The sequence below is a fragment of the Numenius arquata genome, chromosome 1, assembly GCF_964106895.1.
Source record: "Numenius arquata chromosome 1, bNumArq3.hap1.1, whole genome shotgun sequence".
In the NCBI taxonomy this organism is placed as follows: domain Eukaryota; kingdom Metazoa; phylum Chordata; class Aves; order Charadriiformes; family Scolopacidae; genus Numenius; species Numenius arquata.
Window position 1 is genome coordinate 1,720,181 of NC_133576.1, and position 71,446 is coordinate 1,791,626.

At 45.9% G+C, this 71,446-nt stretch overlaps 2 protein-coding genes across 2 annotated transcripts; one reads left to right on the top strand and one right to left on the bottom strand.

Moving 5' to 3' along the window:
* The first annotated feature begins 2,471 nt into the window (after positions 1 to 2,471).
* Positions 2,472 to 4,937, top strand: SYCE3 (synaptonemal complex central element protein 3). The gene is made up of 2 exons (XM_074156345.1): positions 2,472 to 2,580; positions 3,671 to 4,937. The coding sequence occupies exons 1-2, from the start codon at positions 2,472 to 2,474 to the stop codon at positions 3,838 to 3,840; spliced, it is 279 nt and encodes a 92-aa protein (XP_074012446.1). The 3' UTR covers positions 3,841 to 4,937.
* A 7,444-nt stretch (positions 4,938 to 12,381) lies between these two features.
* Positions 12,382 to 38,127, bottom strand: YBX3 (Y-box binding protein 3). The gene is made up of 10 exons (XM_074159356.1): positions 38,032 to 38,127; positions 35,873 to 36,133; positions 31,543 to 31,606; positions 29,788 to 29,821; positions 24,652 to 24,741; positions 23,856 to 23,978; positions 18,311 to 18,402; positions 14,212 to 14,383; positions 13,465 to 13,565; positions 12,382 to 13,010 (listed from the first exon to the last, which is right to left on the bottom strand). Exons 2-9 carry the CDS (start codon positions 36,126 to 36,128, stop codon positions 13,500 to 13,502), a joined length of 897 nt encoding a protein of 298 aa, XP_074015457.1. The 5' UTR covers positions 36,129 to 36,133; positions 38,032 to 38,127; the 3' UTR covers positions 12,382 to 13,010; positions 13,465 to 13,499.
* Positions 38,128 to 71,446: the final 33,319 nt, after the last annotated feature.

Below are 71,446 nucleotides of genomic sequence, written 5' to 3' on the forward strand. Positions count from 1 at the left end.
ACAGCCCTCGAGGTGGGGCCTCCCCAGCAACGGGACATGATTTGGGGCGTGAGCAATTCAGAGGAGGGACTCGACTGTCACCCTGCTATATACCAGGTAATTCTTAGCATCAGCACAAACTTTGGATCTTGTTGCTCAGTCATCAGAAAATTTCTAACCTTTCTTTGCCGCCAACACCTTCTCTGGTTATTTTATTATTTTTTTTTTAAAGAAGACAAAGATCATAGAATCACAGAACAGTTTGGGTTGGAAGGGACCTTCAAAGACCATCCGGTTCCAACCCCCAGCCGTGGGCAGGGACATCTTTCACTAGACCAGGTTACTGAAAGCCCCCTCCAGCCTGGCCTTGAACATTTCCAATGATGGGACATCGTCTCATCATTGGCCAGTTCAGCCTAAACCACGACGGGCATCCACAGCTTCCCAGGGCAACCTGTTCCAGTGTCTCACCTCCCTCAGAATAAAGAATTTCTACCTTATATCTGCCACAAACCTACTCTCGTCCAGTGTAAAACCGCTGCCCCTCGTCCCGTCCCTACGGGCCCTGGTCAGAAGCCTCTCCCCATCATGCAGGCAGGGAGATGAACCCCCACAGAAAAGAAGCGGAAGCACAACCCGACTTTGAAACTTTGGGCTCAAGGCGTAACTTTTGGGTTACTTTCAGGACAACTCCCACAATGACGGGCCACCTGCTGCCCCGGCCGCTGGCCGCGACTCCGGGCGGGCAGAGGAGGAGGAGGAGGGTGAGGGAAGGCCCCGCACAGGGGCCGGGGGGCAGCCAGAGGGGCGGTGAGCAGTGGGGAGGGGGTTACCTCCTGTTGTCCAGCCGCCAGCGAAGGGCAACTACGGCACCGCGGCAGGCGGGGGACCAGCCGCTGCCCTGCAGGCCCGGCCCGCCCCACAGGCCGCCGGGGTGGCCAGGGCGGCTGAGGGGCCAGCCGTGCAGCGGCCTAGGACCGGCCGCGGGTGCGCTGGAAGGAGGGAGGTGGCACGACAGGGAGCCCCGCCGCAGTCCGGGCCCGGAGCCGCCGAGCGCCTGCCTGCCGCGGCGCGGGGGGCAAACCCGTGTGCCTTCCCTCCTTCCTGCCCTTTGGCCGCCTAACCCTTTTACCCAAGCCCTTGTTTTCGTGAAACACATAATTAATCCGAGTCCGTGAGCTCGGGGGGCAGGAGAGGATGGGGCGGGCGGAACGGCGGGGTGGTTGGTTTTGTTTTTTTTTTTTGGTGTCCCGTTCCCGCCCGCTCCTGGTCCCCAGCCCGGGAGGCGGAAGGGAGCGCGTGGGCCCCCCCGGGTTGGCGTCGGCGGGGCGGGGAGCGGGAGAGGGGCCTTCCCCCGCGCTGAGGAGGGAAGGAAGGAGGGAAGGAGGGAAGGAGGGAGGGAGGCGGGCGGGCAAGGTCTTCGCGCCGCCTTAGGGCTCGGCCTGGGGGGGGTCCTGGTGGGAAGTCAGGAGGGAGGGAGGCCGTTATGTGGTACAAGGCGGGGCGGGGGCGTTTGGAGGTCTCCGGGGCGCAGGGCTGCCGAGCGACGGTGGTTGTGTGAGGGGGATCCCTTCAACACCCAAGGGCCTTTGGTAGGGCTGGGCGTTGCTTTAAAACGCTGTGACGCCGTCACGAACGCTTCCGCGTTTATTGGCGATAAAAAAAAAAAAAAACAAACCCGAAACATGGGCTACCGGCTAATTTGAGTTTCAGGAATCGTATATAAAATAAGCAAGCTGACAAAAAAAACCCTCCCGTGCCTGCTGCGGGACGTGCAGAGTCACTGCAGCGAGGATCTCGCGTCTCCTCCGTCGTTCTGTGGCATCCATTGAGCGGTTTCCCTAAAAGCACATTAAAGGCAAGGCTAGGTGTCACTGGGTTTTTTTTCTCCTTTTTTTTTTTTTTTTTTTTTTTTTGGTTAATACCAAGGTTCTGAAACTTTCAATTGTATCAATCGGGCCTCTAACTCTGTATTTTTGCCCCCAGCGATTTTACTTCCTGAAATTTTACTAGCTGTAACTCAGGCAGAGGTTAGTAAATCACAAGCCCTTGGCTGCTTATACGGCACGAGTATGAAACACTGGATACAAATGGGGATTTTACAACTGACTTGGAAAATTAGGAATTGCCCTACGTCCCAGAGTATCTGGGAGAGAAGCTCGAAGACGACTGTAACAGGAGAATAGATAAAATTTTGTAACGACTTAGTGATCTTTGTTATTACTGATACCAAAATCTTAGTCTGGCACAAAGACAGCGGATTTGGGTGTAATTCTTTCCCCTGAATTTCAAAATGGATTGAAAATAGTATGCAGCATACAGGTGACGACCAGTAACTTCAAGGTCAGATCTTAATGAATTCACATGAAAATGGAATATTTATATACATACTTGGGTTTTTTAAAATTTATTGCAATGTCACTTTCTCTCAACCGTGAAAATCGACTCGCTTCAAAGTAAAATAAAGTATGAAATTCCTGTTTTCCTCGTAGATGGCTGAGTCAGAACCTCAGGAAGGAAACAATGATAACATGGTAAAAATGGTGGAGGACCTGAACAGGGACTTAGAAAAACTTCTGGAGGAAATGGAAAAACTAACAGGTACAGGTCTTTATGAAGAATTATACGGATTTGTGTACTAGAGTGAAGACATTGAAGATACACTGTTTGGTTTTATTGCTGTAAACTTGTGTGTGATAAAAATTTAAGTGGAAATAATCACCGTCAACTAATGAATGCCCCAATTAATTGGGAGAAAGCATACAAATAATATAGAAGTTTCAGGTGGCCTAGAATTGAAACTTAATCGGTGATGGATGCTCAGTTCAGAGTGGTGGTTGAAAACAGAAATAATGCTAAGGTACTTCATTTACAATTATTCAAACATAGTATATAAAATGAGATTTAATTCTGAAAAACCAGTGGGATACACAGTACCTCTCAGGTCAGTGCATGATGTGTTTAATTCCTCAGCTAGAACAAAGACTTCTCTGCAAATTTAAACTTAGTCCGGTACGTATGGAGAGGATTGCATATTCCTTTCCATGTTCTGCAACGATTCTGTTAGAAACTCTGTGAAACTAACAAGAATAGATGGAAACTGTTATTTAAACTATTTGTAATTAAACACAATTTACGAGTGCCCTTGAGAAAACGACAGTCAATATATGGTAAAAGGGAAAGTATTAAATAAGCGCTAAAACTATTTGCTCTGCTTTATCAGATCCTCGTTGTTTCAAAATCAATTTCATCATTTAGGTTGTTCTTAAAATCTCTCATTGCTATGCTGCAGCCTCCTTGATCTTACTCTTCCTCACCTAACATAAGCCTCCTGACTGGAACTCCTCTGGAGAGAGGATTCTTTGGTTCATTTATTTTAAAACAGTCTGTTGAACCTTTCTTTTTTATCACCTATTTTGTTGCAATTTTTAGGCAAAGGTGTCTATCCCCCTTTTGTATTTCACAGCAGTATGCTTCCATTCTGAAATATTTTGAGACATTTTGAAGTAATACTGAAAAGCCTTGTATTTCATCTTGAGTATTGCTGGGGGCAGTTTCCACTCTACGGCAGGCCGCCTCTGACGTAAGATCTGTACTGATAATCATTCACGTCCTTTATTCATTTATTGAGTCGGCCGTTGCTTTTATTTAGCCGAAATTCCTGGCTTACTAATATCTGTTGGGTCTGCAGTGCAGGCAGCCTGGATGGCTTACGACATGGTAGTCCTACGAACCAACCCAGACCTGGCCACCTCCACGAGGCGTTTGGCAGATGCCTTCCTGAGTTGCAAAGAAGAGGTGGAGAAGAAATGGGAAGATGTGCTGAGCGAATCTAAAGGCGAAGAACGAAAAAAGGAATAAATTGAATTCAGCCACGCCGGCAGGACTACAGCCCTCGGAAAACCACTCCAGTCTTTTTGTTTTCCAGCTGTGGAGGCTTCACAGACACTGTGGAAAATGGATTTGCTTTCATCTTAACTAAGAACTACTTACGCGTATACATCTGTGGAAGTATTTTAATGAGATTACATACATATATTTATATTATTGAAGGTAAAAGGTAACAATGTGTCTATTTTTACTATGCTCATCAGTAATCCTTGTAGTGTGGTACATACACGGTGTCTTTCTTCCCAGAAGATCGTACTGGCTTCATCATCAATATATGTGGAATTCTTTTGACACCTGAACAGACGGGGGAGAGGGAGAGGGGGAGGGAAGTTGTCGCAGTGGTATTGCACCAGCATATGCCTTTCAGGGAAAACTGAAGAATTACTTTTTTTCTAAGTGAAAAACAGGTGAATTTCTAGATTTGCAGATACATCGGGTTAGTCTGATGTGGGATCACCAACTAGGTGTTCAGTTAAAGCATTTTATTATTCAGACAGCTCATCTGTAGTTGTTTCATTTTGTTTCCTTGGATTTTTAACCATTTCTTTGGACTGTTTTTTCCCAGAAAGATTGTTCTTCTCAAACCCTCTGAAGGTAACATGTCTCATTTAAGGAAATATTGGTTACCGTTATAGACTGCACCGTGTGGGGTGTAGTCTGTGGGGCTGCTGCAGAAACCAAACTAAGCATGTTCTAAAACATGCTTTTCTCCGTGTGTTCCTACTGCACAATATTAAAGAAGGAAGAAAAGAACAAAAACTACTTGTCTTTTGTAGTCAAGATACGGATTAAGGGCACCATCTTGTGGTGCGCAGTTGAGTATTTTACCCGAGATGGAAGTCAACACAAGATTTGAGGAGAAGGATCATCCCTTTTATTAAAATCAGACTCTTTTAACTAGAAAGTGAGCACCCTGTACCAGGTGAGAGTATCTCCATCGCCTTTGAAGAGGGATTTGATGATTTAAATCACATCCAAACCATCTGTCAAAAGCTTGCTAAGTATTCTTTTGAGACCAGTTGATTCAGACAGAATGTTTATCCCATTAAAGTGAAAAATATGTAAGTAATGTCACTCTTTTTTTTTTTTTTTTTTCCATTGCTACTGAGTGTTTCTAGACATGATTAAAAAGATAAACTTTGAATTCCACTCTTGATTTTTCAGCAGGTAGGTCTTCATTGCAGCCAAGGCAGGGCAGAACGGCAGAGCACCACGAGGAAACGTGCACTTTGATGAAGTGCAAGTTAATCTTCTCTGGGGGTTTTTTAATGGCATGTTGTCACTTTAGCACCTCGGACTACATTGTCTTCAGTCTTTAGGTCTGTGTTAAAAACTGAATTATTTGAAGAGGCACTGTCTTTAAAAGCTTGTACAGGATTATACCGAATTCTGTGATTTTGTGTGACTTTTTGGCCATAAAGTGACTGTAGATTTTCCAGAAAGCTCAGTTTTCATTTAGACATTTAAGTCAAGCAGCCGGTGTTAAAAAAAAAATATATTTTTTTTTTTTGAATCCACTGAGAATAGAGACTACTGCTCAAAACCTACGCTTTTGGAAAAAAAAGGGGACAGGAGCTGGGAAGAGAGACCTGAGAGTTGAGGCTGGGAGCACAGCACGTACTCTCTCTGGGGAATCTCGCTGGCTGAATAGACCCAGCCTGCTGCCTCTTGGTCTCCAAGATTTTCTTCCCAGTTGCGTGATGGTAACTGGAGGAGGGTTAGGGATATAGACCAACACAGGAACAGCGTACATTCCTTGAAAAACTGTACAGCAAAATGATCCTACTTTTCCTTTACTACTAAAAGTTATCCATCTAAGATGTTTCAGCCCAGCTAGGCGCTTTTGACTTGCAGCAGAAACCAGACAGTCCACGTTGAAAGTCCCTACTTTGCTGTCACAGGGGGGTGTCGTAAATGTCCCAATAAAAAAATTACATGGAGCAACAGCCCCATCTATCGCTCACCTAGCTTAAAACAGTAACGGTAATCCGGATTGCTGGGCTGACATCTCTTAATCACCCATCACCAAAGATTTCTGTAATGGAAAGTGTCAGCTGCAGTTCAGCGTTATGGTCACTCTCAGCGACCTCCACTTCTCTGATCTTCCAGGTTGGAGGCTGTGCCACCACACAGCGAGACCTGGACAGGCTGGAGAGCTAGGCAGAGAGGAACCTGATGAACTTCAACAAAGGCACACATAGGGTGCTGCACCTGGGGAGGAATAACCCCCTGCACCAGGACAGGTTGGGGGCTGACCTGCTGGAGAGCAGCTCTGAGGAGAAAGACCTGGGAGTCCTGGTGGACAACAGGATGACCATGAGCCAACAATGTGCCCTTGTGGCCAAGAAGGCCAATGGCATCCTGGGGGGCATCAGGAAGAGTGTGACCAGCAGGTCGAGGGAGGTCATCCTCCCCCTCTGCTCTGCCCTGGTGAGGCCCCATCTGGAGCACTGGGACCAGTTCTGGGCTGCCCAGTTCAAGAAGGACAGGGAACTGCTGGAGAGGGGACAGCAGAGGGCTACAAAGATGATGAGGGGCCTGGAGCATCTCCCTTATGAGGAGAGGCTGAGGGACTTGGGTCTTTTTAGTCTGCAGAAGAGAAGGCTGAGGGGGATCTGATCAATGCCTATAAATACTTAAAGGGAGGGTGTCAAGAGGACGGGGCTGGTCTTTTTTCAGTGGTGCCCAGGGACAGGACAAGAGGAGACTGGCATAAACTTGAATAGAAGAAGTTCCACCTAAACATGAGAAGGAACTTCTTTCCTTTGAGGGTGGCAGAGCCCTGGAAGAGGCTGCCCAGGGAGGTGGTGGAGTCTCCTTCTCTGGAGACATTCAAAACCCACCTGGACACATTCCTGTGGGACCTGCTCTGGGTGGACCTGCTCTAGATGATCTCCAGAGGTCCCTTCCAACCCCATGTCATTCTGTGATCTAAGCCTGCACAGCACTTACTCACAGGTGCTTCCTGTACTGAAGAAAAACATGTTTCTGCAGAACATCTACAGAAGCAAGAGAAGTTGTCACTGGTGTACCTCCCACCCGTGTGCCCAAACACAGCAGTAAGGAATTCTGTTTCCTTAGGCATTCATTCCTTAGCCTCTATTAAGTAGCACTAAATAATCAAGACACAAATCAGCTGAAAAAGTTGTTTGGGGTTTTTTTTTTTTTTGGTTTTGTTTTATGCAGACACCTGGACCATTCCTGGAATTTGTCTTCACCCTGGTTCATTTTGCACGAATAGATAGATAGGCCGAGTCTTACTTCCACAGCCGTGTATCAGCTTTAATCAAGAAGTCTAGGAAGCACAGCAAGGACGTTACGGACTCGGTCCCTACCTGTTAAGTGTAGTAGACGCTCTGGTGTCTGACGGCTCAATGCTTCTACTGTTCTCGTCACAACAAAATTTACTCATCTTAGTTATGTACTTACCCCGTCCGCGAGGCGGGAGCTGGATGGTTAAGAACAAACTATCTAAAAGCCATCAAACCGAGCCATACGTTGTCCAGCCCGAACAGCCTGCGATGGCGTAGCTCAAAGCGCACCCCTCTTCGGAATGTAAACATCTATATTTCATGTAAAACAGAGGTATACAAGGCGTCCCGCAGCCCCTTTTTGCCTGGCAACTCGGGTGCGACTGCACTCAGACCTGCCTGGACTCCCAACGCTGCTTAGAGTTTCCAGTAACAGTTTCTTACCAGGAAAATTCGCTAAAAGGCCAAATATCCCACCTCCCAGGAAATTTTGGTGGTTGAAACCGTGCCCTTCTCTCCAGCAGAAAACAACTTGAGAAGGGGCTGTGGACATTGCACGTGTCCGCTTAACGCATTCCAACCCTTGTCAGGATGGGGCCTAGAGCTTCGTTTAGCATCGATTTCATTTAGTACCAGTGCTTTCCAGTTCTCTGTTACTGCAGCCCCAATTCAGGTGATCTCAGAAAGGCTCGAGACTCCAGACTCACCAACCGTTTTACTTGTTGCCATTAAATTGTTTCAAAATTTCAGTCCAGACCCTTGCAGCAATTGTTCCCGAAATGCATCTGGAGAGATTACCGAGTCTCCAACAGCCCCGTTTACACATACTAGCATTAAAAATAATGTTCTTTTTGCTGACATTCTTAGCAGAGGAGCAAAGAGCTCTGCTTTTTTTTTCCCCCAATGAGCGGAGAGCTTATTGAAAAGAAAGGGGGTGAGCAACATTCCTTGTGAGTCACTTCCTCCAGGGCAAGGGCTGGATCACCTAGGCGCTATCGGCATGCAAGGGGCAGCGCCTTTTCCGTGTACATTCTATTAATACCCAGTTCTTTTTCGTAGCCCGCTGTGAAACACGCTTACACCTTTCAAAGCAAACGTATTAAGGTATTTTTCTCGTTTTTCCGTTTTTGATCATCTATTGCCTACCTTACTCGCCTGGTTTTCTCTCGGTGTTCTGGGTTTGGGTCACTGGAATACGAACACAGGTGGTAAGGTTAAAATACATGTCACCTCAACACTTTGTAAAGGAAGAAGGGCACGATTCGGAGGCTGTTAAAAAAAACTGTTAACTGTTGTCACGGAGAAAAATGCGAGTATCGTGTAATGGAAGTGAAAATAATTGGCTAGACCAACACACTGAACAGTAACCACAGAACACAGACCTTCTAAGCCTTTGGAAACAAACCAAGACTATTACAGGTACACTGCACGAAGCGTATTTTGACTCTTGCCACCTAACTGATGTTCCTTAACATGTTAAAACAGCAGAAGTTTGACTTTACCTTGAGGCGCAGCTAAAGTTGAGTTCTAGGCTGGCACTAATACAAGCTGCTTACCTGAGCTGTGACTGCGTGGATCTTCACAGTCAATCCACGCTCAGGATTTTGTGAGAACAGATCTCTTTGTGTACTACAGACGCGTACTTAATGCTCAATCACCCTTAGAAGTGCACCATAAAAGCAGTTCCTGACTAACTCTAAGGACCCATGTGGTCTTACAGAAGTTATGAGTCAAAACTCCAGACTGATAGCCAAGCACTGAAGAATGATGCATTTTGACCAGTCGGGAAATATGATGAAGCTCTGAACTCGGTGACAACTTTCTGTAGGTCCTTCCTATTACATTTTAAAACCTTATGATATTAGTATCACCATGTGATAAGATGAATAATTAATTCTGTCATCAGGATCTATTTTCCACACAGTGCATTGTTGTCTAGCTCTAAGACTCAAAATCAAATCCCAGCTACGTTGCTCCACTACTGTCAACAGCACAAAACGAGAAATTCAAGCTGCCACTTGTTTTGACACAGCATCCAGAACTTTCTCATCTCCTTCACACTTGACCAAGGGTCTCACTGGTGCGTGGGTTGTGCAGCTCTTTTTCCCCCCAAGTATGTCTGAACATCTCGGAGCAGATACTTCCTTTCTCCAGCGATGCTCGAGGCCAGCTGCTTCTCTCCAAAAAGCCAAACCAGCAGAAAGGATAACATCTAAGGCCACGGCTTTGAACTCTGGATCTACAAATAAAACTCTCTTAAAAGCCACAAGAACTAACCGTCAAACTTGCATAGTTTTCCATCTTCATTTGATGTTTCCACGGATCTACAAATTGTGAAAACCACTGTTCTAGAGCTATTAGGGTCATTACAACTCTTGCTAATGAGATCACACGCGCATTCATTCTAGTGTTCTACGGGGGGAATCTCAAGCATATGCCCTGGCATGAATTAAGGATGCACGTAGCTTGCCGTAAGCGCTGCGAAATCAAGTTCTGTGTAGCAGGGACTTTATTTCCAAAGTTTTCCCAACTGCAGCAGAAAGTCTGTTCCGCTTCCAAGGCGTTTGCTGCACCTGTGTACAGTCCTCCCATGGAAGCGGGTGGCAAGGGCTGCACGTGGATCTACTATTGTTCAACGCAGAAGTTTTCAAAGATGTATGTATCCTGTATCAGCGAGTGATTATCTTGTTATTGCGAGATTATTAGGTTTAAATGAGACAATGCACAGACGAAGGCCTACAGACCTTTCTTCTCCCCTTCTTTACACTCCTCAAAAGATCACGAGCCACAGGGAATACTTTTGCAGACAGCAGCCTTCCCAAGCAAGAAGCCTGGTTACAGTCAGGCCAGCAGAGTATTATGAAAACACTGTGAAGTGATTACACTATGAAAATGTAATCCACTCCAAGTGCAAGCCATTATAAGTGCCCATGAAAGGGAGGAACGCTGGAACGAACGAACATAGCACAAAAACAATGGCTCCAAGTAGGTATAAAAGCACGTTTAACTATTCTATAAATTCAAAAATCCTTGTAGCTGAAAGTCTTTAAAGAAAATAAAACGCCACAAAAACTAAGCACTCATCTGAAGTTCTGCTTGAGGCAAGTAACCCACAGCCTTATTTACAGGTACACAAGCACCACCATTGCCAGGAGAACTGACCCTCATTATCGGCTGAAGAAATATAAAACAGGTGCTCAAAGTTCAGCTAACAAGAGAAGTAGTGGGAACAATGTCTCCCTGCCTGAGACATCTGGGAAAAAAAAAAAAAGTAATTTTAGCAAGTGCTGTAGACTTGCTAGAGTTGAGCTTATATTTTTGTAAGGAAGAATTCAGGGATGAAGGGTTTTACGCCTATCACAAGCTTCTTTTTTATGCAAAGGTTCTTCCTATCACAAAGGTAGGACTGGACAGAAAAAACCTAGACACTAGGGCACTACTTGCATCTCTTCCTCAATTTCTCCTTTCATAAAATAAAGCTCGCTAGTTAGGTGCTTTTGTTAAACTGATTCAAACCTGACCTATGTTTTTGAAAAGATTAAAAAGAAATCATATTAAAAAAAAGCCTTAAAAATTTCACTTTAAGAAAAAAAACCATTTGCTTTTGAGCAACTGAAGGCAGTTAAAGTAGTTTTTATGACCAGTTCTGCAGTACCGTTTCAATGTTTATGAAAATCTTACATCTGTTTATATTACAGTGGAACTGCCAACCTTGCTCCAATCTGCCCGAAATAGATTCAGTTCTGAGCAAAACTAAAGTCTACTGAGGATTATTAGAAAAGGTGCATCGCTTGTTTTCTTCACCTTAATAAATTTTTTTCCTGTGTCAAAACAGCTGTATTCTAAGTTTTCCAGGGAAAGACATTAGAATACCACTGTGTCCACCTCAACGTCTTTCCCAGTGTAAAGCTTACCAGATTCAGTGCAAAGAGTCAGTCTCACAGTAATCCTTGCACCCAAGTACTTTCAGAGCTGCTGGGTAAGCGATCCAGTGCCGCACTAACAGGTTACACTACACGAATTTGCAGGGAACATAGCAGTGTGTGTACTCAAGGGAGTCAGGAGCATTCTCCCTCCTGAACCAAGCCTGTACCTTTCACTCCACATCTGGTTAAGAGTTCCCAATTCACTGCAAAAGCAAGCAGGGAAATGCCTGATGCAGTCAGCTGTGGGCAGTGCAACTCGGGCATCGCTAAACCTTCCCCTACCCCACACCCCCCCGGGCAAAGGCAACAGAGTGGAAGAGCCATTCCTCACCTTCCCAAAAGCTGGAAGCAGAGCGCTTTGGAGAACAATTATCCCCCTACACTCTCCCTACTTCTCATTTCCTGAGTAGCAGCATGAGAAAGTGTCTCCGGAGAACCTCATATAATTTTTCAATTATTAGTAGCGTGCAAGAACAGGGAAGCTACAGGAGACAAGGACACAAAGTACCTGCCACGAATCTCTCTACTCTCATTTAGTCCTACACGTGCACGGTTCCAGCGTTGCTCCAGACCAAAGAGGTTTACATGCAGTGTTACTCTGTAAAGGCTGGGTAAAGACTTCATACCCAAGGACAGAGAGAGGTGTTTTAAGGAAACAAATCTACTATCTAAGGTCGGGATAACGGCAACGGCAAGACAGGAACGTGAGAAGTGTTGGACCAGAGAATGAAGGACACAAGATAGCTGAAGAAACGCACCCATATTCAACAGCTGGAAGCAGACTGATAACACTTGCAAGATATCCAAGTTTTAGGGAGGAACATTAGAAATACGCACACGTTAGTAAGACAGTGAAGTACTTTGCTCGTTAACACAGGAGGGCACAGGTACAAAGATTTTACTGGTTTCCAGTAAGGAAAAAAACAGAGAGGCAAATAAAATATACTGCCACTATTTGGAACAGAAGCTTGAACGGAGTGGCAGTTGCTAAGCCCATTTTATCTTTTTTGGGCAGAGAACTCGTAGAGCTTGAATTCTACTCTTCACAGAACACAAAACCCTAGCACACAGATGGGGAGTAATATCCCAGTAACCCACACCAAATCCCCCAAACTCCTTCCACAAGATGGTAACAGAAATGGTGTTAATTGTTGGGGTTTTGAGTCAGAAAAGCAGAGAGGACAGTGTAGGTTGTAGCTCTGTTGTATAATTTCTTTGGATTGAAGTAGATCCACCTAACTTAGCCATCTACATCTACCTAACCTGGCACGTATATCACCCAGCATGGTTTTAGACAAGATACATATTAAAGGAGCAGCTCATTTTCACATATAAACTCTGAAGCAGCAAGATTAAAATAATTCATTATTTTGAAGATAAACATGGCAAACACAATGAAACAGTATTTTTTTTTTTTTTGGTAGTTGAAATCACTTTTATTTGTGAGGAACGTCACCCATGCTGCACAGTTTCAAATAGATCTTACCAAGGAAAGCGGAAGTTTCTCCTCCCCGTGTCCCGCAGTGAACAGGACTGGCACAGAAAAAAAAAATAAAACTCATCACACCTGGGAGGTTTAGCACCAGCATCCAATAAAAAAAAAAAAGCATTTGATTTCAATTTCAGTTCTTTGGTTGGGTTTTTTCCCTTTTCAGTTTGATACCAAAAGAAAAATTGAAAAATTCATACTAGCGAAACAGTGAAATTCTAAAAAATAAAAAACCCAAAAACCCACAGTTGCTGTTGAAACTGGGGAGGTTGCTCTTTCTGAATCTCGCTCTCTTTTTTCTCTCTTCATGCATCTATCTTGCAGGCGTTCCCTGGATCTCGGCTGCTGGTAATTTTTTTTTTTTTTCTTTCTTTTAAGTTCCGATGTTTCAAATCTTTGCTTTCATCATCACTGTTGACAATTTATTGCTTGAGTGTTTCTTTGGTGTTACTTTTGAGTTGTATTTTAGGACACCTGTTGAAGAGCCAAATTTGAGACAATGCAGTTTACTAGGTTTCATTTTCCTGCTGAAGAGATGGGGTGTCGGGTGGAGAGGGAGTTCTTACAACAAGAGATAGGATAAGCAGGACTGGCTTATCCTATCTGTAGGCTGAGAGCATTAGCATCTTCCTAAAGCAAAACACGCTAACTCATCAGCAGACGCTATTGCTATGTAGACCAGATAGATCTTCCTGAAAAACAATCAGGCTGATGAAGCAAGATTTACTTTGTGACAAATACAGACACAGAGGCAGAGGAGACAAAGAAGAGAAAGCAGCAAACAGTTCCTTGGTTTGCCTATGCAGCACTCTCAAAAGTTACCACAAATACCTAGCCATGCGTAAGGGGGATGTGGCCAGAGTCCAAGTCTCAGAAGCATACATGATGCTGCTTCAGCTGGAGAACAAGAACTATCTATAATCCTTACCTGAGGGATAGTAAAGGTGCCTGGGGAGCCGGACATTACTCAGCACCACTCTGCTCGGTCACTGGAGCAGGATTTTCAGCAGGTGTTTCAGTCACCTTTGTCTGAGACACAATAAACATTTATTATAGGCAAAGACTGACCTCCAGGCCCTTCCTCTGTTCAGTGGAAGGCCCAGCAGAACCCAGCTTTTAAAATAAGCAAGGAAGATGATGAATCCTCAGAAAATATAAGCTTCAGTGTATTTCCTATAGTATTACGCAGCACATTCTGTCAAGGGACCACCTCAATAGATGCAGAATGAGAAAGTCTTTCCTCATTAAGGTAAAAATCTGTTTGCAAACAGTTCCCCGAAATCATCTGGCTCAAGCAATTCAGGAAGTGGATCTGGAGCCTTCACATCCATCTCTGATACTACATACAGACTGAAGGCTCGAGGAAACCAGAAAACACACTGTTTTTCTCCATTTCAAAAGTATTTGTTACAGTCTGACCCCAGTTAAGAACTATCCAGAAGTAGTCCCTATCGCCACTGCTGGTTCTATTTAAGATAAACTTCTCATTCTCAAAGAAGTTCACAAGGAACAGGCAATTAAACCAGCTACCTTCAATCATCAGCACTTTGGACCCGGCCAGACTCTTCCAGCACACCAACACCACACCTGGTAAAACCCCCACAGGACAAAAGGTCTTGGGCATTCATCCCATCAAAACTCAGTCTCTGCCATATTTTGCCAGGAGCATGCTTACCTCTTTCCCATCCTGAGCCGGAGCATTGGGTGGACGAGGTCGACGCCGGTAGTTGTACGGGCGCCTATACCCACGACGAAGGGGCTGCTGACTCATAGCGTTGGCCTCATGATGGTTCTCTTTGTTTTCAGCCTCTCCAGCCACTGGGGCAGGGCGTGGACGCGGGGGCCCTCTGAAGAGAGGGAGAAATATATGTTAAGTATGAGAGAACCCTAAGAAGATTGAACTACCATGAGCCCAGCAGAAACCTAACCAAGTACCATCTGTAACAGTTCGGAATGCTGGCAAACCATCCCTTTAGAGTTCAGCTCGCATATAGTTGAAAGGGAAAGAGCTGTTTTATTGGGTTAGACAAGTTAACCCAGGTGTCTCTTCACTGCTGAAGCTTCATCAGCATATTCTACTGTCTGTCCTACACTAAATAGGTAGTTAGCCTATTTGAATTGCTAACTAGAAGAAACAAGCCAGTAGTGACCACACTGGCTGACTCTGCCAAGTTCATCTTGGACTAGTTACACACCAGTCCAGCCTTCTTCATTATTAATGGTGCAGTTCCTGAGAATTACAATTCCACCCGTAAACCATCCCTGGATCTTTCCTCTTTGCCTTATGTTGCCCCTCTTGAGCATATAAGAAAGTGAAGCATGTATCTCAGTCAGGCAAGTTGGACCTAATTAACACTAACATGTTAATGACATGGGGAGATCTCTGGGATCTTGTATTCAAAGGCAGAGAGGCTTTTGGTTTGGAACTACAATGTATGGTTACATCTCAAACATATATGCTATGGTCTACAACTATGGTCTACAACTTCCTCAAGGCGGGCAGTAGAGGGGGAGGTGCAGATCTCCTCTCTCTGGCGACCAATGATAGGGCACGAGGAAACGGAACAAAGCTGCATCAGGCAAAGTTCAGCCTGGACATTAGGAAAAGGCTCTTCACCGAGAAGTTACTGAACAGGCTCCCCAGGGAAGTGGTCATGGCAGCAAACCTGTCAGAGTTCAAGGAGCACCTGGATGATGCTCTTAATCATATGGTTTAGTTTTAGGTAGTCCTGCAAGGAGCAGGGAATTGGACTCTATGATCCTTATGGGTCCCTTCCAACTCAAGATTCTCTATAAGCTATCAAGCCCATGTTCCTGCAGCAGCATGCAAGAGCATTTCATCCTATTTCCAGTACAAAAAAAAGTATGTTTGTAAACTGTCAAAACACCGAATAAGTGATGACAAAGTCACTGCCTGCTCTCTAATTCCCATTAGGTGGCTTAGCTAATCCACAGCTATCCCATCCCCCAAGCCATTAGCTTTTCCAAAGGAATCTACCATAAACTAAATCCGGTGACACTGAGGCTTTTATGTAAATGCAAGCAATACCTACCTGTTAACTCGAACAGGAGCATTGTGCACTCCTATTGGACACAGTAAGCTATCATACCTCTTACAGGGGAAAAATGCATCAGAAATGCATAAATTCCCGTTAGCCATAGGCAAATTATCCAGCTTGTGATTCACCCACGACATGCAAAATCTCAGGTGCCTCATTGTACTTGGTGTGGTGCTATTCCTGACTGCCCAATGCTAATGAAGGCTTTCAAGAATAAAATTTACTCTGCTCACATCCCTACAAGCAGCAGCATCAGTATTACCCCAGTTTGCACAATCCTAGCTAAGAAAGCCAACTTTAGCTCAAACGTTTACTGATAGAAACACTCAAAGTAGAGGTGGAAGGTGTATGGTTCTATACCTAGCATCCAGAAGGATGGATCCATTTTGCATGGAACAGGTAGCCACCGAGGACAACATCGCTATTCCTATGAAATAGGAATTTCAGCTTCTTGTTGCTCTTGCATTGTTATTTACCTCCTGCTGTTTGCTTTTGAACAAACATGTACATGAAAAAGTGGGGATTACAGCCATTTCATACTTCATCTCTCTTAAATTCAACGTTGGAGCTTGACCTCATAAGCTAGTTGATAGAAAGACAAGGACAAGATGAAGAGGAGCAAGAGAGCGAGTAGCAAACTCTCCTTGAGAGCAGAATCCACAGTGCTTTGTGAAGAACACCAGTGAAAGTAATCCAGTATTTTACTTGTCACTCATTCTCCAAGATAAAACAAGTTGCAAGGCAGCAAGAATCTGAATGAGCTTTTCCACTTAAAGGAATTAAATAAAAAGTGAGGCAACATCAAAGAGTATGACAGTCAGAGGCTGATTATTTCACACCGATATTTTTAACGGCACCAAATTCCTTAGCTATGGAATTGTTCCCCTCGGTGTAGAGGCTGGAAGCTGGAGTGGTAATGTCAGAACTAAGGCTGGAAAATGAAGAAAACAATCCTGCACTGGCCAGTTTAAGGGATGACTAACAGAGATGACCGGGCAACTTACACCGTATATCCCACTGGAAATATATCACAGTGTTCACGTGAATCCAAGGGATCTTTACTAGAAAAAAAAAAATCAGAATGGCCTACTGTATCTTCAAGTACCCATTTATCCCAGTTCTATTAATCCCTAGGGAAAAATAAAGACAAGAAAGCCTACTTCCCAAATAGCCTGCCAGTCTCCAATTGTTTTCCACGCCAGAGATTTCCTGGGCCAGACAGAGTTTGTGCCTATTTAGAGATATCACAATGATGTTATCTTCTAGTTATTTGACCAGTCTCCCCGAAGCTCATGCAAGCTTTTAACATCACCAACATCCTGTGGAAAAAAAAGCTCCAGCAACCTGCTGTACGCTCAACAACCCGAGTCAGCAACCTGACCAGGAGTCAGCAGTGCACCACGGTGAAGGCAGATAAGATGCCAGGCTGCATCCACAGAGGCACGACCAGCAGAGATGCGAACACCCCACTCTACTCAGCACTTATTGGGCTACACCTGGAGTACCGTGTCCAGTTCTGGTCCCCACCATTCAAAAAAAAAAAAAAAAAAAAAGGAGACTGACTGACTGGATAGAGCCAAAGGAAAGCCATGATGATCAAAGGGCTGGAGAAGCTTACCTATGAGGAAAGACTGAGGGCGTTGGGTCTTTGCTGCCTGGAAAAGAAAAGGCTCGAGGTCTCTCCCAACCCAGGCTGTTCTATGGTTCTATGAGCCTCCCTTTGTTTTTTCAGCATGTCTCCCACTTCCTTCATTTAAAGTCTCCTCATAGTATATTCTTTTATCAGAAGGAAAAGCAAAAAACAATTTCATCCACCCTTTCCATGCTACTCATCCTGAAGACCTCTATAACATATCTTCATTTGTCTCTTCTCCCAGCCTCAGAGTCCTCAGTCACTTCTACCCTTCGCACATTCTTCCCCCTTCAATTCTTTTGACGAATTTTATTGTTCTGGAAGCTCTCCAGTCTCTTTAGCACCGCCTTTCTCCAAAAGTTCTAGCAAGAGTAACTCTAATAGTCCTATTTTGTTACTTCTCCTTTAGGAACCACCAAGGAATCTAAAACGTATATCTTGACTGACAGCAATACCCTCCCCTAAAGCCAGATACTACAAGGTAACTCTAACGCTGCCTGTAAGAGATAGACATGACTTCAGTTTTTAGTGGACAGTAGGCTTTTCTCTGTACCTATAAGTAGCACCAGTGCACAGACCCAAGCCTGAGTGATGCTTAGGACTGAGCTGGATGTGCACAAGCTACTAGTCCAGTGTTAAGCTGCATGTTACTGCCTGCAGTCTGCAAGAAGAGTTATAAAGCACACCCTGCCCCTCCAGATGGTGGGCCTAAGCTTGATCCCAGATCAAGTGGGATTTGGATTCATTACTTGTCAAGGAAAGCATAAGTGACCAGCTGGGAAGGCACAGACCCTCCAACTCACTTCAATACATTGCTCAATTGTGAGAAGTGACAGGATACAAAGAACTCTTCTCTCTTTCTTGACCTATTCCTAGCTCTAAGCAATAAGCACATTGAATGGCTTCTACAATTGTTTTACTCCCATGGCTCACCTTTCTCTTGGTAATTAAAATGCTTCTTACTGTCCCCACTATCCGCACACATATTAATGCCAGGGAATATAGCTTCCTGCTCTTAATGAAGCCTGTGTAGATCACAAAAGCATCCAAATGTAGTGGCAAGCAAAGGAAATAATACAAACCTGCGATAGCGGGGACGATAGGTAGGATTCCTATGGACTTGCTGAAGTTGTCCTCCTTCTGTGACCCCATCCTTTATTTCTCCCTCACCACCCTGCAGCCAAAAGAAAACAGAAGACAGAAGCAAAGATAAAGCGTTATCTTATTTCACGGGCAGTATATTAACTATAGAGCCCAACGATCTGAACACAAGTTCAAAAACAGTGTATCAGTACAGAAACACCAGCATATTGGTTAAAAAGAAGCAGCAGATATTCAAAAGGCTTTAATTTGGGCAAAGATAAGAGTAGGACAGAACAAGAGCCAATAATGCTGCTCTTGTTCCCTAAGAAGCTATCTGACAATGCCTTCTCCCTGTCTGCCGTGAAAGGCAGAGAACCTGACAGCGCAGAGAGATTCATAGATTCATAGATTGGTCCAGGCCGATGCATATGAAAGGGCATTTCGAGACACAACATTGCATTGTAAGGGGTAAACATGTTATGGAGAGGCAGCTCTTGATCAGAACACTTCTATATTCGGAAAGCTAACTGAAAGACATCATACTGAAACTTGCCAGAGACCACTTCTCTGTGGAATGGGGCTTCGTGTAGAATGAAGTCAGAACTCCCACAAAAACATCAAGAAATTCAAAGATAGAAAAAAAAAAAAAACCAACCCAAACTGAAATACAGCTTTATCAGTTAACAGCCGAAGGGGAAATATACCCACTGCATCTCTGAAAGGTTGAAAATGTTGTGTGTGTAAAAGTGTTTGACATAAAGTATTATGGTTTTTTTTTTTTCTATTTCGCTGTTTGGCTTTTTGGTTTGTTTTTTTTTTTTAAGTGACAGCTATCAGTAACATCTGTGCGTAATACGTTACATTATTTACAGTTTCCATTGTATTATTCTTCCCTTTAAAAAAAAAAAAAGGAATTTAACAAGAAACCTAGAAACAGAAGTGCATCTTCTGCATCTGATCCAGTGGAAAACAAAAGCTGTTGCTTCATGACAGGCTTTCAGTAGCCTACACTAAATTTGACAGGTCTCCTTCCACTTCTACACAGCTATTTTAACCACCACCATCATATTTTCCTCTATTTTAACTAGTAGTGGGCAGTGAACTTTACTTTAGCTAAGATAACACGATGGCAAATATTTAGAAAGGCTGGTGCACTGTAGGTTGTAACAAGAAATCTTGGGGAATTATGTGAACCTCAGTGACTGACATGGAAAGCTACAAAGAGCGCTTGAAGTTATTAATGCATTTGGAGGGTATTTTACTGTGGTGAGAGAAGAAGATTGTCCAAGTTTCCAAAAAGCACAGAGACATGGCCTAAAGGCAACTGGAATACTTCACATGCTGTACCTAGAAATAGCTATACCAGCTATTCTTAACAATATGACAGGGTCAGCTGCTGAGGTGAGCAGAAAGAAATCAGAATTCAATAAAAACCCCACAATTATAAATAACGTTATCTATTATGTTCTCTCATGTATAAAACTGATCAGGATGACTGAATACCCACAGGAACTCCCACTGATTAAGTAGATAGTAATAACTGATAGCAGCCGAGAAGTACTTGAGAGACTCAGAAGCCAAAAGGAAAATTACATTTCTGAGCTTAAGATAGCATCATACCACTTTTATCTACTGTGCAATACTAATCTGCCCTGTTTCTATCAAGATGCTTTGTACTATATAACTTTACAGTTCATTAGAACTGTGATGAGTGGTCAGAAGTGTCTCAGACAGTAAGGTGAGAAATAGCACTGGCAGTATTGCGTGTGGCAATAGTGATCCAGAGGTCTCGGGACTCGCCCTTTGTGAAGCGAGGACCTAATGCTGCTCCTGCTCTCACTCTCTTGTTCAGGCGAGGACTGCAAAGCACAGAAAAAGAAGAGAGCCACAAGATGTGAAAGGAAGAGAAAACACGAAACTAAAACAATCCTGAATGTGTTCTAGCATAATCACCATCTCTCTTCTCCAGGATTCCTGAGCAAGCGCATGTGGAACCAGCACTCAGTTCTAGTGCTGCATCGCCAGAAACTCAGAACCACGAAGGCCTAGTAGGTCTTGTCTGAGGGACAATGTGCCAGAAGCTAACAAAGCATCAGCCAACCTAATTGTAGGGAGGGGCACGCAACAATATTTTTCACCAGCCAAAGCTCTCCTATAGCACTTGACAATCAGCATTGCATTCACAGCTCTTCAAAAGGCAATATTGAATTTCTACATGTTTTTAATGGCACAGCCCAAGTCCACTCCTCCCTACAGAGGGCTGCACTGGAATCTCAGATAAAAGACTCCATCTCCTGTAGCAACAGAGGAAAGAATGACTAAACCTGATGAAGCATTACTCAAAACCAATGCAAACATTCTCCTATTCATCTTGAACCGCATGTTGCTATGTCAGCATTTTAAGTGGGTTTGGCTTAACCAGTCAGTTGAAAACAGAATAGCAAAGCAAATTAATTGCTTAGCCCAGAAGTCCTGATAATTTCCTACATCTTCTATAGTATCACAAGAAATTCAATTAACATATTACATTAGTATTACGGTCCATTGTTCTAGGTGTATTGGGCATAAGTGAAGTATAGTGCCAGAATAAAATAATTATGCTGTCAGAAGTCACTGAAAGAGATACAGTTTGACCAGAAAACAGAACCTGAGCTTTGAGGTCTTGTTTTACTGTACTGGTAGTAAGCATATTACATTCATTCATTAGGAAAGCTTCATTTCACTCTTAAAAGCACCACGTCTAGCATGCACATGATCCTGCTCACTCAGTCTCCTTCACAGGAACCTTCCAATTTTTATTGCAATACCTTCTAACAAAACATTAGCTCATCCTAAAGGACAAGTGAATGAAGCTGCCATGCTGCACTCTACATTTTCCTCTGAAGGCAGCCAAAATAGGCATGCAGGCTGAAATTCCCCAGTAAGACCTTGCACAGATTTCTCTGACCCTAAAAAGGTACAACATTTTATTACTGGCCCCCCAAGAAGAGTTTTGTAAGCATTAACTGTAACTGCAATGAGCTTTTCACCCATCTGCTTCCCCTAATTTCTTCTTCATTTGTTCTTACATCTCTTCAGATCAATCTCTACCTTTTGTATAGTACTACTCATATTTTCAGGTCTCCTCTCTGCAAGAGATAGTGCCAGCCTATGAAACAGCTCTCAAACCATTTCATTTGTTTTCCAACTCGCTGGTATAGAGGTTTCTTCTATTAATAACGCACACAGTATTTAGATGTGTGCATCATCAGTTCTCAAGGTTATTCCATGATTTATTGTCTGTTATAACTTTCTGACTACAGCTCCATACCATGTCTATGTTGTCACAGACAGTTTAGCGAAGACCGGAGCTTCTTTTCTGTAGTGGATGCAATTAAGAAATTTCTGATATTAACAAGTAATTCTACTTTCCACGGAAGTCTCCATGCAATCCAGACACAGTTCCACTGGAGCTGGTTAAATACCTCAGATTCCTCAAGGTTCTCTTCACTCTTGAGAAGTTCACACAATGCGTTCAAACCAGACTCAGTAAGTTACACGCAGAGTACAGAGCCATTTGATCTAGCAGGGCAAATAAAGGAAAGCATCTCTGGTTTGCCTAGAACCATGTCAGTGAGGAAGGAGAAATCAACTGTTGCCGAGTTGTGGAATTGTTAACCAACATCAACTAAGAGTTCCTGAAGCCTAGGAAGGTCACCATGTCAAAAGTCACCTCAACAAATTAAACTTTCCTTTCCCTCTGAGCAATAGGAAGCAGTGAACATCCAGGTTAACAACCTTTTTGTAAATTATCATTTACAAGTTTTGAAGGCTGCAATTCTTTGAGTCAACGATCCTAGAGAAAGAGCACTATGGTCTTGGTTATGAAATCACAGATTACTTCATAGGACATCAGGCAGCAGTCACACAACAGCTAAGGTCCAGTACCCACACCAAAACAGTCTGGGGACTCAGATGTAAGCCAGCCAAAGGAAAACAGTGCGGTAACAATTTGTTCCCCTTGGGTACATCTTCCAGTACAGGGATCCAAGTGTGTTCTAGTGTCACATGCAAACCAGATTTTTAGTATTTGCACAAGACATCCAAGAGAACATGTTGCAGCATAAGTACCCTGAGACTGAATGTTTCCCACGTCCAAGATGGGTGTCACATAATCACTCTTCAGGCAGAAAGGAACAGCGGCTTTCCATACCCATCAGTATACTGGGTTGTCTAAGCCTTGATATGCCTGCTTATTAAAAATCTCAAGCAGCTCCAAGACAACACTAACACCATCTACTAGAGCACTCACTCCCAATAAAGACAGTGGAGGGCGATTTTAATCTCAGGAGAGCAAAAGGAAACAGAATCAATACTGCAATGTAGCTGGTTGATGAGCTAACATATAAGACTAAAAACCATCAAAAAGCAAAACAAATGCAAGTATCCTAGTTCTTTGCCACTTTGTGTGTAAGCTGAAGCTACAAACTGTATTACCACAAAAACAAACATACTCGGTAATAAATATCCATGAGTTACCAGCACCAACTTCGAGTAGTCTCAAAGGGACTCAGAAAGAACACCTTTCATGTATTTGAGGCTCCGGTGGTGTCCAGCAGAATTAAAGACCCCATGATAACTAGTATAAACCGCTAGGCTTTAAGGAAGGATTTGACAACACTCAGTTTGCCCCCATGCTGTTGTCAACTCTGTAGAATGAGAAGAGAGTTATGTTGTTTGGGTAGAGACTTCCACCAGCCCTCTCATATCATTCGTACATTCCTGCAAGTGACGATCACAGACTGAACTATGAAAGAAAGTACAATCAAGCCCAGAGTACATTCCAGTTGGTTGGATTGTTCCAGGCACTGATTCAGCACAAGCACAATGCGGACAGGAGTAGTAACTGCTAGAACTACAGCCATTGACCTCGTACTTACTTCTCCCTCTGCAAAAACTTGCGGGGAGCTGCTTCGGAAGGCTTTCAGATGTTATGAAGGGTTGTGCATAGCTAGTTTGAAGAAAAAAATGCATTATCTTTATGCTGTGCTGCTGTAGGCAGAGGTCTATGAAGAGATGATACATGGAGGTTTCAACTAGTTGGTCAAACTACTACCATGCCATGCAAAAATTATGAACTTCTAAACAAATCTGGTTTTCCAAGTAACCCTTCCAAATTATGGTTACACTACTTAGGGTAATACACATACTTCCCCTTGCTTCAGGTAAAGAGTGTGGTGAATCACTTAGGCATCAGGTGTCTCACTCCTTTGGGTTTACTCTTCAAACAGACAGACACCTTAACACCCAAAGAGATGCTTTTAACACAATTCTAGAAAGACATGACAAGGAGGGGCATACAGGACACCAAATAATAGAAAAATATCAGTAGCAACATCAATGATGTGCTGGAGGAAGCCAGAATATTACTGAAGAACACTCACAACTTAGTTGAGCATTGACAGTTTACTATATGCCAGTGCTGAACCTGTAGTTCCCTCTCATGAAAAGATCAGAAGGATGCTGAGGACATAGGGTTACCACCACTAGAGAAATCAAACTTACGCTTCGAGGAGGTCCACGGCGTCGGCCATAATAGCCACGTCGATAGCGGCGCCGATCTGCAGCATAGCGGCTGCCTTCTACAGGGACTCCATCTGGACCAGTGACATTAGCTGCTTCCGCACCCTAAAAGGCCAAAGGAAAGTAAGCCAGGGTGATGCAAGAAAAGAACAACCAGGTACAGAGAGAAAACACAACAGGAAGGAGGCTTGTTTGCATCAGTTCCAAGCTACAGAGATTCCTTCCTCCAAAGCAATACAAAAGCAGGTCTGCTGTTCCCAACCCGGTAATACAAGAGTTATGATCATGAGTTAAGAACCTATCAGCCAGCCAGAGTTCAGAGGAAATAGGAAGAAGTAACTGATTAAAGAAAAAACCACCCAAAATCAAAAAAGCTTAGAAAACTCAAAAAGCCTTTGAAAAAGTAGAAGTGCAAAGAACCTGAAGGTTCCTACAGTTATTAAGCTACCAGACTCCCAAGACAAACTCTTCAGGGCAATACATGCATCAGTTAGTGTTTACTGGGAAGAATGCAAGCTTCAAACGCTCTATCAAGTAATAATTAAGAGTTCTAGAAGCAACAGGATGTAATCAGAGTTATGATACATACCTAGAAACACTTTTTAGTGAAGCCCTTAAAATCAGATCTTCCACAGAAAAGCTGTATGAATGCCACCCACCACAGGGATTAACACATTGGACAGAACTACCAGATGCACAGCTAAGGTTCTGTGCTACTCCCCGCTGCAGTGATGAGAGCTCTGCTGGACCACCCCCCTAAATCTCCATAATCTCTCACCTTCTCTCCCTCGACCACATCAAATTCTACAGTCTCTCCGTCACCAACACTGCGTAGGTATTTCCGTGGATTGTTTTTCTTTATCGCCGTCTTTAAAGAAAAAAAAAGATACATACAAAGAAAATATATTAGTTTATCTTACTCCTTTTCATACACATTCATAGCCCTGTAGATGAGGGAAGGACAGTATTCTGCTACAATCCCGACTCTACATACCAGATCAGTCACCACACCAAGATACTCCAAATATATAGATGTCTCATTTCACAGGCCCTCCAATACTCAGTCGAGGTTCACTCCTTTCTTAATACTCAGGAGTTTACAAATCAGGTGTTGCTCCAGGAATCCCCTCTATCAAGCCTACTAAATATCCAGACCGTTATATATTTCTGTATGAGCAGAGTTCACACTGAGTGTTTGATCTCCTGGCAAGCTATACGAAAGCAGCTCTGGCAGCAACTGTGACCCATTGCTTCACAGTCATTAGGAGACTTGTAGACCATCTACAGAGAAGTTAAGACCAGAAGCAATTTTGTAGAAGATGGCATTAACTATAAGGCGTCATGGCAACTCCAGAAGAATTACTAGAACTCTGGTGTTACATAAAAAAAGCATTTTACCTAATCACTGTAATGGAGACCCCGAAAAATTAGGCGAGTCCCTAAGGAACACAGGAATAGTACCAGAATAGATAATCTCAGTCTTAGCCATCATTTCTAGGCTGAAACCCCAAAATATTGTTAACAATGTGGCTTCAGATCAAAACCAGTTGAAAACCTCTTCAGACTCACAGGAACACTAAAACCTCCTGAAACCATTTTTCAGCCTGTCGCCTTTCACTCTGTGGAGTATTTCTAGGATTCCACAAGAGGCAGTTAGCAAGACAAGCCTACTATCTGTTCATTTGGTAAAGGTTCACAAACTGGAAGAGGCCAGGGGAGACACACACCCACACACACCCGCCCCCCCCCAGAAAAACATAGCACAAACCGAAACACACACGTTGTACAAGCCAATCTAGGGGGCAGCTTTTTACTGAAGTTCTCTTAGATTAAGACCAATCCACCTAAAGTTTTCTGATAGGGCATCTTTTGCTAGCATGAAGGAGGCAGGTGCACATCCAGTAGACAGAAGCACACACAGAAACAGAGGGCACAAATCTGGCTTAAGAAACAGGACGCAGGGCAGAAAGGAAAACTGTCTTTTCTGTATCTGTTGCAGTTTAAGCAAAACAAGCAGAATGAAGATCAGTTGAGCTGTTGCCCCTATGTGGCAACTACAGTCATTCAGTCAACAATAGTCCAAAAATATTTCCCACTGAAGAAAAAGTTCTCATCAGTTTAAAGTTGAACTTGACCAGTTTAGGAAAAAGTATTCTCATTGTTACGGAATACAGTCCCCTTTGTGTTTTAGGCAATAAGCCAGCATGTCCTTTTAGCCCTACATCTAGCCACACCTTTCCCTGTACCCTGCACAGCTTAAGGAAGAATGCAAGAGTGTACATATTATTGCTATCAAAACAAAAACAACCCAAGAGCAGGGTGGTTTTTTTTTTTTTTTTGATACAGGAAGAGAATGAGCTGCTCAAGTGAATTCTTTGGGGAATTACTTTACAAAGCAGAGACTCCCACCATCAGCTGAGACAGCTTTATTTGCTTTCTGCTGACCTATTAGTGGAACAGCCTCATTTCTAAAATCAGCTGGAAGCACTAGCTTTTCCACAAATGCTGTAATACTAATACTAAAATCATTACCTTCCCTGCAGATTAAGGGCTTAATTCCTTCACCACCACTTGTACTGAGACAACTGACTCAAACTCCTAAGACTTGTGCTCTGTATATGACAGAGATGTCAACAAGCTGCATTTCAAACTCCTTCCCCTTCCTCATAAATGCAGAGGAAGAAAGGACTACCAGATCTCTTCTCAGCAGAGGGCATACTTAAGATTAATCAAACTCCTCAAACATCCTCTAGTAAGGGTAATGGAAGATAAATTCAATAGGATTCCGCATGTTCTGTTCCAGCTTTAGGAACAGAAACTTCAAGATTCAGATTTGCAACCGAATAACGTGCCGGTAGGAGAAAGAGGCTACCACACACAGTAGGCTGGAGTCCGGTTTACAAAGACAACCAGGAACAATTCAGAGCAGAAACTATACAGCTTTACTACTTACTACTTTAGCTGCAGGTAAACATTGCTGAAATAAGCCTCTAACAAGCCTAAGCTCTAAGCTTGATGAAAATACTTTTACTCTGTATATCCAGAGGGGAGAAAGCACTGTTCTCCCCGTTACTGTTCACCAGCATCCTGCAGGATTCAGCTGCTTTGAATCAAAAGACACATGTTTTGTGTTAACACAGACAACACTCAACAATTAAGACAGAGCCTTTCCTTTCCCAAGGGGACACTAATGAACAGACAGCTATAAGAGTCTTCAGAGCTAGTCTGGTATTTTGTTTGGAAGAGTTCTTTCCATATCCTCATGATATCACCGCATCATGTGCCCATCCAGCACTGTCACAGCAATAGCCAAGATTTGTTACGCCACTTACTGGTGCGCATACATGAGGCTGTGCCCAGTGAATACAACCCAGTGAAGAAGATGACAGACCTGTGCAGCAGAAGAGCTTAACTCCTCCTCACTGCTTGTCCATTTAAACTACGCCTAATTAAACTGGACTTCCCTGGCTACTGACACTTTTAATGGTCTTAAATTGCAAGACCCTCCTTCCCTCCCAGACACACTCCATCCATCCCACAAGGCAGACGGATCCCTGTTGCTCACACCACCTCTAACTGACACAGTGCCCTAAACGGCGTTAAAAGTACATCAATAGCACCTTGCATGAACCAACCGGACAAGGATGGATGCAAGGAAGACAAAGCAGGTGAAGCACTGCCCTTCCCCAAAACACTGCTTGGGTCCCCCGTGAGAAAAAGGGTTAATTCAAAGCAAGCCATGCATGCCCTAAAGAGAAAAGCATTTTAATCTGTACTAGGTTTATAAATAGCATCCAATAGCCAGACACCGAACGTTAACCCCCATTCCAATCATGAGATCGGCCTGTTCCCTTCCCACTGCGGATGCGTGCTGGGGAGGAGGCTGTATCTATTCAACTAGGTCAGCCTTATTCTGAAGGGATTAGGCATGTAATCCAGCCCCTCCCGGGACAGGCACGGGGAGGAGGGGCAGAACCAGGCAGGAACCCCGGAGAGGCAGCTTGCAGCAGGATGTTTGCTTACACCATGGATTTGTCTCCCTCGCTGGGCGGGCCCCATCCATCCGCTGGCCCTGAAGAGCCAAGCACTCCAGGCAGCAGCAGCTCCGGCCAGAAAGCCCCAGGCTCTGGGAGCGAGGACGTTCCTGCACAGGATCGGCTTGAGATGGAAGAACTGAGGAACACCCGATTGCAGCCAACCCAGGCCAGAGCTGGAAGCTAGATCTACTCTGCCATGTACAGCCCACCAAGAGGGTTGATCAGATGCAACCCTGCACACCATGTGCTGTTTCTGAAACGTCAAGCCAGTTTTGCTCAGTCCTCACTATGAGAGGATTTCAGCCACAGGAGATGAGGAAAAAAAAGTTACACACACACCAGTTTACATTTAGGTGAATAATCTCCACGGGTGAAGGAGACAAAACAACACAGCTAGTACTAGCTTGCTGTGGGCCTTCACTGTCTGGGCCTCCACAGGCAGCATTCCCAAGCAGAATAACAACTGATCCATGTTGTCTGTCATCAGCACAACAACCATTTTCCAGGCTATCTTCTCACAGGTCTCAGGGAGACCTCACTTGTCTTCAAGGTAGTTTTGCAGTGCCGCCTATCCAGAACATGTTTCTGCTACTGGAACTCTTCCCACCTTCCTCCGGAAGCTCCCCTGGAGTTCCCATCAGGCTGCGGGTGCAGGATCTGTATCAGCATGCACACAACTCATGGTCATTAAGGAAGGAGGGTGACCATTAGAAACTGGTACATGCATTGAGAGCTCTTGCTCCCAGACCACTAACTGAATTGGGAATGTGTAGTGCGCAAACTTCCTGACATCTTCACTCATTACAGGCACTAGACTTACTCCCTCCCAGCTTCACCCATTTTAGGGCTAACTGGTCTATACCCCTTGACCCCAAGAAACAGTTATCACAGGCTATTTAGTCACAAAGCCACAAAAACTAAACTAACTCTCAATGTTGACCAGCATGTTTAACACAACTACGTATGCACATACCCTCATCCTCTGTGACGAACTCTGAGCGCAAGGATCCTGGTTATACTTGATGGAAATACTGCCACTTATACCACAGAGAAAGCTCATGCATTTAAGAATCACACGGGCCAGCAGACATTTCATATGGGAGAGGCTCCAGGGACAATATTCCCTTTTCTGTTGAAGTAAAAGTCTCAGATGATGCAAAACCAGACTCAAGCCAACTAAGCGGTTTGTATTAGCACGAAGACAGCATCCTCTGTCTTCCCATTAGTTGGCTGTGACCTAAGAGTCACAGTATAAACTTAGAACAGCCTACTGGCAGTTCAAGGAAGCTGTCAATAAAAAGCTGCTGGGCAATCTCTGTCTGCTTGGGCACACTTGGCACACAGCCTTTCCCCTCTTTTTCCTAAGAGCAGCTGCCTCACGCAGCAACAGCTGATGGCAACCCAGGCTGGTCAAGAGCCAGACTAGATCACTTTCTCTCCAATACCAGGGAGGGCAGACAGAAGAGACCAGCAAACGAAGAGCGTAGGAAGAAACAGAAGACACGAGGAGCACAAGGAAATGAGGGGGAAGGACAGACAACAAGTAGCAATGTATTTACAAAACAGGAGTCATCCTCTCAGGGAAGGGACAACCAAACAAAACCACACCAAAGACACCCCCAAAAACCTTTAGTGTTCAAATCAGAGCAGACAACAAAAAGCCTAAGTGGTTATAATACCTACTTCTTCAGTTACACTTCATAGAGAAGGAAAACACACCCTAATACTACTCCCTGAAGATTGCAATGTGCATGTCCAGTCAATGTATTTGTGGTAAATATTCTAAGAAGCCAAGACAAGGTTGGGTGGCTGTTTCAGAAGTTGCATTAGAAACCTACCGTAGTGCACATCTCCAAGTACAATTAGTGCTGTCTTACCTGATGAACAAACACATCTTCTTTGGTATCATTTCTGTGAAAAGAAAGTGAGAAGTCATAAGAGTTCAGACTAAGGGATTTAAATAGAAATCCCTGACTTCACAAGTGAAGCCCTCCTCCCCCCAGCCTGTAGTACATCCCCTGGATTCCATACATTCTGTGTAAGTCTACGCTACCAAGACCCGGCTCTGAATTTTCAGGGTCATAAGCTTGACAGCAGAAAGAACTCCCCACCCTTCAGAATTGTGAGGGGACAGGCAGGGAGGTTCTCCCTCATCTTCTGGCAAAGGTTCAATATTTTGTTTTGATACAGAGCAGAGTTAATGACTACACCTCTTGCCTTTCACTATTCTATCCTCCCAAAAAAACCTCCACAGGGGCTGCAACCTGAGCTGTTATCCCAGAGGTCAAGCAAGACTATCAACAGGACTGGCCACAGCTGTTAACAGAGCTCTCCTTTCAGTGAAACTCAAAGCAACCATGCACAAGAGGTGTTAGGAGAGTCCACTGGAGGGTGACCCAGACACGAACATGAGGTTGTCTGGATTAGGCAAGCCAGTTCAGGCTTCCGCATGCAAAACACGAAGACGGGTCTGAGACCTTGATTCTGCGTTCCCCTACAAAAGAAAGAACCTAGGCCCTACCATCTGTTCACTCAATTCCTTCTCTACACAAGGAACAGACGGGTCAGACTTTGTGAAGATAATGTATAATCCAAAACTTGTTGCACTGGACTGAAGTAACAGCAGACTTCAGTTTAGGAAGAAAAGTGACAAGCTGTTATACCATATTCAGCTGCAGGTTTTCACATCAACTGCTGTGAAAGCCTTTAAGAGTACCTGATAATTCAAGCTTTTCTTCTAAGCTTACATAACGCTGGATAGTAGTCTCCAGAGACTGGCATTAATACTGTACAGGACTGCCTTCCGATCCACGAAACAGGGTTCTTCTACCCCTTTCTACAGTGTCCAACTCATCCAAATCCACCTTCTCTTTAACTTGGATTACAAGGACTTACAGGACAAAATAACTTGCCAGGTATGTCTCTTGCAAGACAAGCATTCACCATGCAGGAGCTTCGTTTTTCATAAAGCACACAAGACATTTATTTAAGCCCCTCAACCTCACAGATATTCCAGCCTTAAAAGCCAATTTCCTCCAGTAACTTGCAAGTGTGGGTCTTGTGCACCTAGGGGTGAAGTGTGATCACTTATAGATATTTGGATTATCGACGCCATTCAGAAGTTTGTTCACATTCAGAGGAGAAGAAAGAGACACAAAGATAGAACTTCTATGAACCCAGGCCTGGGATATCTTCAGTTACATGGTATCAGACAATCTCAATGTCCATTTAGACATCAGTTAATACTTGAATTTTTATCCAAAAGTATTTCCCCTCATCCTCCAAGCTTACTTGCACTTAAACTTTAAAAAAGAAAAGCTAGGCAGTCACAAAAGAACATACAGCTCGTTAAAGGTATAGTATCAATACGCATGAGAAACAAGTAAGAAATCTGCAATGAGTTTAACCCCTTCTTTTTTCTCCCCATGCACCCTCCATTGAAGGTTGTGTGTAAGCGGGGTAGAGTCCCTCGAGACGATATCTACATTTGTTGAATGCCTGGCCGATTCTGGCTATCGGCTGCATGAACTTGTAGTCAGGTTCCTGGGCCTCTGCTGCAATTACTAACGCATGACGTTACCTGTACTATGAGTCTTAGTACAGTAAATACAACTATCATGACTTAAACATACCTGTTGATAAAGCCATATCCATTTCTGACATTGAACCACTTGACTGTGCCAAGAACTTTGGTGGCTGAAAAGAGGAAGTTAAAGAAGTTACTCTAAAACGTAATGAAGTACAAGAATGTTACAAAAATACTTTCATACCTGCACATGGAAGTCACAACCAAACCTATTCTGCTCCCTTAACGCTCGAAGGTTACCTTCACATCCCACTTCAGTTTACACAAACACAGTAGCAGTAAGTAGTGCTTTCAGTTGCTGTTCTTCATCCAATAGTTTACCACCCAGCATCTAGAACGAAGTCCAGCTCTATTTTCAGAATTGGCCATACATCCCTTTTTTACTCAACCCAGAAGTGGGCAGTAAAGCTGCAAGTCCCACTGTCATTCATCAGTTCTCTTTAGCTTAGAAGCTAGACGTGAAACATAGCTGAGGAAAGGTGTTTAAAAGTCCTCTCACTCAGAGTTACCCTTCCTTTCTTCCTTGGAAAGGAAAACTGGCCAAAGCAGCAATATCAAGCACCATGGCAACTCTCTCAAGTGGAGAGGCAGCACATCCTTATTTTGGACAAGCTCTTCCTTGCACTGTCAACATCACTCTAACCAAACAAGACCCCAGAAGCTGTTTTTTTGTGGTTTTTTTTTTTTTTTTTTTTTTTGTGCACATGGGGTTTTTTGTTTGGGGTTGGTTTGTTGGGTTTTTGGGGTTTTTTTGGTTTTTTTTTTGTTTGTTTTTTTATATTCCTACTTCTAGATATCCAATTTACCAGTTACAAACTGACCAACTTTATGTTCCAAAGCAAGACAAGCTCCTGTCTCAACACCAAAACAGCATCTTATTTAGAAGCCATACTGCAGTGTCTTATAGGATCTGGCAAAACCTGTTCCTCCAACATATAGGTACGTGTGGGAGGAACTCCACAGCAATGGAGGTAGCTCCTTCCCTCTCAGCAACTGGGTGGAGGCTACAAACTTGTGCTTTTTAAACCTACAGAAAAGAGAGAATTTGGGTGTCTAGATTTCAGTAGATGCTACTTACAACATAGCATGATCACAACTATCTAAGCAATTTACATAGTACTCGTTTGAAAAGGGTCTAGTCACCTACAGATGACTGCTAGTTAAAAACCTTACATATATTTGGGGGGGTGGGAGGAACCCAAGAAGCATTTAAAAGGAAAATAGTCTAGAGAGAATCTCCTGTTCAGAAGTCCAAGCCAGTCTGCTAGCAGCAAGAACACACTGCAAATCATTACCTTCATCTGCTCTACACCTGTAGTCTTCCCTAAACATCCACTAGATGACAGAGCTAGACAGACCTTTGGTCTCACGCCGTCTTACCATTCTTATATACACCTCAGACAGACAAAAAGAGCAACTCCTCCTCCCCTGAATAGACAGCTAAAGTAGGAATGTTGGCTGATAGCAGCCCATTGCAGTACTGTTGTTGATACTGAAAGTAATAACAGGCCATTTCTCATTGCACCTGTAGAAGTGAAGGTTTTGGTCTTTAATACATTTTTTTTAGCAAAAAAAAAAAGTTCATATTTAGAAGAAGCAAAACCATGTTAAGACTAAGACAGTTCTTAGAGAAAAGGGCTCTACCTAGTACAGCATCCATACCCAAGGGTTCTTGTTTACAGACATAAAGACCCTAAGTTCCACTGCCTAGCACTGATTCATTAGCAATAACAGTCTTCAGCATCAACATTTATAGTTGTGTTTTTAAGTTGTTTCATGGGGATGTCACTGTGGAAGGGGTGTCTGTACCGAAAGGGACTGGCTTCATGCAAGATCTCACTCACTGCACTAAGATAGAAGTCAACAGGGGATGAAGCAGAGGGAAGGGGAGAGCACAGAATCAGGTGCCAATGGCACATGCAGATTTTCGCCTGCTTTAAGAAACAAGGCTAATACCACCGACTCTTCCACCATCATCCTTTCCCTCCCCCACAAAATAACCCAACAGATTCAATAGCTATTTCAATCAGATTAGGAAGAGGGTGAGAACCCTAGGAAGCCTGAGGAAAACCCTCAGAGGAGTCAGAAAGCTGGTGGAAGGAAGGAGAGGTTGTCAAAACTCACTGGACATGGTCAACTGGCACAGCTTCAGAGCAACATTGCTCCTTTTGCACAAGCTGCCAGAGACCAGGGGCGAGTCTCCAATATATTCACTAAAACAGCATAAGGGGAAATACCATCCCCTACCCACATTAGTCTTACAGTCTGCCCTCAGCATTACAGTAGGGGAAAAGATCACCAGACACAGTGGCATGACACTGAACATCCACACGGCCATGGTGCAGCCATTACAAAGCCTGAGCTGTCATAGCGGGGAGATGAGGCAAGGAGGAAGGCAAGCCCAGAGTAAGCCATAACCAGTTTTACTGACGAGTCAGAGAAGGTAGTTGGTGTGATGACACCCATCTCACTAGCAAGTGAAAGCCAGCATATTTCTACAAGATGCTGTACTCTGATGCTATCAGAGGAAACACTCATTAGCCAGTCCCACCCATGCCAAAATAGCCTTTTCATTAGTTTTAACAAGGAAAGCCAAAGCTTCCTGTGACCAAGAGAGAAGAGAAAGTTGATTAACCTTTATCCTTATTCCTAGAAGTCGGACATTGGGATGCCCTGGGCAAACATCAGACCTTGCTTCTAATGGGATCTTTGTAAGAGAAGACTTCAGCAAACATGATTACAAGATCATTCATTAACAGGGACATTTGAGGTGGGCTTGATCGTACATCCATTTCCAATTAGCATTATCAAAGATAATTTTCCTTACAACTCCTGCTAAAAAGCTTGCCTACCAATAAGGCCAATATGAAAGACCATCACCACAATGGTTCTTTTTCCTGCTAGCCCAGAAAAGGCCCTTGTGCCTTAACTTTTTTCCCCCCCTCACCCTGCTCTCCAAGCAATAGCAACAGGTGAACAAGATAAAAACATCACCAAGAATGAAACAAGCCACTTTAAGGCAAGAAGCAACCAGACATACCAACAGATACAGATGTGCCTTGACTGATTACTGATGAATCAGATAACGGAACAGAGAAAAAACACACCAACAGCACCTCCAATTTCTAGAAGAATTTGCTAGAATCCTTCCTAACTCAGCTCCAGAGAAATCCTCCTGTGTTTGCTGCTGTACAACCTCAGTCTTTCCCTTCCAAAGGGGATGGGGATACTTGTCTTTCCTTCATGAAGTTCAGGACTCTGCACTAGTCGTCAGCCTCAGCTTTCTCTGCCTGGCTAACCTCCGAAAAGTTAGGCAGTTCTAAACAGTAGATCCCTATTTCCACCTTTTCAACAGGTGGAGCCTGTTTAGGCACAATGAAGAAACATTAGCTGTATGCTGGGCTCGAGCGCCAAGAGGGCAACTTGGCATTTCACTCGCATCTTTAATCATAGAATCATTCAGGTTGGAAAAGACCCTTGGGATCATCGAATCCAACCATCACCCCCACTCTACAAAGTTCTCCCCTACACCATATCCCCCAACACCGCATCTAAATGACTCTTAAACACATTCAGGGATGGTGACTCAACCACCTCCCTGGGCAGCCCGTTCCAGTGTCTGACCACTCTCTTTCTGTGAGGAATTTTTTTTTTTTTTTTCCCCTGATGTCCACTCTAAACCCACCCTGTTGCCGCTTAAAGCCGTTCCCTCTTCTTCAATCGCTAATTACCCGTGAGAAGAGACCAGCACCGACCTCTCTACAGTGTCCTTTCGAGTCGTTATAGAGAGCGATGAGGTCTCCCCCTCAGCCTCCTCTGCCTCAAACTAAACAGTCCCAGCTGATGACAAACGGGAAAAAAAAAAGAAAAAACACAAACCAAAAAACAACCAAACACCCCAAAAAACCCTAACAAAACCACCCGAAGGCCAAAGAGGGGCACCACCTGGTTTAGCAACAACCCCCAGGGCAGGGGGGGGCGGGCAGCAGGTGCCGGGAAGCCCCTCAACATGGCTGCGCTTCACTCCTCTATTCCCCGCCCGGTCCCGGAGAAGCGCCCGGGGCGGCGGTTCGCCGCCCCGGGCGCTTCTCCGGGACCGGGCGGGGCAGGGGCCGCTCCACACAGGTGCCTTGACCCCAACTCCCGTCCCGACCAAGCGCCTCTCGGCTCCCCCTCAGCCGGGGTGTGGAGAAAAGAGGAGGAGGAGAAGGAGGAAGGAACGACCGCCTCCTCAGAGCGCAGCCTGACTCACAGCTGCGGGGGGGGGGGGGGGGGGGGGGGCGAACCGGGCTGGGCCCCGTCCGCCATGTGCTGTGTTTTACCCCCCCCCCCGCTCCCAGTCCCGGAGAAGTTGTGAGCAGGGCCCGGCTACTCACCCAGCACTTTCTTCTCCGTCTCAGGCGCGGCGGTTGTGGTGGTGGTGGCGGCGGAGGGGGTGGCCGCCTCAGCGACAGCCGCACCCGGCGCGGCAGCGGCGCTGACAGGGCTTTTGGGCTTGGCGTCCGGCGGCGGCGGCGGCGCGGGGGCTCCGGCCGGGGCGGCAGCAGCGGCAGCAGCTACGGTGGTAGCGGTGGTGGTAGTAGTCGTGGTGGTGGTAGTGGTGGCGGTGCTGGTCTCCGCCGCCTCGCTCATGGTGCCTGGCAGGAGGGAGGGTGGGCGGTTGGTGCGCGGCGCTGGGCTGCGGGTGTCCCTCGGGCCCGCGCTGGGTCTTACTGCCCCTAAAATGGCCCCGCCGAAGTTTTAACACAGTCAGCGGGGGCCGGCGCCGGCAACTCGCGCCGCCTCATTTGCATTTAAAGGGGCCGCGCCGACACGGAGGGAGGGAGGGAGAGAACGACCGACCGACCGACCGACCGACCGAGGGCGGGGCGGGGAGCGGCTCCCCCCGCGTGGGAGGACGAAGGAAGGAATGAACGAACACGCGTGGGTGGGCGAACTCCGGCCGTTTTCTGCGTGCGCGGCTGTGCGGGTATATACGTGGCCGCCTGTGTGCGCGGGACTCCGCGCGTGTGTGTGTGTGTGTACGCGGCCGCGCGTGTGTGCGTGACTCCACGCGTGTGTGTGTGTGTGTGTGTATACGTGGCCGCGCGTGTGTGCGCGGGACTCCGCGCGTGTGCCTCTGTGTGTGTGTGTGTGTATACGCGGCCGCGCGTGTGCGTGTGTGTGTGCGTGTGTGTGTGCCTGTGTGTGTGCGTGTGTGCCTGTGCGTGACTCCGCGCGTGTGCGCGTGACTCCGCGCGTGTGTGTGTGTACACGCGTGTGTGTGTGTATACGTGGCCGCCTGTGTGTGCGTGACTCCGCGCCTGTGTGCGTCTGTGTGCCTGTCTGTGTGCCTGTGTGTGTGCGTGTGTGTGCCTGTGTGTGTGCCTGTGTGTGTGCGTGTGTGTGCCTGTGTGTGCGTGTGTGTGCCTGTGCGCGTGTGCGCGTGACTCCGCGTGTGTGTGTGTATACGTGGCCGCGTGTGCCTGTGTGTGTACACGCGTGTGTGTGTGTATACGCGGCCGCCTGCGTGTGTGTGCCTGTGTGTGTGTGTGTATACGTGGCCACGTGTGTGTGCGCGGGACTCCGCGCGTGTGCCTCTGTCTGTGTGTGTGTATACGCGGCTGTGTGTGTGCGTGTGTGTGTGTGTGTGTGTGTGCGCGTGTGTGCCTGTGTGTGACTCTGGGCGTGTGTGTGTGTACACGCGTGTGTGTGTGTGTATACAAGGCCGCCTGTGTGTGCGCGTGTGTGTGTGTATACGTGGCCGCCTGTGTGCGCGTGACTTCGCGCCTGTGTGCGTGTGTGTGCCTGTGTGTGTGTGCGCGTGTGTGCGTGACTCCGCGCGTGTGCGCGTGACTCCGCGCGTGTGTGTGTGTGTGTGTGTATACGTGGCCGCGTGTGTGCCTGTGTGTGTACACGCGTGTGTGTGTGTGTATACGCGGCCGCCTGCGTGTGTGTGTCTGTGTGTGTGTGTGTGTGTGTGTGTGTGTGTATACGTGGCCGCCTGTGTGCGCGGGACTCCGCGCGCGCCTGTGTGTGTGCGTGGGGCGTGCGCGCGGCCGCGGCGTGGAGCGTGGGGGGGGGGGGGGGGGGCACGCGCATCGGTCTCCGTGGGAACCCCTGCGCGCGGGCACGTCCGTACATATATAGATATAGATCTATAGATCCCGGGAGCGCGGAGGGGCCGAGCTGCCCGTGGGTCCCCGCGTGGGCGAGCGCGGCAGGGGCAGGACGGCGGGGGCGGGGGCCGTGGTGCGTGTGCCTTGCGTGGGACGGGGTGTCCGTCCCGGCGCCCTCGCTCCGCTTTCTTTCCTTGCCGCCTATTTCCACGCCGGCACGTTGTCCCCCGTGGGGTCCCTCCGGCTCGCTCCTCCCGTGACACGTTGTTTCCCCCCCCCCCCTTTCCCCTTCCCCCCCCCCCCCCCCCCGCGGTCCCGCCGCCGTTGCCTCATGGCCACGGCACGACCCCACGCCCCCCCCTCCCCTCTCCTGCCTTCCTGCCTCTTCTGCTTTTCCCTGTGCTTCCCACACCCCCCCCCCCCCCCCGGCTTCCCACCCCCACGAGTGTTCTTTCCACGACGTTCCTGCTCTCTTCTGGAGTTTTCAGGCCAGCGCCCCCTCCTCGCGCCACGCTCCCGCCACGTCACTTCCCCGAATTGCCTCTGCCTCGCGTCCGTCCTTCCCGACGAGATGGATGCCTCCAGCGAAGCTCCCGGCACCCGGCCTTTTCCACTTCCCGACGGTCTCCTTTGCTCCCCTGCGCACCTGCGCCCACAGAGCGTGGTCCTGGTGGGTTTTCCCCGGGTGCCCCCTCCTGATCCCCACTTCTCAACAGTTCCCTTGTTAGTTCTCGCAACAAAAATGAAGGCTTTTGAAGAGCATCCCGTGCTGAACATCATCGTAGAATCAGAATCAGAATGGTCAGAGTTGGAAGGGACCTTAAAGATCATTGAGTTCCAACCCCCCTGCCATGGGCAGGGACACCTCCACTAGAGCAGGTTGCTCAAAGCCCCATCCAGCCTGGCCTTGAACCCCTCCAGGGATGGGGCATCCGCAGCTTCTCTGGGCAATCTGGGCCAGGGTCTCGCCACCCTCACAGCAAAGAATTTCTTCCAAATATCTAATCTAAATCTCCCCTCTTCCAGTTTGAAGCCATTACCCCTCCTCCTATCGCTACATGCCCTTATAAAAAGTCTCTCTCCAGCTTTCTTGTAGGCCACCTTCAGATACTGGAAGGTTGCTGTAAGGTCTCCCTGGAGCCTTCTCTTCTCCAGGCTGAACAACCCCAGCTCTCTCAGCCTGTCTCCATAGGGGAGGTGCTCCATCCCTCTGATCATCTTCGTGGCCCTCCTCTGGACCCGCTCCAACAGGTCCATGTCCTTCCTGTGTTGAGGACTCCAGAGCTGGACACAGTATTCCAGGTGGGGTCTCACGAGCGCAGAGCAGAGGGGCAGAATCACCTCCCGCGACCTGCTGGCCACACTTCTCTTGATGCAGCCCAGGATGGGGTTGGCTTTCTGGGCTGCCAGTGCGCACTGCCGGCTCGTGTTGAGGTTCTCATCCACCAACACCCCCAAGTCCTTCTCCTCAGGGCTGCTCTCCAGCCATTCTCCACCCAACCTGCAGGGCATCCCTCAGGTGGCAATGCCAACATCAGCTCCAAAGCAGTCTCAGATGAAGTGTTCACTGGAAGGCACACCTTAAGGGATGGTTTAAGCTTCTCGAGGTCTCACCTACTGAAACTCCTCCAGAACCTTGAACGTGGGTTCTACAGGTGTTGGGGCCAAAAGAAAAAGATGCTACAGCGCTGTGATGTGGGACCCTCCCACAGCTGCAAACAGGCTACGGCTTAGCGACTCGAGTGGGGTCCGTAATGAGCCGTTTTGAAATCCCGGCCGCTTTCGGAGCGTTCGGAGGTATTTCCGCCCACGCAGGCATCACTGCTGCCGGTTCGATTACTTAACGCCGTTTTCTAAACCCCGGATGGAAATTACTGTTGCAGTTCTCCTCATAGCATCCCACCGGCCGCATAAAAAAATTCCTTTTTGTCCCACGGTTTTGAATCTGTGTTGGCGTCATCCTTCGACGATTGTGTCACTTTGTGCCGTGTTCGGAGCGCGTGGAAATTTCCCCGAGGATGCTCGTTTGAATCAATTTTGAGAGGAAGGCTTATTGCGCTAAATCAAACGTCTTATCAAAACTTGAGGCACTTGAGGGACCAAATTTCTTTTCAATCAGGTCGTTAATTACTTTTTTCTTCCTCAAGCTAATTTTAGGCTTTTATTGAAAAGCCCATTCAACAAAAAAATTGCAGCGCACAAGCTGTGGAAATGCATCGTGCTTTAATTCCATTCCTTTGTAGAAAATTGGCAATGGTTTTCCACTGGTGTTTTTTTTTTTTTTTTTCTATTATTTTAATAATAACAAAACGTAAGAATTACAGAGTAGTCTCATTTTTCCTTTTCTCGCTGACACCTGGTAATACATTTCCTTTGCTTCAGTATTCGGTCTCTCTTAAAAAATGACGTTGGAAGAAATTAATCCACCAACTTGGATAATAAAAAATTATAACTGTTGCGTGTGGAGACTAATTTCTGCATCTCTCTGCAGTTTCCGAATACTTCCTATCAACTATTTTATAAAATTTAGAACTCTACAGAATCCCAGGATGGTTGGGGTTGGAAGGGACCTCTGGAAGTCATCTGGTCTGACCTCCCTGCTCGAGGAGGACCACCTAGAGCTGGTTGCCCGGGACCATGTCCAGACAGCTTTTGATTACCTCCAAGGATGGAGACTCCACAACCTCTCTCTCTTTACTGCGAGTCAGCCTCACCGCAAAAAAAGTGTTTCTTGAAGTTCAGAGGGAGTTTTCTGTGTTCCAGTTTGTGCCCATTGCCTCTGGGCACCACAGGAAAGAGCCCGGCTCCGTCCTCTTTGCACCCTCCCTTCAGGTTTTTATATACATTTATAAGATCCCCCTGAGCCTTCTCAACAGTCCCGGCTCTCTCAGCCTTGCCTCGTAGGAGAGGTGCCCCAGTCCCTTCATCATTTTTGTGACCCTTTGTTGGACCCTATCCAGTATGTCCATGTCTCTCTTGTACTGGGGGAACTCAGCACGGGACACAGTACTTAAGGTATGGCCTCACCAGTGTGGAGGAGTTACCCACTGACAACGCTGCTCCTAATGCAGCCCCAGACATTGTTAGTCTTCTTTGCAGCAAGGGCTCATGTTCATTTTAGCTCATGTTCAACTTGGTGTCCACCAGGACCCTCAAGCCCTTTTTCTGCAAAGTTGCTTTCCAAATGGGTGGCCCCCAGTGGGTACTAGTGCCTGAGGTTGTTCCTCCCCAGGTGCAGGACTTCACGCTTCATATTGGACTGCATGGATTTCCAGTCATCTCATCTCTCCAGCGTGTTGTGGTCCCTCTGGATGGCAGCACGCTCCTCTGGCATATCAGTGACTCCTCACAAACTTGCTGAGGACTCTGCCCTATCACTCAGATAATTAATGAAGATTTTGAACAGGGTTGGACCCAGCATTGACCCCTGAGGTACAGTGCTAGTTACTGGCCTACAACAAGACTTTGTACCACTGATCACCACCTTCTGGGCCCAGCTGTTCATCCAGTTTTCAATCCACCTCACTGTCTACTCATTCAGCCCACACTTCGACAGCTTCGTCATGAGGATCGTATTGGAGACAGTGTTGAAAGCCTTACTGGAGGCCAGGTAGACAATATCCACTGTTTTCCTCTCATCTACCAAGCTCACAAAAGGTTATCAGGTTGGTCCAGCATGACTTCCCTTTGGTGAATCCATGCTGGTTACTCCCAGTCACCTTCTTGTCCTTCATGTGTCTGGAAATGGTTTCCAGAACTAGTTGCTCCATCACTTTCCCAGGGATCAAGGTGAGGCTGACTGGCTTGTAGTTCTCGAAGTCCTCCTTCCTGCCCTTATTGAAGATAGAAGTGACATTTGCTTTACTCCAAGTCCTCAGGCACTTCTCCCAATCGTCATGATCAATCAAAGAGTATCGAGAGTTGCCTCGCAGTGACATCTGCCAGCTCCCTCAGCACTCATGGGTGCCTCCCATCAGAACCCATGAACTTATGCATGTCCAGCTTGCTTAAGCATTCCCTGACTTGATCCTCTTCCACCAAGGGTACCAGGCTTCCACCAAGCATCCTCCTTGCTCCAACCTTTCGCTCTGGTCTCTGGGACCTGGAAGTCCTGAAGGCTGGTCTTGCTAGTAATGAATGAGGCAAAGGTGGCCTTTTCCATGTTCTGTGTCACCAGGTCCACCGTCTCCTTCAGCAGTGGGCCCACATTTTCCCTAATCCTCCTTTTGTCACCCAGGTACTTGTAGACGCCCTCCTTGTTGCCTTTGACACTCCTCACCAGACTCAATTCCTTTTGGGCTTTGGCTTTCCTAACCTCATCTCTGCATGCTTGGACAGTGTCTTTGTATTCCCCTCAGGTTACACGTCCTTGCTTCCACCCTCTGTGTGCTTACTTTCTAAATTTAAGGGGGCTTTTCTTTTTGTGGGCCAGGAGCCCCTAGTTCATCCACACAGGCTTCCTTGCATTTTCACCTGACTTCCTGCTCATCAGGATGGACAACTCTTGAGCTTGGAGGAGGTGATTGCTGAATATCAACCAGCTTTTTTGGGCCCATCTTCACCCCAGAGCCTTATTCCATGGGACTATTCTGAGCCAATCTTTGAAGAGGCCAAAGTCGGTCTCTCTTCAAGGTTGTGAGCTTGCTTTTTGCCCTGCTCCCTCCTCTCAGGATCTCCACCATCTCATGGTCACTGCAGCAAAGGCTGCTTTTGACCTTCACATCCCCATCGAGCCCTTCTTTGTCCATGAGGATGCGGTCCAGCAGACTATCTGTCCTCATTGGCTCCTCTACCACTTGGGTGAGGCAGTTGTCGTCGGTGCTCTCCAGGAACCTCCTGGATTGCTTATGCCATGCTGTGAAGTCCCTTTAACAGGTACCAGAGTGATTAAAGTCCTCCATGAGAATAGGGCCTGGAAACACGAGGCTCCTATCTGTCTGTACAGGGCCTCATCCACTTGTTCTTTCTGGTCAAGTGGCCTACAGCAGACACCCATTACAATGTCACCCATACTGGTCTGCCCTTTAATCCTTGTGTTGCTCGCATCCTTGTGTTGGCTCATCATCCATCTGCCCAGGCAGAGCTCCAGGCTCTCCAGCTGCCCTCTCACGTAATGGGCAACTTTTCAGCCTGTCCTTCCTAACGAGCCTGTATCTCTCCATTGCAACGTCTCTGCGTCTCTGCGATCCCCGTGAGATTGTAGCCCTGCAACTGCGCACACGCCTCTAACTCATCGTGTTTATTCCCCGTACCACATGCGCTGGTGTACAGGCACTTCAGAGAGACACCCCGGCATGCTGATTTCCCCGAAAAGGGCCTGGGGTTTTATTCCTTAATAGTGCCTCATCAGCACTTCCTTGCTTATGTGCAAATTCTTGAGGTGGATCCTTTTGTCCTGCTGGAGGAGGTGGATCCCATCTCTCCCAGGCAGGCGCTGATTCTCAAACAAGGTCCCATGGCCATAGAAACCAAAACCGCGTTGCTGACATCAGTTCCTCAACCAGTTGACACGCAGGTGTCTCCTCTTCCTCCTCGCATCCTTTCACCTCACCAGCAGCGTTAAAGAGAACACCACCTGGGCCCCCGTGCCCTGGTTGTCACCCCCAGAAGGAATACTGTTTGCAGAAGGTGCACTTTTTTTAAAAAAAAAAGTCTAAAAATTTCTAGAAACTTGGCCAAACTGTGGTAGCTTGGACTGAAATTTGTACTTCGCATTCCAAAAGTTCAGCAAAAGGTACTCAGTCCTGACAATGAGATGGGGGGAAAAGACTTTGGTTTCCCTCGTTTGAATTTGTTTTAGGACTTGGCTTCATCGGTCACCGTGACTCTGCGCTTTTGAATGGAAAGTTGAAATTTAGCTGTGATAGAGGTATGTGTTTTGCAGTTCCTCTTTGGGGGGGTGGAGAGAACAAAAAGCACCCCTCAAAACTACCAGCAATCAAATTTCACCAAGTAATAGACTTCTGAAAAAGTATCTTTAGCACGTGGTCAGTAGAGAAATGACCTGACGGTGCCGTCTGGAGGTGTGCAGAGAAAGCTCCGGCTCTTGTCCTCTGTTTGAATCCCGTGTCTGTCATTCCTGCACGAGCACCACGGGACAGTCCAGCCGGGGACGGCCGAGCAGGTCACCCGTGTAATTGCAGTTCTTCTGGGTCACCAGTGGTTGCAGAGAGAAGACTATCCTGTCAAAGCTCTTCCATGTGCCTCCCCGCTGCCCACGGTGTAACAGCAGGAAGCAGAGGGTGGCTGGGGAGCATGGGCTTCGCTGAATATAAGACCAGGGAGTGAAACATCCAGGGTGAAGACGCTTATCAGAAGAGGATGAAATACCGGGGGCAGAAGCCAAGAGAGAAGAGTGGCTGAGAGAGAGCAGAAAGGCCCGGTGATGGGTTTTTCATGCCCCTCTGATTCGTACTCCATGTGCCTTGCCTTCTGCTGCTCCAGCTCCCCAAGTGGAAGGCGTCTGAGACGAAGCCCTGGAGATCCAGACCTGCTTCTGGCTCAGGTTAATCAGAGTGGCTCTGTGGGACAAAAGTGCTGTTCCCCAGCCTGGGGTTTATTGCCGTTTTGTTTTTGGAAGGGAACTGAAACCCATTCGACAAAAGCCAGTAAGGGTGGATCTTCTGGAAAGCTCTGCTGAGGAGAAGGATCTGGGGGTCCTGGTGGATAGTGAACTATCCGTGAGCCAGCAATGTGCCCTTGTGGCCAAGAGGGATCCTGGGCTGCGTAAGGAAGAGTGTGGCCAGCAGATGGAGGGAGGTCATTCTCCCCCTCTGCTCTGCACTGGTGAGGCCACAACTGGAATACTGCATCCAGTTCTGGGCTCCCCAGTTCAAGAGAGACAGGGAACTACTGGAGAGAGTCCAGCGTAGGGCAACAAAGATGATTAAGGGATTGGAGCATCTCCCTGATGAGGAAAGGCTGAGAGAGCTGGGGCTCTTTAGCCTGGAGAAGAGAAGGCTTATCAATGCTTACAAGTACCTAAAGGGTGGGTTGAAGGAGGATGGAGCCGGACTCTTTTCAGTGGTTCCCAGCGATAGGACGAGGGGCAACGGGCACAAGCTGAAACATGGGAAGTTCCACTCAAATATGAGGAGAAACTTCTTTCCGGTGAGGGCGGCAGAGCCCTGGAACAGGCTGCCCAGGGAGGGTGTGGAGTCCCCTTCTCTGGAGGTCTTCAAGACCCACCTGGATGCAGTCCTGAGTGATGTGCTCTGGGCAACCCTGCTTTGGCAGGGGAGTTGGACGAGATGATCTCTAGAGGTCCCTTCCAACTCTGACAGTTCTGGGATTCCGCAAAGTCAAGCAAGGAAAAGTTAAGAAATACTAGGAATGAGGTCACGTATAAGCTTGAAGTTCGGCCCCCTGAAGTGTAGGCATAATTATACATTTCTTAATTAGATGATCACATAGTCCTCTTCCCACAGGTTCCTGCCTTTTTTCAGCAAACGAGCTGTTTTTCAATAGTCCCATTCATCCTCCCCACTCGATATGCGGCTCAAGCTATTATTTAACGCGTCTTGTATAACCCCCAGACTGGATGCAGAATTACTCATTCCCTTCTTTTCTTTGGGATCCTGTGGGGCTTTTACCGTTCTGTGCCCATGGAGCGCAAGCATTAAGGGATGCGTTTTATCCAGCATCGTGTGCAAAGAGCTGGGATTATCATCTGCATTCTGGGGAGCAGAGGCAAAAAGAGATTAATGCTGCTGTTTCCAAGTAGCTGCTGATTCTGGGTAGCTGCCTTGAACGTACGTGTGGGTTTTTTTTTCGAAAGAATTTACTGTTTTTACAAGTTGAGTGGGACTTGAGACACCCGCGTGAGGCTGGGACGTGTGGCAGGGGGGCTATTTTATGCCCCTGGCTTCAGGGGAGGTTGCTCCTGCAGATCCTGAGGAGGAGGAGATGTCTCGCCGCGGCGCCGGGTGGGCAGCCTGGCCTGCTTGGAGGGACAGGGTTTGAACCCCATCTTTTCTCGCAGTTTCCCACTGGTGGGCGTAGGTTGTCCTTCGTGGCATCCTGTGAAATCCTCTGCTTCGGTGACTAATCCCTCCCATGCTCTGTGTGGGCAGCCCCGGCACCCAGCTCCATCTTCTGAATCGGCCAGGATTACCTGCATGAGGTTGTGCACCTCCTAAAAATGAAGGGCTTTGTGAATTTTGTAACAAATATCACATTTACTCGCAGGGCTCTCTTTTACACTCCTAGCCTCTGGAGTCCTATCGTTTCACAGAACCACAGAATGCTATGGGGTTGGAGGGGACCTCTGGAGATCATCCAGTCCAACCCCCTGCCAGAGCAGGTCCACCCAGAGCGGGTCCCGCAGGAACGTGTCCAGGCGGGTTTGAATGTCTCCAGAGAAGGAGACTCCACCACCTCCCTGGGCAGCCTCTTCCAGGGCTCTGCCACCCTCACAGGAAAGAAGTTCCTCCTCATGTTTAGGTGGAACTTCTTATATTCAAGTTTGTGCCCGTTTCCTCTTGTCCTGTCCCTGGGCACCACTGAAAAAAGACCGGCCCTGGTCTGTTTCTTTGTGCAGAACCTGCTTACTCCATGCTGGCAGCGGAAAAGATCTTGAAATGCACTGCTTGCGGCTTAGATACCGAAAGACAGACCGGAAGAGCTAAAATTCTTTATTGTTCTAAAAATTTCATGATTTTAAACCATCTCCCGTGAATCTGAAGTGCTGGGAATTGGTAATAGTGCGCTGTAACGGTCCTAGATCAGATAGGTAGAGTCTACTTGACGATTTCTGGATACAAATAATATTTTCTACTTCTAAAGGAGCTCTTTAGGGGCCTGTCCTGGGTTGAGAGACACAGGACTAACTTTTCTTCTAATGCTGGGGAAAATTGCACTTTTAGAAGACTCTAGTGTCTGAATTTGTGAAAATATTTACTTTACAGCCAGCCGGGTTCTGTGGGATTCAAGGTTTTAGTGTTTTCGAGCCTTGCCAGGGGCAGGGACGAGGAGGAGCAAGGCCTGGGCATTTGACCCAGGCTGGCCAACAGGATTATTTCATACCATGAACGCCACATTCAATATAAATTAGAAAAGTTTGCTGCGTAGCTCTCTCTCTCTCTTGATGGTGATGGTCCAGAGAACTCCTTGCCCCGGTGCCGGAGCCCTGAGGCCTTCCCTTCCTCCTGAAGCCATTGCGCTCCCAGTGTCCGCCATTTGCTGTCCCTGCTGGGAGCGCACAGCTTCTGCTGATATAGTCGGCTGAGTATCATTCCTGTATATCTTATATCAGTATCGGCATTAACACTGGTTCTTTAGTATTATTGTTAATTATTTAGTCTTAGTCTACTAAATCTATTTATATTTCAACCCTCGTGTTTCTTTGTGTTCCCCGATTCCCCTTTCCGGGTGGGGAGGGGTCATGGGGTGAGAGAATAATTGTCTAACGACGATAGATCGTTATGGGTTCTCTCAAACCGTAACAGGGCCTCAGGCCCTACTGAGAAATCTGAGGGGAAACCAGGAGTTCTGAAGCTATCCCAGTGGGAACGGCGTGCAGGGTGTCGGCGTTCACCGGTCTGTAACGGGACACACGGATCCGATAGACCGGTCCAAAGAGCGGGTTGAGCCAACGGGTTTCGTAGTTAGAAAATGCCACGTTCACCGAAGCGGAAACATTTTGCAGGTACGAATCGATGTCTGTTAATCGTATTTGGTGGAAAAAATTGAGATAACACCTTCCAATAGAGTGGAAAGATTCTGTTTCAGCACTTGCAGAGACTTACATCTCAATACAGCGTTTCCGAATAATTTCATGTACTGAAATTATTTTATGTAATACAGAAATAATGTTGAAATGTGGGGGTTTTTTTTCTTTACAGTAAACAATATTTTTTCTGCAGATATATTTTATAAAATACATCCAGAAATACTCCTTTTTCTTCCAGTTTCAGAAAGGAGAGGCATTTAAAGCTGTAGGATTTCCTTTAAAATGGAAAACCCCGGTCTTCTCAGGTCTAGCCGGACAAGTAAGAGAGTTATCGGGCCTTAACCCTGAATTTAAACCATAAATTATTCAAATTATAAACGGTCCTTTAGTGTGCTGTTATACACACCCTGCCATAATTGGGACCTTATCTTGACTGCAGCCTGTGCCTGTGTTGACATTGTCATAAAACTGATAACGTAGTGATCTACCACAGGCAGGTCATTTAAACTGTCCACTTGCCTTCCTTATTGGAAAATCTAAGTTAATAACGTTTATTTACAAAAGCAAGTTTAAACAGTCAGAAAATCATAAACTAGAAAATGTAGCAGTTGATCCACTGAGTCAGTGGGAAAATGGGCTTGGAATTAAGCCCTAAGTGCATGGATGGATCGAAAACGTAGAGGATTGATTGATCTTAATTACTTTTGCATTGCATTTTATATTGTCAACAGCTGCTTCTCAAGTAATATCTTTAATATTGAACCGAAGGCAGTTTTATAAAATCCAGCAACTGGTTTGGGTTTGGTTTGGTGTTTTTTGCTTTTTTTTTGGAAGGCTTTTATTAAGAAAAAACAACTTACACTGACTTTAATGGAAAGTATTGATAGTCTTGTAAATCCTTTAATCTAGAAGAAACCAAAACGGTTTATGGATCAAATATCTGCAGGGTATAGCAGTCAAATGCAAAATGCTGCTCCACCAACCCGTGTCCAGAATACTTTAGAGTAATGACATAAGAGGGAAGTAAAGAATATCTTTCCCATTAAAGCTGCGGAGGGTGATCTTGGAAAATGCAACAAGGTTACTGTGGTGGGAAGGTAACAAAGGGTCCAGAAGTCATTGTCCCTTCATCTTCATGTTGTCCTGCAAGCATCTCCCAGCCTAGGAGATGAACCTGGGAAAAAAAAAAGATTTTCCAGTGGACAATTTATGAGAGAATGATGTGAATCGAGATCGCGTTCCTTAATCATTTTAGGCAAAATAAAATTAACAAAATTCTTCAAAATTGTCAAAGAATCCATTTGGATATGCTAAATGAGTACATTTAGGACATTGAGCTGCTGGAGCGTGTCCAGGGGAGAGCCACCAAGCTGGTGAGGAGTCTAGAGAACAAGTCATATGAGGAGAGGCTGAGGGAACTGGGCATGTTTAGTTTGGAGAAGAGGAGGCTGAGGGGGGACCTCATTGCCCTCTACAACTCCCTGAAAGGAGGGTGTAGAGAGGTGGGTGTTGGCCTCTTCTCCCAAGGGAATAATGACAGGACCAGAGGGAATGGTCTGAAGTTGGGGCAAGGGAGGTTTAGATTAGATATTAGGAAGAATGACTTTACTGAGAGGGTGGTCAGGCACTGGAACAGCCTGCCCAGGGAGGTGGTGGAGTCGCCATCCCTGGAGGTATTTAAGAAACCTGTAGACGTGGCACTTCAGGGCACGCTCTAGTGCCCGAGATTGTTGGTTTGTGTCTGTTTGTGGGTGGGTGTGGGGTGGGGTTTTGGTGTTTGGTGTTTGGTTTTGTGGTTTTTTTGGTTTGGTTTTTTTTTTTGTGTGGTTGGACATGACGATGTCAAAGGTCCCTTCCAACCAAGAAGATTCTGTGATTCTGTGATTCTGAGTATGTAGGTAGTACATAGAGTAGACCTGCTTCAGCGTGGCAAATGAAGAACAGTCCATCCCAAAATAAACTCTAGCTTGGCACTAACCTGGGAAGCATTGGATCAAATTCACTCTTAGGAGTGCTGTGTTCTACCACACAGAGGATGTGTTTCAAACTTGGTTGAAATACCTGAGTATTATTGTCTCTAAGCAATTTTGGATCATTCCAGATGGAAGGACTTGAAATGACTGTTGATGATTTCCGTCAGGATTTTTGCGTGTTGTAAAATACGGAAAAACTTATGAGCAAAATAATTTCAATTATCTGGCTGTCTGTGAGATTTGAAGAACCCGATTCCAGGCCAGAGTTGAAAGGCATGAACTTGAGAAAAAGCTGCTGCTGCTGAAGAGTGAGAGTTTCTTTGCAAAGAGATGAAGGACATGACCAGTGGTCAGTGAAGGAAAAAATGTCTGTTGATAGATTAACATCTACAAAGTTTTAATCAGATCCCGAGTGTGTAAAAACCTGGATAGTTGACTAGGCTTAAATATATTACTGTACTACCATGAAAATACGACTTTTTAACGAAGAAACTGAGGAAAGAGTTTAACGTGTGCTTGCTGGAGCGTTCTCGGTCTCACTCGATGGCTGGGGACCCTCTGCCAACTCACTGCCCTGGCTCAGCATCCTACTGCACGTTACGCTGCAGAAGTGGGGTCAGCCCTCCCCGTTCCTGTTCTCTGGAGGCTTGTATTGTTGCTCCAGCCAAGGCTTCTTACGATGTCTTAGGGGTTAAGGTGACATAAGGCAAACGCACAATGGCCGGTGTTATTCTAATGAAGTATGAAGTATATTTGGAAGGACCTTATCAAGATAAGGAGTTAGCTCACTGGAGCGCTGAATTGTGTAGTGACCGTCCCACCGGCTTGCTTCTGGTCCTTTGTTTATTTACCGTTTTAAAAAGACTGGATGACAGCCAGCTGCTGGCTCTGTGAGAAGGCCAAGGAACAAGATGTCTACATTTGCGAAGGACGTCGCAAGCTGTGATTTGTGTTGTAGTCGCCAACGAGGAAAGAGCACGATACCTAAATTTCAACTCAGAAAACCATTCCTCAGCCACAGGCACACACCACAAACCACACGCTCACAAATCCAACTGCCCATATAACACAGAGACCACACACACAGAGGGAACAACTATACGCCTTCTTACGTCACAGGCGAAGGTGGATTTGCCTGCACTGCAAAACAAAAACTCAGAACCCCTCATGATCCACCCTGCTTAGTCACAGAAGACAGGAATGAACTGAGAGTAGCCACCAGAGATCTATGGGGAACCTTGGTCGTATGAAGGTGGGGAGCTGCAGATCAAACCCCAGGCAGGGGCTCGGTGTAGGCAGCTCAGCTCAGTGCAGCAGGGAGAGGAGCCGAGGTGAGAAAATGTTTAACAGAGAGGTGCAGAACACACTCCGCTCCCCAGGGGACACGGAAACAATCTTCTTGTGTCCTCCAGCACCTCTCTTGGAAATTGTCTTTCCCTTGCATTTCATGATTATTTTCAAAGTCATGGGCATTGGCTGCCATTGTAAGCTTTTCTATAGTGATAAGTCTTCATACGGGAGGGCTGGCTGACACTCCAGAGGGCTGTGCCGCCATCCAGCGTGACCTGGACAGGCTGGAGAGCTGGGCAGAGAAGAACCTAATGAGGTTCAACAAGGGCAAGTGTAGGGTCCTGCACCTGGGGAGGAAGAACGCCAGGCACCAGTACAGGTTAGGGCTGGACCTGCTGGAAAGCACTTCTGAGGAGAAGGGTCTGGGGGTCCTGGTGGATAGTGAACTATCCATGAGCCAGCAATGTGCCCTTGTGGCCAAGAGGGCCAATGGGATCCTGGGCTGCGTAAGGAAGAGCGTGGCCAGTAGGTGGAGGGAGGTCATTCTCCCCCTCTGCTCTGCACTGGTGAGGCCACAACTGGAATACTGCGTCCAGTTCTGGGCTCCCCAGTTCAAGAGAGACAGGGAACTACTGGAGAGAGTCCAACGTAGGGCAACAAAGATGATTAAGGGATTGGAGCATCTCCCTTATGAAGAAAGGCTGAGAGAGCTGGGGCTCTTTAGCCTGGAGAAGAGAAGGCTGAGGGGAGACCTTATCAATGCTTGTAAGTATCTAAAGGGTGGGCTGAAGGAGGATGGAGCCGGACTCTTTTCAGTGGTTCCCAGTGACAGGACGAGGGGCAACGGGCACAAGCTGGAACATGGGAAGTTCCATGCAAATATGAGGAAGAACTTCTTTCCGGTGAGGGTGGCAGAGCCCTGGAACAGGCTGCCCAGGGAGGGTGTGGAGTCCCCTTCTCTGGAGATCTTCAAGACCCGCCTGGATGCAGTCCTGAGTGATGTGCTCTGGGCAACCCTGCTTTGGCAGGGGAGTTGGACTGGATGATCTCTAGAGGTCCCTTCCAACTCTGACAGCTCCGTGATTCCGTGATACCACTGTGGAAAGTACAATGGCAGTAAGGATCAGGGGGGGTATGAGTGGAAAAGTGTAAAAGGAATGTAAACTGACCTGCCATCAAGTAAATAACGTGCCCCAAGGAATGTGTCTACCCAGGAGTGTCCTCTACCCATGCACTTTGTACAAAGTCCATTATGTGTAATTGCTGTACCAAGAAGAAGAATGCTGTGACATCCACCTATGGCACTGGATTCTCCTTTTGCCTCTTGTGGTGACAGAAGACCGCAGAGTTAATAAATCCCTTCACTCCTGAGTATGCCATCCGCTTTTTTTTTTTTTCCTTTGCTGTCCTCAGGGCGTTTGGTGGAGGAAGTATGTGTCAAAGCAGACTTGGAAACAGTGATTCAGTTCTTAAGTCTGGGACCTGTGCTTCTGCAACAAGCTTTCTCCTTTCTCCCTGAGCCTGCTCCCAGTAGCTGTAACGCACCGTATGACTGCACGTGCCTACAGGGGAAATAGGTTGGGAGATACATTAAATATAGTCAATTCAAGGTTTCACGGCACGTCATTAAAGATTTTTTATTAAAAGTTAAGAGTGGCAAGTGAAGAGGGGAATTGGCCGAGCCCGTGCAAAAGGTTTACAATGAGGAAAGAAAGCACTGGAATAAAGAAAAATTATTCTGGCCCGTGAGGTGGGTATCACAGAATCACAGAATGCTATGGGGTTGGAAGGGACCTCCGGGGATCATCTAGTCCAAGCCCCTGCCAGAGCAGGAACACCCGGAGCAGGTCCCACAAGAACGTGTCCAGGTGGGTTTGAATGTCTCCAGAGAAGGAGACTCCACCACCTCCCTGGGCAGCCTCTTCTGGGGCTCTGCCACCCTCACAGGAAAGAAGTTCCTCCTCATGGTTAGGTGGAACTTCTTATATTCAAGTTTGTGCCCATGTCCTGTCCCTGGGCACCACTGAAAAAAGACCGGCTCCATCCTCCTGACACCCTCCCTTTAAGTATTTATAAGCATTGATCAGATCCCCCCTCAGCCTTCTCTTCTGCAGACTAAACAGACCCAAGTCCTTCAGCCTCTCCTCATCAGAGAGATGCTCCAGGCCCCTCATCATCTTTGTAGCCCTCTGCTGCACCCTCTCCAGCAGTTCCCTGTCCTTCTGGAACTGGGCAGCCCAGAACTGGACCCAGTGCTCCAGATGGGGCCTCACCAGGGCAGAGCAGAGGGGGAGGATGACCTCCCTCCACCTGCTGGTTACACTCTTCCTGATGCACCCCAGGATACCATTGGCCTTCTTGGCCACAAGGGCACATTGCTGGCTCATGGTCATCCTGTTGTCCACCAGGACTCCCAGGTCTTTCTCCTCAGAGCTGCTCTCCAGCAGGTCACCCCCAACCTGTCCTGGTGCAGGGGGTTATTTCTCCCCAGGTGCAGCACCCTACACTTGCCTTTGTTGAAGTTCATCAGGTTCCTCTCTGCCCAACTCAGTATCTGCAGGCAGGTGGCAACTCTGCCTGGCAGAAAGAGACATGCTGATAGCTAAGTGGTTCAATACTTTGTTCCTAAAAGCAAGTGTCAGACTCTGGGGGGTTGGCAAAAATCCCATTAAATTTAAAGCCAAGTTGCATTAAAGCAGAACAGAGCTCCAAAGAATAGGTTGTAGAGAGGAATTGCACTCTGCCAAGTAAGATGAGAAGCGTCTAAGATGGGATCTAATGCAGTGCCTTTTCACTGGGCGGCCTGTGAACTGCGTATGCTCCGGGAATGCCTCCTGTCTGAGCTGCAACACGAGCTAAATACTGCTGGACTCACCACCGTTCCCAGGGGACTGACAGCCCAAGATAGCAAGAGTGGTTTTCTGGGAGGTTGTGTGGCACCAACGTGGAAGAGGCTGGGTTTGGAGTCTTGCTCTCCCGTTCTGACGCCGGGAGCACCAGCGTGTTCAAGTGGGCTTACCTAGTGGTTGCATGTGAGCGGGGAGAAGAAGAAATCCATCAAGGGTCAACCACAATAAAAGTCCAGCCAACCTTGCCTCCCTTCATCAACATCCAAAATCAAAGCACCAACCTTTTCTGAATGATTTCTGCTTGACTTAATACCTATCTGATCATTTACAAGACACTAAAGGGTTATGCCGTGACCTGCAGCAGTAGAGCGGGGCCAGGTTCCTGAAGCGATCAAACCAGCCAATACCCAAACGATGCTACGGCAGGATGTTGTTGTCCAAGGAGGCAGTTGCTTTCCTTCGCTTGAGAGAGCTTCGCAGTGTTTCTTGGAGCCATTTTGCTAGTCCTGGCCTGCAGGTTAGGCCACAAAACTGTAATGCTCTGAGATTGACTCTAAAGATGCACTTCTGAGGAGAAGGATCTGGGGGTCCTGGTGGATAGTGAACTATCCATGAGCCAGCAATGTGCCCTTGTTGCCAAGAAGGCCAATGGAATCCTGGGCTGTGTAGGGAAGAGTGTGGCCAGTAGGTGGAGGGAGGTCATTCTCCCCCTCTGCTCTGTACTGGTGAGGCCACAACTGGAATACTGCGTCCAGTTCTGGGCTCCCCAGTTCAAGAGAGACAGGGAACTACTGGAGAGAGTCCAGCGTAGGGCAACAAAGATGATGGAGGGCTTGGAGCATCTCCCTGATGAGGAAAGGCTGAGAGAGCTGGGACTCTTTAGCCTGGAGAAGAGAAGGCTGAGGGGAGACCTTATCTATGTTTACAAGCACCTAAAGGGTGGTTTGAGGGAGGATGGAGCCGGACTCTTTTCAGTGGTTCCCAGTGACAGGATGAGGGGCAACGGGCACAAGCTGGAACATGGGAAGTTCCATGCAAATATGAGGAAGAACTTCTTTCCGGTGAGGGTGCCAGAGCCCTGGAACAGGCTGCCCAGGGAGGGTGTGGAGTCCCCTTCTCTGGAGATCTTCAAGACCTGCCTGGATGCAGTCCTGAGTGATGTGCTCTGGGCAACCCTGCTTTGGCAGGGGAGTTGGACTGGATGATCTCTAGAGGTCCCTTCCAACTCTGACAATTCTGTGATTCCATGATGCATTTTGGCCCCTTTTATAAAGCCCTGTTTTAAATGAAACTTTAGGAGGGTCCTGGGTTGTTGTTTTTTGTTTTGTTTTTTCCCCAACAAAAGCCTTGCTTCAAATAAAAAAAATAATCAAAATTCTTTGTTTTCAAAGCACTGAAATGTTTGTTAATCCATTCCAAAAGCCCTCTCTGCGGTTCCCTTGTTGCTGTGCTGCTGTTCCACGTGATAGGGACACTGCTGACAGAAGCAGTTCAGCTCTCCTGACCTAGGCTCTGATGGCTTGTGATTATAAAATTTCGGGAGTGAATGCCAGCCACCCTCATGAACGAGGGACATTCCCCTTCACCCTGCCACTGCTAGAAGAAGCGAGTTGCTGGTGGAATTTAGCTTCCTTTGAAAACATGACGTATACAGCATTGTCCGAGGTAATAAAAAGCGAGGCAGGTCCCATTCAAGCAGATTCCATTCCCCTGCTCTACGCAGCTAGTCCTTTTCCTTACTTCTTCCCAGGAATTTCTGAACCGAGGCAGGAATCGGAGAGTCATCGCATGCAGAAAGTCTGCTACACTGCCTGCACCTCCTCTTCCCTTTTTGAGCCAAAATATTATTTTTTTTTTTATTTTTTTGCCACCAGTAACTCAGTATGGTGTATCCATGCAGACAAACCTTCCAAGGCCAGCAGAAATAATGGCTTTATCAAAACTTGTAGCTCTTAAATAAAGAGAGTAAAGGGGAGATACTTATTCAAGGTCCGTTCAGTCAGAGCCAGCAGATGGCAGTAAAAGATGGAGAATGAGGACGATTGAACCTGTAATTGAGAAATAGCAAGCAGGTTTGCATTTCGATGCAGAGACTTCCCTGTAACCTGGTGCCATACTCTGTTCAGTAGATTACAAGTTAGATTACAAAGGTATGTTTTTTTGGAGAGCCATTTTCTTCTTACACCTCATGCCTTTCTCCTTAGATTCTTTGGACGTGCAGGAAACACCAACATATCTGTACAATAAATTTCCATTTCACGAAAATAAGATTCCCTAAAGAAGAGCTGCAAGCACAATGCCCGATTCACAGGTAGGATCATGCACAAGCTGCTGAGAGTCAGCTCTCCCCTCACCAAAGACCCAGTAGCTGGTGGGTATGATCCCGCAACCGATCAGCAGCTCATGGAGAAAAGGAAGACTACAGCCCCATGACGTGCAGCCAGCCAGTTGAAGTAAGCCAGAGCCTGTTTGTTCCACGGTAATGTCTGGTCAGCATTTGGATTAGCAAATCGAATGCGGCAAAGAAGAACCATCCCGGGACCTTGAGTGAGCATAGCAGTCAATCACAGAATCTTCATGGTTGGAAGGGACCTTTGAGATCATTGAGTCCAACCAAAAAAAAAAAAATTAAAACCAAAAGACAAACAAAAACAAACAAACAAACCCACAAACAGACACAACCCAACAATCTCGGGCACTAGAGCATGCCCTGAAGTGCCACGTCTACACGTTTCTTAAATCCCTCCAGGGATGGCGACTCCACCACCTCCCTGGGCAGGCTGTTCCAGTGCCTGACCACCCTCTCAGGAAAGTCATTCTTCCTAATATCTAATCTAAACCTCCCCTGCCCCAACTTCAGACCATTTCCTCTGGTCCTGCCATTATTCCCTTGGGAGAAGAGGCCAACACCCACCTCTCTACAGCCTCCTTTCAGGGAGTTGTAGAGGGCAATGAGGTCCCCCCTCAGCCTCTTCTCCAAACTAAACATGCCCAGTTCCCTCAGCCTCTCCTCGTATGACTTGTTCTCCAGACCCCTCACCGGCTTGGTGGCTCTCCTCTGGGCACACTCCAGTCAAAGCCCAGGCTGTGCGCTTAATCATGCAGCAGAACACTGCGTAGTCCTGGCGTTACGTGAGCTGAATGATTGTGGTGTGGAGGTGAAGGGTTGTAGTTGTGATGCCAGCCTGCAATAACCGAGCGCTCTCCCACCTGGGCATTAAGGGACACGACTCTCATCTGTCACCCTGAGAGGGATAAAACGTGCGAGCACAAGTCTGCAGAGAGTCCTGGGACCCTGGCTTTGTGTGCATCATCATCACTTTATATCCTTAGGAAATGTATTGAGCTCCATCCCAGAACTGGTTTGTTCTCCTCTTACCCTCCAATAAATTCCCTCTGATTATCACCTCTAGTATCCCGTAGGCTGCACTTGGTTCCCGCTATGACATACACCGTCATTCTATGCACCGCAATTAAGGTAAACACAATTATTATGTAATAGATAAAATATAAAATGAATATAACTAGTGCAGTTAAAATACATTAAAAAGCCTAAATATAAATAATAAGATGCCCAGTTCACATTAGAAGCAGGCTGACATTTTTCACAGAGAGTGGCTTCTGACAGGTGAAAAATTAATTCAAAGTTCTTCAAAATCAAAAACTTTTTCAGCAGGTAAAACTTTTCAAAGAAACTTTTTCAATGGAAGTAGAAGCGTTAATCCCACTGAAAAGTTTTCTCAGGGGAAAGCCGCTTAATCACAAGGTATATGTAACACCCAGAGGAAATAACATCCTTAACTGAGTCACCAGCAACCACAAAGACTCCTGGATTTTATATTCTGGGCCTGTCCCTGCTGAGAGTGAGACATCCCTCCTGTCACGGCCCTAGGAGGGTTTAAATTAAACCAACCTCACACACATTGTGCGAGGCTGAACTTAATTTAATGGCTTCTGCCTGATACCCTAGAGGGAGACGTATTCTCTGAAGACACTTCAACAAGACCCTTTGGTAAATCCCAATTTGTTTGAATTTACCTTTGAAATGTAGTATTGTTCCTTTTCCTCTCCTTTTCACAGCCATCGCTTTTAGAATCACAGAAAAATTTATGTGGGAAGAAGGTCATCTAGTCCCGCTCCCTGCTTGGAGGAGGGCTAACTTCAAAGTCTGATAAAGCTGCTCAGATTTTCTTGTAAAGCTGAGAAATCTAATAAAATCCTGTAACTGGGACAACCGAAAAAGCTCATCGAATGGCAAGGAAACTCTTTGTCGTGGCATCTCTTTAAGCCAGAGCCAAAGGCATTCACTGACACGTTGTTATTAACACAGAGTTACCTGGATCCTGTTGCAGACTCTGTAAAAAATGAGTATCATCAACACTTGTGGTATGTATTACGTATCACTAGCACTTTGCATCGGTGCTTATATCCAACATAAGTTGCAGTGTATAAAGCAGCAATGCACGGAGATACCCACACAGGTATTTAATGCCAGCAGTGACCTGTCTGCTCTTTAATGCCATGGCAGCTGTCACCAGGTTCTGCTCGCTGTCTGGTGGGGAGGTGGCTTTACCTTGCCAGGTGCTTTCTGAAGTCAAGTTTGGGCATCAGCAATCCGCTGCAACGGTGTTAAAAGTGAATACCGGATTAAGGTATGAATCACAGTAAACCCTTCTGGGCTTGGGCTGTAAGGTCTGCATTTGAATTGGATCTGCCTGGGGCTAACTTGACAGTGCTGGGAGGAGGATTTGGATTGAATGGTAAATCCTAGCCTGAAGGATGTGCAAGTGGCTGGACAGCTGCAGGAAACGGATTTCGAAATCTTCTGGTTTCAATCTACATTCATTTGTAAACTGAATAAACATACTTCTTCAGTTTCTGTACACACGGAGCCATTCAAGTCTTCTGAGCTCTGCAGGCAAAGTTGGTTTTGTGGTCCGACAATAAGATGCAAGAGCCATTCTGTTCCTGACTTAGGAAGTGGAATGGGCAGGGCAAGGAGTAGAGCTGAAATGGAAAGGTAGGGGACAGAGCCTGGTAAGAAGGTCCTTCCTCATCCTGCTGTCCCATGAGGATGATGGCATCTGCTTCCCACCGGCACAATCCTCTGGGAAGCAGCTCTCAAGTACAGAAGCAGCCAGCCTGGTCTTCCCGTGCTGCAGCAGGAGCAAGGGCCTTGGTCATTGCTGCTCCTGCGCACACAGCAAAGGTGTTGTCAGCATCTGAATGTAGTAAAGGCTTCATTTCCTTATTCTTGCTTTACTGCTTGTCTGCTGTAAGGGATGATCTCAGAGCAGCTGGTGAGCAGGGTGGCATTGCATTCCTGTGGGTGAGGGACATCTCTGTACAGGGGTACAGAGCCGTCCCCCCAGCAGCCATCCTCTCCAGTACAAGATTCATGGGTAGCAAGGCTGTTCCTCCAGTGCCTTCCAGCAAGCAGGGTGAGAGCTGCTGAAATAGGATGTTGGGAGGCTTCGATGACCAGCTTTAGCCAGATGCTCCTTGGCTCTCCTTCAGAAAACACAAATCCAAAGGACCTCCTGGAAGGCTGTTGCTCCCCTGGGGGTGCAACTCACCTTATAAATTTATTATATCATGATATTTTCATGAAGATTTAGGCTTTCACTTAGAAAAAATTGTCATCTAGACAAAGTGGTCTCTAAGTAGAATCATAGAATCATAGAATCATCCAGGTTGGAAGAGACCCTTGGGATCATCGAGTCCAACTATCTACCCTACTCTACAAAGTTCTTCCCTATATCATATCCCCCAACACCACATCTAAACGGCTCTTAAACACATCCAGGGATGGTGACCCAACCACCTCCCTGGGCAGCCTATTCCAATGCCCGACCACTCTTTCTGTGAAAAATTCTTTCCTAATGTTCAGTCTAAACCTACCCTGCTGGAGCTTGAAGCCATTCCCTCTCGTTCTGTCAAGTGTTCTCTTTGAAAAGAAGACACAAGGATCCCATGAAGAACTGTATTGTTCATCTCTGAAAAAAGCAGCGTAGATGGGTTCAGTTGCTTGAACAGAGGCGTGTACTCTCATGACATTACACACGATCTACGGGAGACCTTCTCCCTTCTGGAGGGGCACCTGGAGGCTAGAAGGAAGACCTAGATAATATAAGATGGCTCTAGATGTTCGTGTTCAGGCACCCCACCACTAAACTCTCTGTACTGAATGGCTCTTCCATTCCGTCAGAAGGTCTTCAGCAATCAGTCAGCTTATTTCAGCAGTGAACAACCTGGCAGTAATTCAGTCCCCAGAAGGCTTTGTGCCAGGCTCTATTGCTGCTTCTAGCCTCTGCCTGGCTTCAGTACATTGCAGCCAGCCACCTGACCGTCGCACTGTCACTCTGGCCACCAATGGGGCAGTCAAGTTCAGATGGCCACCTAGAAGACTGAGAGCTGGGCTGTGAGCCTGGACATTTGCTGCTCCGTACTTGAGGTATCTATAGGAACCCCCCACTAGCTGCTCTGGGCTGTATGACCCTTTGCTGCAAGCAATGACCCAGACCCTTGTACCTGAGCTGAAGCAGTTAAGCTCTCACTGACCCAGGCAGGTAGAAACTAGAGGGAAAATTAAAAGGCTGGAAACAGGGGAGGGGAAGGCAGGAGTAGGAATAGCAGAAGAACTTTCCCCCGTGGGAATGCCATGCAATAATTTGTTCGGTTAACTACCACACCCTGCTATGTCCTAGAGCTATTTTTATGTGATGACACTTCTGTGCTGACTCATCCCAGTACTCAGCTTCTGACACACGCCTACGAACCACCAGGCAAAACATCCACCCGTATTCATGCTTCATCTCCAAACCCACTGTTTTCCTGCCTATAATGCAACAGTGCTTTAAAGCATGAAAGGAGCGTAACAAGCTTTCTTTGTAACGAGACCCGATGACATGCACGTATCCTGTCATCACGGCACAGGGGTATTATCTGCCAGCTCCTTAGCTAATTAGGACATGTTCAAATGTTCTTAAAATTACAGCCAATGTCAACGATACTGTTATTATCCAGAAGAAGAGGACTTCTGTAGCACAACAAATGTGGCCTTTAACCATAGCTCAGCAGTAACAGGTCACAGCAGTAGATTCAGGTTTGGGTACTGAAAGTCCGCCCTGGCTGCACCTTAGTGTTAAGGACAGCAATTGGGCTGAGAATAAATAGAAAATACTTCACAGAGCCTGAAAGTGATTTGGAAAAATTATCTCAGAGTCAGTAAAATCACACTCAAACTGTCTTCCCTCTACTAGATCTGTCAGCGCGGAGCTCCTCCCTCCTGGGCCTGATTCACTCACACCAATGGTGGTGGGCATCCTAACGCAGTTTATACACTGTAAATTGCCCAGCCTGATGTTCCCGAGTCTCAGAACTGATCAGAGTTGGTTCAATGGAATCATATTCCCTGCGATATCATTTCGCTTGTTAGTTATGTTTGGTTTCTTTGAATGATAGCATCCCTTCTGTCACCAAAGAAACTGCTACAGAATCGCTTCTACTGATAAATCCTTTTGACTCTGATTTCCTTCTGTCACTGTTACCTGCTAGTACCTGCCATCCCTGTTATATCTCGTTTTGTGTGGTCGCCAGAAACGTTTTCTTCCTGCAACTACAACCTCCAGGTATAGACAGAAAATAATTGCCTAGTTCACTCCCAGGCCAACTTCTGTGTGACAAAGCATCTTCAGTGGTCCCTGAACACCCCAGCCAAGAGGGATCCTCTGCGCCTCCCCAATTCCTATCTTTGCTTTTCACTAAATCCTATTCCGTGCACTCTCTAGCAGCTACAGTCCCTCTGTGCCGATCCATACTTCTACTAACCTTCTGGTTTGGTGGCACTTACATGCTAGGATTTTGGACAACGCAGGTGTTTTTTTCCCTCTCAGGTAAGGAAATAAACAAGCAAAAGCAGTAAGACCCTTCTGCAACAGACAGGTGACAGTAAGAGGTGAAATGAAGAACTTGGGAGTCTGGGATGCGTTAAGTGATGCACTCAGAAGAAAGGGACTTACTTCTCTCACTTGTCATCCTGCCGATCCACTTTCCTAGCTACCAAACCTTCCATATCCTGGATTAAACCTTCTCAACTGCTCAAACCCTACCATCTAGTCCATCCAAGCCTCCGGACTCGGATGAGTCCTGTGAGTCTCAGGAAAATTTTCTCTTACATATATCCTTCAACCTCAGTTCATAAATTCTTTGCCTCAGAATACTTCAGAGAAAAGCCAATGAGATTAGTACTTGATTCCCATAGGGCTTGAGAGCAACCTAATAAATTTAATTACGGGCTCAGTAAAACCCTACTCCCAGGTGTATCATCAGTTTTTCTCATGACTCATGTTTGTTGTGCTTAGAGATCATCACTGACTACACCACTGTGCCAAGTGTAATTGGTAAGTCTTTTTTAATTCCATTTTTTCCCTAATCTATTGTTGCTCAGCTTCTTTCGTCTTTGCTGACTCCCACTTCTTAGAACCCATGAGAAACATAGAAACTAGAGTCAGGATCGGTCAAACACACTGCTTACCATCCTTTTCACTTCACTTGCTGCAGTCGTTGACACATACAAAAGCGCCACTGGCTTAAGCAGGATCAGACCTCCCATGTAAAATGGTGCTTCTCCAGACAGAAGACTGCCACCTATCAATTCCACCTGGTGGTCCAAATTAGAGTCATGAACTGAAATAAGAAGGGTTGATCTTGTGAGAAGGTCACATTAGAAGTCATCTCCTTGGGAATGATTCCCCATTTTGTTTTCATTTTAAACACTATTTCCCCTGGAAATGATGAGTATCAGTGAATGCAGCCATACCTCTTATCAGTGAGAAGCCACCCAGACGTTTCACTGTTGAGGCCAGCTAGAAATAGTCCACTTAAAACTCCAAATAATCAGATGTTTTCTGCATCACATGTGCTTTCCTTCCTGAGACGACAACAGCATAAAAGAATGGATGCAAAACCAACCAGCAAGCATCAATTTCCCTTTGTTTAACCCTTTTTCTGAAAGCTCTGAAATTATCATCTTTTTGGGAAGTAGAAACATGAATTACTGACTAAAGAGGCTCAGTCCAGGTCACCAGCATTTCATGATGTTCTTCACCTTGTGATCGCTTTAACAACAGGTCTCCTCCCTGCAACAGCAAAGCCTGTGTTTTGCCCTTCTTTATGGCCCCTCAGAGGACACCTACGTGGTCTTCCTCACGGGTCTTCCAGAAGAATTCCTCCGGGTAACAAAACCACACGTGGCATCTGAAAGGCTTCTCACCTCAGGAGTCTGTCTGCAACACTGGGGAAGTCCAGCACGCACCTCTCCATCCCTGCTTCTTCCACAGTCCTCCTTCTTCCTCTCTTAAATGTTCAACCATGTCCTGTGGAGATGATGGAGACTGGGAAGAAGACCGCCAAGTGCTGTGCAAATGTCCACTACACAATGCGTGAAACCTTACTTTCAGTGCATAGATACACAGTTCAAAGGGATCTATATGAGAATGCTCTGGGGAATCAGTTTGTCCTCTTGAGCTTCATGGGGGATTAATAAGATGCTCATTTAAAATAAAGCTGGAGATGATAGAAAAAAAACCCAAACAGTTAAACCGCCCTGCATTTAAAAACCTTTTCCAAGTTTTTGTGTTTACATGATAAATGTGTAAATGAACTGACACAATGCTGGCAACAAAGTCCCAGCTTTACAGTCACCAGAAACTCTCTTTTGCCCCAAATGATTATAGAACCTTTCCTACTCAGCCACTTCTCCCGGGGGCTGAAGGGAGTTTGACCTATTTTTTCATTTGCTCTCTTTTTGACAGGCAAAGATACAGTGGTTTTCTTGTCTAATTTAGATACCTATTTGATCAAGAGCAAAGTGAGGTTTCCTGCTTCACAGCGAAGGGAACAACTAGGCACTGCCATCCCGTAGCCAGACAGGAATGGAAAACCAAGAGCTGAAAACTTTCTAAATTTTTTTTTTTTTTAAAAAAAAACCACATTACTGCTCCGTATTAGCTAGCCTTTAGCGGTCTTACAGCTCAAATACATCTTCATTTACATCAACTATACTTCTCAGCTCATGTCAGCAATGAGGAAAAGGATTTGCTGTACCTAAAAGCACTGCTTTTCAGGATATGGTTTCAAACATTTAGCTGGACAAGAGACAAGGAAAATAGCTAAGGGCAGTCTCTGAAAAACACCTTCACTTCTGTTCTTGCACCGGAACAGGTGCTTTCACTTTCTTTCCAACTACAGTAAGGAGCCTAAGTATACAGAGGTTTCAGCCAGTGGAGGGCAGCAGCAACTGTGCCTTGACACAATTATAGTTATTGAAAAATTGACTGAAAAAAATCTTTAGAATTTGCAGTTCATGCTCAGAACACTGAGAAATAGCACAGTGAATGATTATTTTAAAATCTGTTTATGCTTCTAATTTATTAACAAACATGGTAGCAGATTTCAAGTGAAGAGAAAATATCCGACAAAGATCTGCAAGTACAATAACAAATGTCAATAATGCCATCAGCCTTGGGAGAACACATCCAAGGTCACGTTGGTGACAAAAACATATACAATGTGAGCAGTCTTTCAAGTAACTGCAGTAAAATGCAGTTAGCTTTCAGGAAGAACTGCATAGAGCAGGTAAAAGAAATTAATGCCATCAACTGAAGTGATTAAATACTTCAAAAGCAGCATGGATATTTTTAAAAAGCCATCGGTGAAAGGCTCAAGGAAAATATTTCAGAAAGGCTCTCTCCTAATTTTTTCCTTCGTAAAGTCTGGAAGGCCAAGCACCCCAGTAAAGTAGAAATAAGAAATAATAGTAATCCTGTGAAAAGATTAAAACCTGTCCAGGCAAACAAAGTAGAAAAGAAGACATGCTTTGGCAAATTGGTCACATAAACACAATTAAAATCTGGAGGGAGAAAGTCAAGAAAACCTTCCCGATGGCATAGAAATTACCTGATAATTATTTTCAAGCTTAAGAGTCAGGAATCCTGCTTCAGGGTCTGTAGGGCCAATTGATTATGCTTTTTTTTTTTTTAAAAATGCCTTTTTAAAGAAAACATTAAAAAAAAAGACAAAAATGTGGCAAAAAACTCCAAAGAAACTCGTGACCTATATTGTGGAGAAGTTTAAGGAGGCTCCTACAGCAGAACTTTCTTCGTGAGGAAGGCAACAGGAGACCTGTCTCAAACTCAAGCATCAGTTGATGAGATTTTAATAGTATGTAGGGAGAAGAGCTCACATGGATTTTTAATAAGGGCAATCATGGCTCGTCAATGTGCTGGAACTCTGTATATAGGCAAAAGTGATCTGATTTACAAAATGTTTTTGGATGTTTTAAAATGTTTACAAGGAAATCTCTCTGAATGCCCCAAAGAGAAGAAAAATGGTAAAAAAGGTCCTTTTCTGTGTTATTGTCTAGTTAAGAAAATAAATTGTTCACTTTCACAAAAGACAAAAGTGACCATTTATGTCCTAAAAGGAACTTTGCTATGGCCTGTTGTGTTTTACATACTCAGAAATGATCTTTAAACATGGGTGCAAAATCTACTCATAGTGAATTCTTTAGGACCATGAAACCAAAAGAGCTGAGAAATACTAAGTAATTAGACAATAAAACAGCAGATACTAATCCATTCTTTCTTGAATTGCAGAGATGCACAACAAGAAAAGCAACCACACCGATCAGGTCTAAACTAGCTGTGGCCAACTGGAAAAAAAGATAAGAGGTCTCAAAACACTTGTATTGTAGGGAGAGTATAGGACATTTATATATGTTAGCAATTCTAGCATATCATTCATCAGATGGCAGGGCCAAAATAAACACGAGTAGGAACTTTCCCTATGTTGTTAAATTAAATTGTCAAACACGTGGTAACAGGATGTTGTACAACCCCAAAACTTACATTTATGCAAGAGAGTTAGATAAATTCCTGAAACTCCTTCGAGTATTAGTAGACACTAATATGCAAATCTTGGTACGGAAAGTCACTAATTAACAGGTTGCTGGGAGACAAGACCAGAGGTACTATCCGCTCTGTTCTTATTTTCTTCCCTCCTTATCTGCTTTCGGCCACTAAGTAAGAGAGCGTACCAACAGGACAGGCAGATGTACTACTTGCCCTTGTATACAGCCTGATGTATAGCAAAAGTACATTACCACTGATAGGTATCAACCAGTTGAGTGACAATGCAACCCTAAATGAGGAATATCACCAGCTCAGACCAGAAAAGAGCCCTGTCCACAAGACACTTTCTCCTGACACTTAGGAACCAAGTGTTCCCCTAATGCTTAACTCCTATCCAAGCTGATGACAGCGAATTTGTGAAGTAGTTCGCCCCTCACTGTACAGAGGAAGGGTGAGACTTGGAGCATGTGAAAGCCTGAGGTTTAGAAATGCTGACATCACAGATTCAGAGGGCATTTTTGGCGATTTGCACAAAGCCAACAGATCTGCCACAGAACCTGTGACAGCCTTTACTCACAGCCACCAGACCACCATGCAGCGCAGCAGCATCCTGGCATCTTAAAAGATTTCCCTGTCTTCTTCCATATTCTGCCTACGCATTCCTCTTCTGTTGCTATTCCTAAAGAGGAGGAAATTCTTACACCTACTTTTGCACCCTATAGCTCCAAAGGCTTTCTCTTGTGCATAATCTCTTTTGGTTTCTTTTTGCTATCTAGAACCACAATTCAGCCCCTCCTCACGTAGCTTTCAGCCTGGGCTGGCAGCTAGGAATTGGTGGCAAAGAGATGTACGCCATACTAGAAAACCAAGTCAGAGGGGACACTGAAGAAGACGTGTCAGGCAATGCTCTTCAGGGTCCCAACACGTTTGATCTGTTCTGGGGAGCTGAAGAACAGATATAACAGTGTATAACACTGTCTTGGTGTTATACAAGAAGCCAATTGTGCTGCATCAACCAGAACTGTAGTTTTCCATCCTTATTCATCTTTGACTTGCCAAGCCGGCCAGGAAAAGAATGATGAGACAGAGTGAAAAATGAAGTCGTTTTCTGAAGGCTTTCCACAGAGCTTTCAAAAGTTATTTTTGTTTTCGTTTTGCTAGTTTATTTTATTTCACACTTGGGGCTTTTTATGGTCCATTTTGTTGCTTTTCAAGAATCAGCAGAAATCTTTCCAGCCCACAACACATTGTTATCACACCTAGCACAGATGTGGACAGAGCATCTTCTTCTGCTTGCAGGGAACTTGACCTCTAAGCCCATCCAAGCAGCCAGGGTTCTCTGTCTCTTGGTTCTCTTACTAAAGAATAAAATTAAGGCACTACAGCATGGCAGGGCAAACATTGATGCTGATTTATTGCAATCCGGACTGCAACAATAACACAAAGAGGATTCAAAGCAAATTTTACAGCAGGATTCCTACCCTACAAAACAAGTTCTGGACTTGAGGAATCGAATGTTCCTGTGATGAAGCTGAAATCGCCAGCTGGTGACCAAGTTTCTTCACTCTATGCGTCTTTTCCTATATGAGAAGAAAAGAGTTAGACATCAAATCATTCGGTCCTGAGGTAACTCTGTCCCAGCATGATATAACACCAGGGGACTGATTCATCTGTTGGGAGACACTATGGGTAATCTGCTAATCCCCTTTGCCTTACTATCTCATAACAAATGTTCTTTAAAAAAAAACGTGCAGATAAAATGCATAGTTATCTTAGTTTGGATGCCTACAAAAAGTGTTCATTTACAAGGCTGAGCTTTTCCGCCGGCATTTTCCTCACCATAGATGGATCCCTCTGTAACAAGGGTCAAGAAGGGTCACACTGCTGGTTGTTACCCCCCTACACACACCCAGTGAAGATTCAGCCCCATGCCTTGATCTGCCAAGCACACAGTGATGCCCGAAGGGGTCTACAGATCTACTACAGATCAGGGTAGTTATGAGAGAATACTGAGGAGGAAGCGCAAAAATAGGATGCTGTGGAAGAGCCCAGGCTGCATTTTCAACCGAAAGAGTTTACTGCCTTAAAAAGCAGCCATGCACCAAGCCATCCTAGGTAATTTTAATCCACCCAAAGACACCTCAGCATATGCTTTTCTTTCCATCCAAATAAATCACCCTCAGAAGCAGACACAACCCCACATTTTAAAATAAGATTTTGAACCAGTTCCAGATCTAGACATGTCCTATCAGATATGGCAGGCTGAGCCCTGTCACTAACGAGCCAGGACCCAGATATGAACTTGAGGTAACAATTTCTGCCCTTCCTTGTGCACACACGACTTCCTAAACTTCTAGTGGTAGAAAAGTTGGTTTGGTTTTGTATTCGTTTTTATTTTTATATCAGGCAACAGAGCACACTGCCTAGATCATGAAGATCTGGGATCTCCAAGCTGATCAAGACCACAAAGCATACAGATTAGGTAACATGCGAGTAGAAAAGGAGCAGGATTGCTGCTGTAGAGGAGCAGAAAAAAAGAAAAAAAGGAACAGAAAGGAAAACTCACGTGGACTCGCAATCACAGATCCTTCATTCAAAGTGATGCTGTGCTCAGCTGCTGGCAGAAGAAAAAGATATTTAAAAAAAAAAAAAACAACAGACAAGCAAACAAACCAAACCAGCAAAGCTTTTTATATCAGTAAAGCCTTTTATATTTTATCTTTATAACAAAGTACTCTACATTTAGTCTCTTCCCTTCCCAATTTGAAGCCAAGTAGGACTGGTAATTGTCATGGACCACCTGGCGTCGGCATGCAGCACCTGATGCCTCTCCAGCTATGCTGTGTTTGTAGGGAAGAAGGAAGATGCAGCTATGACATCCCACAGTGGTAAAATCAGGAATGCTGGATTGCTGCATCCCTATTGGCTGCATTCCTTGCAACAGTTTCCCTTGTCCTGAATTTAGATCAGAATCCTAGCACAGCCAGGAGGCTTCCATATGTGATATTAAGACAACGGCTTATTATTTATATTACCAGAATACATGGGTACACTCATTATGAGCCATAGGCCTATTTTATTAGGCGTTATTGTATAATATCGCAGCAAAAATACTGATCCTTGCCATGTTTTCCTCAGAAAAGAGTTACAGACCTCGTGAATATCTTTATTAAGTTATTGAGGCAAAACCTACTGTTTGATGTTCCCTAACTGTAAGGAAATTTCTCTGGATTTAAAAAAAAGTCGCCACAATCACAATCGCCCCTCTCCAGCATTTTCCTGCTTATACTTCTCTAGAGAGTGCTTGAAAAATACATTTTTCACATAGTGTAACAAAGTGTGTTTTTCACATAGTGTAACAGACATCACCATTTATAAGCTAAATAAAAATAAAGAGGAAACTTCTTACGTGTTCTCTTCTGCACATATTGCTCAGAGACGATGCTGGGCTCACCTACAGAAAAAGAAAAATCAGTACTCTATGGAAATGTACATTTCACATCCTTTTCAGCAAAACTCTTTGTACACTGCCACCGTGGGGTATCATAGGGCAGGCTGGCTGTGCTAAGCCAAGAAAGCAGAAGCAGCAAGCTAGCTGAATTTCCTGCACCCCCTCCCAGCAATATCAGTAACTGGTAACTTTTCATTTAAAGTTGCCATTCATCACATATGTAAAACAGACTGTGCCAGTTTTGCCTTCTTAAGTGCCTGAAGATACTATTTCCCTTTGCTTATGTTTTATATATATGACATGCGCCTGCTGCAGGCTCGAAGAATTTACAAGAATAGAAATTAATAAAATACTGCCAATACAACAGACAAAAAATAAAAAATGTGCCAAATGAGAAGGCTATTTCAATACTCTTAAACATGGGTCTGGGGTTCTGCTTACATTTCCATAGCATATTTACAGTTGGAGAAAGGAAATGCATAAAAACTTAGCTATTTCTCCTCTTTCCAGCATAATATAGCAGACTAAAAATAACTACCTGCTCTCTGAGACCTCCAGGAAATTTTCTGACAAAACTAGGAGACCAGACGTGAAATTTTTAATATTTTTAGGATGACAAAAAAGGTCAGAAACAATAAAAACCCTCAGTCTTCTGCCTCTCATTACGCCGCACAAAGGAATAGGCTAAGAAGCCAATAGCCAGGCAAGGACCATAAAATTTTCTTTCTTCTCTCTACAGGCCATCACGCGCTGTAGAAATCTGAGGTGTGTGTGACAGAGGGCAACTGTGAGGCTGTTGGCTGAAAACATTTGCAGGCAGAAGGGTAGAAAAAATGGAGCTCCCTCAACATACCAGTCATGTAGTCTTCCTCTGTAATAGAGTCGTATTCAACTATTTAAAACAAAAAATAAAATTAAAACTAATATTGGCATATTGTAAAAGGCAAAGTTTTCTAAAGGCTTTAGAAGAAACCTCAGCCCATAAGAAACGCGCCAAGGTTCAAGTTTCATTCTGCGGAAGAACCACTCAAGCCAGATGTAGAAGAGAAAGAGGAAGACAATGGGATCCTGATCCACCCACCGCTTCTGCCCATCACCCCAACCCCTCTTGAAATCCATACTACCAAGGAAAGAGTATTAAATATTTTCAATCTGCTCTTGGTAGCAAGTAAAAGTAATATTGTTGGTGGGAGATAAACCCCTAAGATTTCTCACCACGTTTGGCCCAGTGCACAAGCATTGCATGAGGAGATAGGGAAGCTGTTCTCCAGCCAGTCTACTCCAAGCACAGGTCCCACCAGAAGGCACTTGCTTCCCACAGCACGTAAAACAAGCTGTGAGCACACTGACCAACTGTGAATGTTTTGGATTTCCCTGGTCTTGAGGATACAGGACATGAAAGAAATTTTTGGTTTGTGCTACCCAAACAAAGCAAAAGCAAGGGCAGGAGAGCCATAGTCAAGCGCCAGATGAGCAAGATTTGTGCAGACTGCATGACAACACAGACAAACATGAATTCTACAAAGCAGAAGAGCAACCACTGAAGCATGAGGTCATGGAAAAGCTGATTTGAGAGCTATTTTCGTTGGTGTAGCAATTTGCCAAGTTCAATAATAAGTCAGGCCTATTTCATGGGGAATACTGTGTCTTCTTGGGGTGGTTTTTTTTCAATCAGATGTTGAAAAGAAAGAAGATAACCAGTGGCACAGGACACCACAGTAAGGAGGTGTGGAAGGAGGACACAGCTGGCATGGAAAGGGAGTGTAGGTCAAGACTGGAGGGATGCTGGCAGTATTATTAAAGGAAGACTATTTAATAGGAATAAGGCCTTCAGAATTAAGTCCTCTGGAACTCTGGTGGTGAAGAGAGAAAGCAATAAGCAATCTGAAGAGCATTAATTGGTGACTTGGGCCGAAGCTGTCTTTCCCACAGTTTTCTGGTATGAAAACACAGCTTGCTGTCCCAAAGCAAAATCTACACACCTTTAACAGTCTGGGTCTTACTCTCTCTATGGGCCCTGTGACCTCCCAATGGGAGCTACAGCCTTTCATGCAGGTATTGCAAGTATCACAGGCTGGAGAGGTGGGCCCAGGTGAACCTCATGAGGTTCAACAAAAGCAAGTGCAGGATTCTGCACCTGGGAAGAAACAATCCTCAGTATAAATACAGACTGGGGGATGAGGTATTAGAAAGCAGCCCTGAGGAAAGGGACTTGGGGGTGCTGATGGACGAGAAGCTGGACGTGAGCAGGCAATGTGCTCTCGCAGCCCAGAAGGCCAATCACATCCTGGGCTGCATCAAAAGAAGTGTTGCCAGCAGATCCAGAGAGGTGATTCTGCCACTTTGCTCTGGTGAGACCTCACCTGGAGCACTGTGTGCAGGTCTGGAGCCCTCAATATAGAAAGGACATGGACCTGATGGAGCGGGTCCAGAGGAAGGCCACCAAAATGATCAGGGGGCTGGAGCACCTCTCCTATGAGGACAGACTGAGGGAGCTGGGGTTGTTCAGCTTGGAGAAAAGGAGGCTCCGGGGAGACCTCATAGCGGCCTTCCAGTACCTGAGGGGGGCTACAGGAAGGCTGGGGAGGGTCTGTTTCCAAAGGCCTGCAGTGACAGGACGAGGGGCAATGGTTTTAAGTTGGAGAAGGGGAGATTTAGATTGGATATTAGGAAAAAATTCTTTACCATGAGGGTGGTGGAACACTGG

Excerpts from the sequence above, each read along its gene's own strand:
- SYCE3 (XM_074156345.1), top strand. The coding sequence starts at position 2,472 with ATGGCTGAGTCAGAACCTCAGGAAGGAAACAATGATAACATGGTAAAA. Across the intron at positions 2,581-3,670 it reads GGAAATGGAAAAACTAACAG|TGCAGGCAGCCTGGATGGCT; the intron begins GTACAGGTCTTT and ends TTGGGTCTGCAG.
- YBX3 (XM_074159356.1), bottom strand. The coding sequence starts at position 36,128 with ATGAGCGAGGCGGCGGAGACCAGCACCGCCACCACTACCACCACCACG. Across the intron at positions 23,979-24,651 it reads ATGTGGTCGAGGGAGAGAAG|GGTGCGGAAGCAGCTAATGT; the intron begins GTGAGAGATTAT and ends TTGGCCTTTTAG. Across the intron at positions 14,384-18,310 it reads TATCGTCCCCGCTATCGCAG|AGGGCCCCCGCGTCCACGCC; the intron begins GTTTGTATTATT and ends CCCTCTCTTCAG.